We start from the raw sequence: 60,948 nt of genomic DNA, 5'->3' as shown, positions 1-60,948 counted from the left end.
TGTATATACATTTCTATGTTAATAATAGCATCAATAAAGTGTTGTTAGTTACTATTGTTTACTGCATTATTACACAGGCAGGTATAAGAGCAATAGCTGCAAAGACCCAAAAGTAGATATAATCCACAAGTATGGTGTCAGTTACTCCACAAGGGGGTGTATAACCTTGTATTACACATCACAGGATGTACTCACTGTGTAAATCTGAGGATAAAGGAGCTGAGAGGAGAACGTTTCAAGATAAATAAATGTGACAAAACAGAGACAAGGCATTGTTCGTTTAGGTTAATAACAGAAAGGAAGTGTCAATGACAGGGCAGGTCACCATTAACAAGCTATGTTGCAAATACACTGAAATACTTGGAAAATCAGAGCATAGAGATTCCATTACTCAGGAGCCCAGGATGGAGAACATGATTAAGATAAACACAGAGAGATCGGGCAGCAAGGAAGAATATTAAGTCTGGGTTTCTTATTAACTACTGTAGACTGGCCCACCAGTTCTGCTGGATGTCTGAGTTTTAACCCTTTCTGTTACAGTACACATGCTCTGCTACAGTACACATGCTCTGCTACAGTACACATGCTCTGTTACAGTACACATGCTCTGCTACAGTACACATGCTCTGCTACAGTACACATGCTCTGCTACAGTACACATGCTCTGTTACAGTACACATGCTCTGCTACAGTACACATGCTCTGTTACAGTACACATGCTCTGCTACAGTACACATGCTCTGCTACAGTACACATGCTCTGCTACAGTACACATGCTCTGTTACAGTACACATGCTCTGTTACAGTACACATGCTCTGCTACAGTACACATGCTCTGCTACAGTACACATGCATCAAGAAGACAGCTCCCACTGTAATTCGGAGGCTCCAAATATGACTATAGGCCGTGGTCAGATTTCTCAAGTTTTTCATGTAGTCTTTTTGGTATTTTATTAGGATCCCCATTAGCTGTTGTGAAAGCCGCTCCTACTCTTCTTGGGGTCCACATGAAACATGACATAATACAGGACATTAATAGACAAGAACAGTTCAAGTACAGAACAACATCAATGAAACATATTCTAACATCTTCTGTAAATGTCATTTGTAAACCCTAGGAGAGACAGAAGGATTTAACGGAGAGAATCTACATGTAAAACAGGAACACAAGCAGGGTTTACCTTACACAATCATGTATTATTATTTGTTTAATTACACCTTTAAAAGACAACATAACAAATGAGGCCATAGTTATAATAATTACAATAAATTGCTACATTTATATATTATGATTCAGAAGGTACAAAAATAAAGCTTTTATTTGTTCTGGCACATACTCATATTTCCTCATTGTTTTAGAATAATAAAGCATATAGGAAACCCACATTTTATGTTGGCTTATACTGTAGATGTTATCTAAATAAGACACATATACAATGGTTTCTTGACAATACACATATACAATGGATTCTTGACAATACACATATACAATGGATTCTTGACAATTCACATGTACAATGGATTCTTGACAATTCACATGTACAATGGATTCTTGACAATACACATATACAATGGATTCTTGACAATACACATATACAATGGATTCTTGACAATACACATATACAATGGATTCTTGACAATTCACATGTACAATGGATTCTTGACAATACACATATACAATGGATTCTTGACAATACACATATACAATGGATTCTTGACAATTCACATGTACAATGGATTCTTGACAATACACATATACAATGGATTCTTGACAATACACATGCTGATTCCGTTATTATGGTGTCCATTTCTCTCAGGAATGAACCTGTATAAAAGCCTTCTAGAATGCATCATCTTTGAAGACATAGTCTCTACATGCACCCAAACCAACCATCAACACATTTACTGAAAGTAAAAGAGGAAATACAATGTTAATACATAAATACATTACAATGCAATTACCGGTGAGTAAAATGCAAATATACTCTTTCGGGGGGCATAAGGTTTAACATTTTAGTAAAAGACAGGGCAGTAGAAAAATAAGAGCATAAGTGGAAATGTAGCAATTACCTGTAGGCCACTGTGGAAATGTAACAGTAGCAATTATCTGTAGGACACTGTGGAAATGTAACAGTAGCAATTATCTGTAGGACACTGTGGAAATGTAACAGTAGCAATTATCTGTAGGACACTGTGGAAATGTAACAGTAGCAATTATCTATAGGACACTGTGGAAATGTAACAGTAGCAATTATCTGTAGGACACTGTGGAAATGTAACAGTATCAATTATCTGTAGGACACTGTGGAAATATAACAGTAGCAATTATCGATAGGACACTGTGGAAATGTAACAGTACAATAGCAATATCTATAGGACACTGTGGAAATGTAACAGTACAGTAGCAAATATCTAAAGGACACTGTGGAAATGTAACAGTACAATAGCAATTACCTGTAGGCCACTGTGGAAATGTAACAGTAGCAATTATCGATAGGACACTGTGGAAATGTAACAGTACAATAGCAATATCTATAGGACACTGTGGAAATGTAACAGTACAGTAGCAAATATCTATAGGACACTGTGGAAATGTAACAGTACAATAGCAATTATCTGTAGGACACTGTGGAAATGTAACAGTACAGTAGCAAATATCTATAGGACACTGTGGAAATGTAACAGTACAATAGCAATTATCTGTAGGACACTGGAAATGTTACAGTAGCAATTATCTGTAGTATACAGGCACCAGAGTTGAGCCTATAGTGCCTTTAACCTAATGATGAAATGTCTTTGGGTCTAGAAAGAACTGTCCAATTCTGTGTAGCAGCCTAGCATACCAGTGCACACTCGAAACCTCTTTTCGCACAGAGTCACAGTGTCTCCCCTCAATGTCTCTGTTTATGGGTACAGCAGCGCAACTGCTTTGTCTGTCTGAAGTGTTTGTATTCACATACACGCCTGGGCTGCTGAGTGTCTGATTCACACAAATGTGTTGAGTGTTGCAGTGAGTGGGCTTCTTCGTGTGCTCTCTCTCTGCCTCTGTGACCTGCGCTCCCAGTGTGCCCTCCCCCCGAACCAGCTGGGTGAATGACAGCAGCAGTCTCAGAGGCCCAAATGCCCAGTGTGCCAGTCTATGGTCCTCTATAAGTGCATAGCTGGATGCCAGCACCCCATCCACAAACAGAGTGCCGTGTTCTGTAAGTGGTGCGTATACACCCATCCCTTCCTCCTGCGATACAGATGTGATCCTGGATGGTTGTACTCGGCCGTCCGCTCCATGGACGAGTACATAGTCCCCCGGTTTGGCTCTACTGGCAAACTGAGCCTTGTACTCACTGTAGTGGAGTTTGTGATGGGGTGCGAGGAAGACCAGGTGGTGGGGAGTGAGGGCTAGGCGGCGGCCATCTTTTGTGGCCAGGACCAGGAAAGTGGACCTGCTCTCATGGTCTTGGTGTAGGAATAGAAGGACGCGGCTGAGGACGATGTGTCCTGACCCAGACAGGGCCAACACTCTGTCTCCAGGCCCCAGGGAGGCCAGGGTCTTCTGTCCCCCTCCGGCCAAGGTCACCCGGGCCCAGCCTGGGAAACAGCCCCCTTTCTCCACCGCCACAGAGTGATCTGAGGGGGGAATCAATAGAGAAGGACCTACTGTAAGATGCCTAAAACACTATATTTTGTTAATAACATTGATATGGTATAATATGACATAAGATATGTATGAAAATAATGGCAGGAATAAATGTAAAATACATTCAAAGGCAAATCACTGGAAATAATATATTTGTCATGTATTAAATATACCAGTTAATATCCACTTGACTTACCAGCTTTGACAGAGCAGTGCACATGGTACTTGGACTCATAGTACACAAAGTCAAAGCCAGCCTCCACAGCCAGCTGGGCTAGCATGCCGTACTTGTCTGGGATGCGGTCTGACGTGGTGATGTCCACGGCCCGTCCCTCATAATGAAGAGAATCAGGGGGGTGATGGCCGTCCTCATCCCAGGCCTCTGTCACCCTCAGCTTCGTCCCAGGCCAGTGGTTCATCACCGCTATGGCTAGTTTGTTGAGGCAGTCTTTACAGCGCTGAGGGACAGGGAGAGGGGTGGAGAGATTTCATTAATACAATATGATATGATACCATTCAATTGAACTATGCTGTCATAATGTATCTACTGTATGCCAATAGAGTCATTCATTTGCTCTCAATGATTGCTCTCAATTAAATTAGCCCTCATATTCTCGTGAGAATTATTAGGCAATTGGCAAGTATTTTCAGCATTATAGGCGGGTCTGTCGATAGCAACTCCAGGACTATTGACGTGTATGAACCCCCTTAGAGGGGAGGTACCAGAGACAGTTTTAATCATTCATTAACGAGGGAAAGGGAACCGCTTGAGACAGAGAGTAGATATGAGCCTGTCTACCTCACCCACCATGACCATATATTCATTCACTCATAGTCTCATTCAACCCCTTGTAACTCAATACCTAAAACCTCAACACTACTGCAACTACCGGTAACTGTATTCCTCCTGTTATCCCCGCTAGGTTATTTGTCTATAGCCTGGTCCCCCAACATTTTTTGCTGTCTTGCCACCTTGCAAAAAAACTGATCTGGAACCAGGCTAATTTGTCTCTCCATTGACATCATCAGATTTAAATTGTCTGTATTCAGAGCTACTAAAGGCCATTGCCACCCTCTCCAACCTTTCTCAAACAATTAGAACATAAGAACACAAAGCTACTGTAGCCATTGTAGAACATTCCTTGGCCTTTTCTGCTGGGTGAGGGAATAATTAAGGCCATTCAGTGAGTCAGTGGCACCTCTTTGAGACATTTGATCAGAAATGTGAACACCAGATATACACCCACTACTGGGCTGAATGATACATACTGTATTATGTTTGAATGTCACAGGTAGGTAGGTAGCGGCAGGTAGCCTAGCAGATAAGAGCGTTGGGCCAGTAACCGAAAGGTTGCCGAAAGGTCACTGTGCAGACTAGTTTGAAAATCTGTCTGTGCCCTTGAGCAAGGCACTTAACCATCATTTTTCCTGTAAGTCGCCATGGATAAGAGTGTCTGCTAAATGACTAAAATGTAAATGTAAAATGTAACATCACACAATGGCAGTTTACAATATGTCATGTCAGAGGCTAAATCTCTGTACTCTGATTAATACAACGTAACACTCTCACAGGTAATAGGTTAACTGTACAGCCATTCCGATTAATCGGAATGGCCGATTAATTAGAGCCAATTTCAAGTTTTCATAACAATCGGAAATCGGTATTTTTGGACACCAATTTGGCCGATTTAAAAAAACTTTTTTTTTTACACCTTTATTTCATCTTTATTTAACTAGGCAAGTCAGTTAAGAACGCATTCTTATTTTCAATGACGGCCTAGGAATGTTGGGTTAACTGCCTTCTTCAGGGGCAGAACGACAGATTTTTACCTTATCGGCTCAGGGATTCAATCTTGCAACCTTATGGTTAACTAGTCCAACGCTCTAACCACCTGCCTCTCATTGCACTCCACGAGGAGACCGCCTGTTACGCGAATGCAGTAAGCCAAGGTAAGTTGCTAGCTAGCATTAAACTTATCTTATAAAAAACAATCAATCAATCAATCATAATCACTAGTTAACTACACATGGTTGATGATATTACTAGTTTATCTAGTGTGTCCTGCGTTGCATATAATCGATGCAGTGCGTATCGTTGTTCCAATGTGTACCTAACCATAAACATCAATGCCTTTCTTAAAATCAATACACAGAAGTATATATTTTTAAACCTGCATATTTAGCTAAAAGAAATCCAGGTTAGCAGGCAATATTAACCAGGTGAAATTGTGTCATTTCTCTTGCGTTCATTGCACGCAGAGTCAGTGTATATGCAACAGTTTGGGCCGCCTAATTTGCCAAAATTTTACGTAATTATGACATAACATTGAAGGATGTGCAATGTAACAGCAATATTTAGTCTTATGAATGCCACCCGTTAGATAAAATACGGAACGGTTCCGTATTTCACTGAAAGAATAAACGTCTTGTTTTCGAGATGATAGTTTCCGGATTCGACCATATTAATGACCTAAGGCTCGTATTTCTGTGTGTTATCATGTTATAACTAAGTCTATGGTTTGATAGAGCAGTCTGACTGAGTGATGGTAGGCAGCAGCAGGCTTGTAAGCATTCATTCAAACAGCACTTTCGTGCGTTTGCCAGCAGCTGTTTATGACTTCAAGCCTATCAACTCCCGATATGAGGCTGGTGTAACCGATGTGAAATGGCTAGCTAATTAGCTGGGCTTCGCGCTAATAGCGTTTCAAATGTCACTCGCTCTGAGACTTGGGGTAGTTGTTCCGATGGTGGCTGTTGTCGATGTGTTCCTGGTTCGAGCCCAGGTAGGAGCAAGGAGAGGGATGGAAGCTATACTGTTACACTGGCAATACTAAAGTGCCTATAAGAACATCCAATAGTCAAAGGTTAATGAAATACAAATGGTATAGAGAAAAATAGTCCTATAATTCCTATAATAACAACAACCTAAAACGTATTTTTTGTGAATATTGAAGACTCATGTTAAAACGAACCACCAGCTTTCATATGTTCTCATGTTCTGAGCAAGGAACTTAAACGATAGCTTTTTTACATGGCACATATTGCACTTATACTTTCTTCTCCAACACTTAGTTTTTGCATTATTTAAACCAAATTGAACATGTTTAATTAGTTATTTGAGGCTAAATTGGTTTTATTGATGTATTATATTAAGTTAAAATAAGTGTTCATTCAGTATTGTTGTAATTGTCATTATTACAAATAAATAAATAAAAAATTGGCCGATTAATCGGTATGGGCTTTTTTTGGCCCTCCAATAATCGGCATTGTTGAAAAATCATAATCGGTCGACCTCTAGTACAGACCATCAAACTGAGGCAAACTTTTAAGAAGCTCTTAAGCATTGCCTCCTGAAAGTCCCAATTCCCTAGGAATTGGAACCATAGAGATGTATAGAGATCATTGAAAGACTCCAGCACTGCACGGGGCGGTAAGTCACCAATATTAGCTTGACACTTTTTTTAAACATCAAAAGAAGAAGAAAATTGTACTACGTTAAAATGGATGATGTCACAGATGCCACAATGGCACAGACACAACGTTGCAATCTCTATACATCTCTATGGTTGGAACAGAGTTTGTTAACCATATTTCAGAGAGAGAGAGACTTGGCAAGAGAGACGCAGAGCAGCTAAGAGGCCAGGTCCAGGCTAAGTGAGAGGGCAGAGATACAGATGGGAGGAATGCATGGGCATGCACTCAGCCAGAGTGAGAAAAGAACTAGGGATACAAAACAAACTGCCTACATTTTTCTCGCCATGCCATTGAAGAGAGGCGTTTCATTGTCATTGAACTACAATAGTCGGTTTTTCCGACGGTGCCATTACTTCAGCAGGCGAGAATTTTGTATAGGCGACCCCTTGGAGTGTCCAAACCCTACACAAAGAACGTCTTTCACATCTGGCCAGAGAGAGGGGCACATGCACACATACTGTACACACACACACACTGACGCAGACACACACACACACACACTGGTACATGCACGCATATACACACTGGTCCTCAGACTGGGAATCAAAAGGGCATACACACACTCAACCACAGATTTCCATCACATACTGTACACTCCTTCAAAAAAAAGAAAGAACACAGACTGAACTCCAAGCATCACCACATGAGTAGCCTGCATTTACAGAAGAAATGTTATGCTCAATTGTGAAGGATAGTCTTGATGTTACTAATGATGGTGAATTTTAAGAATCTGACAGTTAGTTTGAAGATGACAGTAGGCCTACTGTATGTCTTAAATATCCCATGTCCAAGATTACATTCCTCTTGTACATGGATCGATTCTCCCTTGACATCAGAAGTTGAGAATAGCAGCCATTTGAGAGAAATAACAATACGTTTATTGTTCCACGGCCTCAACTCAAAATGCTAACATCACACTGTGGCTTCCTTGATATTCCAAAGAGGTCAGATATGACACAAGAAAGAGGTCTGTGCCTGTGTGGGAACTCCTCAATTCCTGATCATATTTGAATGGTCATATGTAGGGTTTAAAAATCCTGGGAACTTTCAATCAATTCCCTGATTTTCCCTAAATCCTTTTGGAGGATTCCCGGAATCAGGAGGAAATAAGCTCCTGGAATCCTCCAACCAGGATGTCTGAATGACCAGGGAATTTATTGAACTTTCCTGGAACTTTGCAATCCTAGTCATGTGGCAAACCTGACTCTAATGCAAGTTTACCTGCCTGGCCTCACCTACGAATCCCTCCTAGTATGCACACACAGAGCAATAGAACCAGAGGAATCGTTTTATTACCAAGCAACAAAGACTTTGGTTAAAGATTAAGAGGACATGATCCCCACAAGTTGGAACACATTCTCCCAGAGTCATATTAAATTACATCCTGATCCCCCCCCATCTTATAAAGAAGGAGGGGGGAAAATTAGACACCTGGAACAGAATTATTTGATTAAATAAGAAGTTCACACCAAAATAGTTCAACCAGAGACTGTAAACTGTCCATTACTGAAGTATCTATGGTTTAGCACCTTGTGAGTAACTATCCAGCCTACTATTTATTTTAAAAGTAGTTTATAAGTAACAAACTAGGAAATTCAGGGAAAGTGATTAATGAATTAACATCAGTTTATCAAGTTGAAGTTGTGGATTGGAGAAAATGAATCCTGAAAATGTCACAATAGTGATAAAAAAATCTATGTATACCACTACCTGCTGCAGTTCATCAATCATCCAGCAGTGAGATTCCCCTTATGAGCTAGCACAGAGAACCTGTTTCCTCCTGTGGTATTATACTAGGGACCTACTGGCCTGTCTAATAGTAACTATATTACTGTACCACATGGTCATGAGTGACCAGTGACTTAAACCGGTCAATGGAAAGGACACCAAGTGGGTCGATGGGATCTTGACGTTGTCACACAGTAAATGTCCTACAAAATCAAACTGAAACCTGGAGATAATTGTACTTGATTAGCCATTACAAACAGTGTCTGACCCAGTCTGTCAACCAGTCTTACCTTGGTCATGAAGCGGTCAGCAAGGGTTTTCTCCTCATCTTTGAAGATAATATCGGTGTTGTAGTTACACACCAGTTCATTAAAGCGTTCAGAGTTACGTGTGATCTTGCCCTCCATCCTCCCGCTGGCACCTAGGTTGTTCTCGGAAAGTTTGGGGAAGGAGGTCTTGTAAGGCATGGGGGTGAGTTTCCTGGGCCTAGGGCGGTTGCCGTACCCAGGGCCTGGCCCGCACCCCTGGACCAGGGAGCTCCACGTGAAGATAGCGAGCAGGCCAAGCCGTGCCAGGCTTTCCCACCAGGAGGACAACTTCATTGGGGACACCTTCAATGATCCACCGTGCCCACTAAGCAAGCCCCGTCTCGGGCACTTAAATGCATTTGAATGATGGGGTTCAAATCTTGGTGGTGGTCCATTCCAGACCATGAGTTGTAAAGGAGTTCTAATGTTTCTATAGAGCAAGGTTGGCCATTATGGATCAAAATCCACACTGGAAGTACAGGGACGCCGGTCTTCTGTAAAATCCATGTTGACTCTTTAAAATGAATTTTAATCTCTACTGTATTGTTATATCCTCTTGCTTATGTAGTTTAATGTTTTAGCGATTACTCCCTTAATAATTTATGCCACTTGAAAACTATTTTCCTTTCCAGAATGTTTAAGATTTATCATCCTTTATGCTGTTCACAATAAATGAAAAATAAATCGTTCTCATCCTTATCAGTCTTTGGAGGTACAGGTACCTGTTGCCATGCAGGTGTTTCTCGAGCTTCCAGTCGCCTACCTACTTACCTACCGCCTCTCTCTCCAGTCACCGGGCAGTTCAGCAATAGCAAACCTGACGCGCACCTACATCACTGTTGCGTCTCTGTGAAATATCTCCTCTACGAATTCTCAGAATCTCATCCCATTCCTGCCTCCAGCAAGCGCCTCGAGATGTTGTGTCCGTCCACTTGTGTCTCGTGTCGTGTTGAAGCGCTCCTGCCCGCCGTGCGCCAGCCATTGGGTTCTTATTAGAGTCTGGACAAGATTGCCCTCCCTTCCTATACACGCTCCCACCGCGACAGCGCACGCCTCCACTTACGTTATTGCCGGACTTTATGTTGTTATACAGTAGGACGTGACCGGTCTTTTTCCCTCCCAAGAGGCAGAGGTGAAGATAACCAGATTACGAATTATGGTGATGTTGGTTTTATGACACACACACATTTGGGGAGGTCGACCAGGGCGATTATTAACGTACTTGTTCGACAACTCATTTAACACGGAATCATGGGATACGAACGATTTACAGCGGCAAGAAAAAGTATGTGAACCTTTTGTAATTACCTGGATTTCTGCATAAATTGGTCATAAAATGTGATATGATCTTCATCTAAGTCACAACAATAGACAAACACATTGTGCTTAAACTAATAACACACAAGCTATTGTATTTTTCTTGTCTATATTGAATACATCATTTCAACATTCACAGTCTAGGTTTGAAAAAGTATGTGAACCCCTAGGCTAAGGACTTCTCCAAAAGCTAATTGGAGTCAGGAGTCAGCTAACCTGGAGTCCAATCAATGATACGAAATTGAAGATGGTTAGAGCTGCCCTGCCCTATTAAAAACACTCACAAAATTTGAGTTTGCTATTCACAAGAATCGTTGCCTGATGTGAACCATGCCTCGAACAAAAGAGATCTCAGAAGACCTAAGATTAAGAATTGTTTAATTGCATAAAGCTGGAAAGGGTTACAAAAGTATCTCTAAAAGCCTTGATGTTCATCAGTCCACTCTAAGACAAATGGTCTATGAATGGAGAAAGTTCAGCACTGTTGCTACTCTCCCTATGAGAGGCTGTCCTGCAAAGATGACTGCAAGAGCACAGCGCAGAATGTTCAATGAGGTTAATAAGAATCCTAGAGTGTCAGCTAAAGACTTACAGAAATCTCTGGAACATGCTAACATCTCTGTTGAGTCTACGATACGTAAAACACTGAACAAGAATGGTGTTCATGGGAGGACACCACGGAAGAAGCCACTGCTGTCCAAAAGAAACATTACTGCACGTCTGAAGATCACAAAATATCACCTGGATGTTTCACAGCGCTACTGGCAAAATATTCTGTGGGCAGATGAAACTAAAGTTGAGTTGTTTGGACTGAACACACAACACTATGTGTGGAGAAAAAAAGGCACACCAACATCAAAACCTCATCCCAACTGTAAAGTATGGTGGAAGGAGCATCATGGTTTGGGGCTGCTTTGCTGCCTCACGGCCCAGACAACTTGCTATCATTCCTCCTGACCGTTGTGCAGGTCGGATCCACAACTACAGAAAATGTTTGGTTGAAGTTATTGCTGCCAAAAGGAGGGTCAAGCAGTTATTAAATCCAAGGGTTCACATACTTTTCCCACCCTGCACTGTGAATGTTTACACAGTGTGTTCAAAAAACACATGAAAACGAATCATTGTTTGTGTGTTATTAGTTTAAGCAGACTGTGTTTGTCTATTGTTGTGATATGATGAAGATCAGATGACATCTTATTACCAATGTATGCAGAAATCCAGGTCATACTTTTTCTTGCCACTGTATAAAAAGAGGCAAATGGTTAGAGTTTATTATCTAACCTAATAAAATATACTTTGTTACACATTTAACAGGTTGGTTAGAATTGAATTGAGTTCCTACACCAATAAACATCCTGATATCCCTCTGAACTTTGTATGCCCTTGTCCACAGATCATTCCTACTTGGAGGGATTCCCCACTACTGTTATTCATTTATTAATAGATAAAAGGTGAAGAGGGTCCATGACAGAAAGGCTGTGTAAGAGCTTCCTGCTCAGTAAAGAGCTACTCCGGCCCTATCTCTCTCTCTCTCACACACACACACACACACACACACACACACACACACACACACACACACACACACACATACACACACACGCACACACACACGCACACACTCTCTACTGTCTCTCTCTGACTTCCAGCTTTGCTTTCCTTTGTTTTCTGGAGACCCAGGTTGACACCTTGGCCCTTGACCCCCGCCCTGATCCTCCTCAACCCAGCGCACCCAATACCTCTCAGCTGGAAACACCCCGCCAGCCACTGCTGGCTCTATCAACATATTATGTGTATTCGTCTCAGAACAATAGCTGAGATTTGAGAGAGTCGTAAAAAGGGGAAATATTATGTCACAATGAAAGGGATAATTAAGAATCTGTGTCTCCAGGAGTCTGATGTTACATATCATTTATAGAGGCTTAAATAAACAGAGAGGTCAGAGGTAGACGTTTGTCATCCGATTCTTCTAGCTTCCTGGATATCTCCTGAACACCGTCTGTTTGCCAGTGGATACAATATACTGGCCTTACAATACTACTGTACTACAAAGTCTTGTGCTGCCTCTAAAAACAATTCACACTTTTAGGAGAACTCTTTAGCCCTTCAGCCTATGATACATTGTGACCCATAGATGTTGATACATCTCACATGCCCCTCATTCTTTCCCGATATTCCAATGTTGTTTCAACCATATATATCTATATCAGAAGACACCAGGAATAACACTATTCATAGCCAGAGGTCAAACAGTCATAGCATAATAGTGAATATAGTGTAATTGTTATTTCTCTGAATAATCAAAATGGACATGAGAGAATACTGAGATGATACAGGCCACAGAGGAAAAGCGAGGGGGGTTTGTGGGAAGGTAGGAGAACATTTTGAAGGGAGGGAAGGTGGTCAGGGCTGTGAGGGCCGAGACTCAGATGAGAGATATCATAGTACATAATGACAAACGTAGGGAATGCCATGGTCCAGCTCAATCAAAAGAAGAAACTCATTTCACATGAATCGAAACAATCAGTGATATTGATATAGTTATTTTTGAAAATGGACATGGCGGGCCACAAAGAAGAAAGGAGAGATTTCATCTCATCAGACATTAAAGAGAGAGGAAGGAAGCTAACATATATGTGTTAAAGATGGAAATAAAGTCATTCTTATCATCTTTATTTGGGGGATGGTGGTGCAGTCTATACCCCTCCCTCGCTCCCTCCTCCTGGCTCTTAACAGGATCGATCACTCCCCCAGCACCCAGTCCAGGATGGGAGTATATGGCTGGGTGAATGGCTGAGTTTCCTGCACAGCCACAGCACAGAAAACAAGATCTTTCCTGCCTGGGAAGGCTGGGTCTGCGTCCCAAAACAGAACCTTGTTCCCTATCTAGTGCCCTAATTTTGACCAGAGCCCTATAGGCCCAGGTCAAAAATAGTGCACTATATAGGCAATAGAGTGCCAATTGTATGGGGCGGCAGGTAGCCTAGTGGTTAGAGAGTTGGGACAGTAACCGAAAAGTTGCTTATTTGAATCCCAGAGCTGACAAGGTAAAAATCTGTCGTTCTGCCCCTGAACAAAGCAGTTAACCCACTGTTCCTAGGCCGTCATTGTAAATAATAATTTGTTCTTAACTGACTTGCCTAGTTAAATGAAGGTTGGCTCACGGTCAAAGTAAACTACAATCATGTCACACTGTCACTTTTCTGGTTTGTCTAAAGCTGTTAGTGACACTGGTAGGAATATATTACTCTCACATGTCCACAATTGGCAGATTTTGGCACTTAATGGAGTCGTAACTGTACTGTGAGGATAGTTTAGGAAACAACTTGGGAGTTCTTTCTGTAATATAACTTTAAGGGTTTGTAATGTAGTTAGTGTAAAGCAGAAGTAGTTATGTTTCCAGAACAATGCTTGGTTTTGACATCTTAAAAAAGTGTTTGTCTTTTAGAGCTGAATAGACAATCTGCAGGATTCACTTCCTTAGACAGAGGCCGTTGAGAGTGGTGTGTCTGTCTCTCACCCTGGCCTGTTATCAGTGTCAGGAAGAGGCATGCTGGTGTGTCTAGGAGAGACAGAAGAGAGAGAGATTCAAATCTAAGAGGATATAAGAACTCAACAGTTACCAAAATACATACAAAACAAAATCCTATTTAATCACAAACTTCAATGTTACCAAATTCTAAATAGAGATATCAAATTAACACATCTTGTCAAAATCAAAAAATTGAAACAAAGGAAGACATTAACAATGCACGGACTCAGTGACCAATAGAGACAGGACGCCATAGAAAAACATGGAAGGTCAGAGAGGAGAGACTTTGAAAGTACTGTGGGTCAGGTGAAGTTTAAAGAAAGAATTGCAGGATTTCTTAAACTGCCTGTTGAGGGAAAATCTTTTGTTTGGATAAAACGTAGACAGTAGATCTTGCTACAGATGATGTCCTGGTCTGTCATAATATGAAAGAGACAGTAGATCCCTGTCATACACATGAGCCGTCGTAGATTTAATTTCTCAAATGTTTTTCTTTTTTGTGTAATTATTTTCAATGTGTATGATTGTTTTTGTTGCTCAAACATATTGTTAATTTATGTTAATTTATGTAATAGTTCATATACAGGCTTTGGCAACATCTGCAACCACCCATTCATGTCAATAATGCATGTATTGGAGAGAGCAAGAGAGATGCTACAGTACAGGGAGGTTGAATGGATTCTGGCTCCAGATCTCTGAGTCACCCTGATAAAGAGGCCTGTATATGTAAAGCAACATAGCCATGTGACGTGTCATAACGTCATGTATACATCAACATGTTGAGTCCAGATTTCCGTACAGTCCCTTCACTCACTCTATAATAGTATGTACTCACCAATAGGGGATCGCACACATACACACACACACAGTATCTTTAAAAAATATATATAACCTGTTGGGAGTTGATGCGTCAGTCAAATGGACAATAGTGGACCAGGGTGGAACTTCCTGGTCTGAAACAAACAGGTCAGAGGTCAACCATAGCGCTACTGTACCTCTGATACTGTATCTGCTACTGTACTAGATTTATATATCCTCCACAACATGCATATCCCATTTACACATGTATAACAACACCCCACACAGCTTCATCCTTTAGATATGTCTGGTGTCAGAGGGCCGTCATATTAACGGAGACTGTGTGTGTGTTGCTTCCCACTTCAAGTGTTCTTATACTCGTTTCTAAAACTTTTAACTGTACTGGGCTGGCTTTGATATTTTCTTTTCACATTGTCTTTCCAGGACGGTTCCCACAACTATGGTTCCAGGCCATCACATTACAGCTGGGCTCAGTTGTGTGAAATGGGTATCAAGAGTTCTTCATTTTCTGTGTGAGGCCCTGTCTGACGGGTCCATTTCTATTGGATTCTCATGTGTGTAATGCCTGTTTTATGGGTGTATAGAGAGATCAGAGGACTGCCCTGCCAGTCTGCCTGCTGAGCCTAGTCCACCCAGTGTGTGAAGCAAGTGTGCCGTGAGTGTGTAGGCAGGGTGGGGGTCCGCCTGCCCTGCTGTCCCCGGGGCAAACGGACAGTGTCAACGCCTTTATAAGTTGATTAGCTAGAAAGTCTCGCCTTTTCCTGTGAGCAGCTCTGTGTGTTGCCAGCCAGCTAACAGCGGGAAGAATAGAACCCTAATGCACTTTGGCACACACATCAAATGGCCAGCTGTCAGGAAAGCTAGTCTGTGTCTTTTTCCCCCTTGATTCTTGTGTTTTGACAATAAAGATAACCTATCTCATCCCGTTACAATACACGCTGGCTCTCTCCCAACTCCTGCCTCGTTTCTGATATATGGACACTGAACTACCAGTCAGATGGTGGCCTTGCGTGTGTTAGTTACCCTACTGGACTTCTTGTCTGTGACACCACACAAAAAGAGAATAAAAAATGAACGGCACAGACTCGTCTCTCCTTGCAGTGAACCTTTAGGACCAGTGTTGTAACCACCAATCTTTAACTCGTAGCCTTCATCAAACAAAACAGCAACTCCCAGGGTTCATCTTCCCACAGTGTTTCAGTAAACAGAAGATAGTATTTGAAAAATAATTGATATAGACCTAGACCTCATGACGTAGTGTTTATTTACATATAAAGGTGAGGTTTAAGTTCAGGGAAATAGTGAATGGGGACATGTTTATTGGAGCGCATAAAAGAAAAAATAGGTTTTTAGAAATGATTGCAAATTGATTCAAAATAAAACTGATATCACATTTCCATAAGTATTCAGACCCTTTTCTCAGTACATTGTTGAACTACCTTTGGCAGCATGGAGTCTTCTTGGGTATGACGCTACAAGCTTGGCACCTGTATTTTGGTAGTTTCTTCATAAATTTCGGCACATCAAATCTCTTCACAAATTGCATGGCACCGCTGTCAACATTTTTCCTCAAATGAAACGAAGACTTGTTAATTGTTACCCAGAAATGATTTGATATGGAAATATAAACAGCTGCATCGGACCTTTAATAATGACTATAGACTAAATTGTCCAGTTGTTAAATGGATAATTGAAAGGCATCACTATTGAACGTGATGGCTTATTTGCAGTATCACTTAGAGAGCATTGATCTATTGTTTTCCTTCCCTGTCAGTTATGCCAAGTTATGACATTGTTGTAATACAAATGCCACCTCATTCTCAAGGCGCTTGTTAACTATCAAATCCTCCCATAAGAAGATTATTTCTAAGAAATTAACTTATTGTGATAAACAGAACTAATTTCACAAGGCCAGTTTGCACATTCACTAAAATAATTAGGTTAAGTGGTGGTGTGGGGGGGGGGTCAATGAAATGTCAATTGCTCTGAAAGTTTCAAACAGGTAGATGCACTTGTTTCTGACACACACACACCTGTATTCATTAAATGCCATGTCTAGGCGGTGTGTGCCTACAGCCCACAGGGCAAACCAAACCTCTGATATGTACATTTGTATGTTTGGCATGGGTCCTCAGATCCTCAAAAAGTTCTACAGCTGCACCATCGAGAGCATCCTGACTGGTTGCGTCAATGCCTGGACCGGCAACTGCCCGGCCTCCAACCGCGAGGCACTACAGAGGGTAATGCGTACTGCCCAGGACATCACTAGGGTCAAGCTTCCTGCCATCCAGGATCTCTATACCAGGCCATGTCAGAGGAAGGCCCTAAACATTTTCAAAGACTCCAGCCACCCTAGTAATAGACTTCTCTCTGCTACCGCAAGGCAAGCGGTACCGGAGCTCTAAGTCTAGATCCAAGATGCTTCTAAATAGCTTCTACCCCCAAGCCATGACTCCTGAACCGCTAATTAAATGGATGGCTACCCAGACTATTTGCAGCCCCCCCACTTTTACACTCCTGCTACTGTTTATTATCTATGAATAGTCACTTTAGAAACTCTACATATTACCTCGACTAACCTGTGCCCCTGCACATTGACTCTGTACATTGCCTCGCTATTGTTATTTTACTGCTGGTCTTTAATTAATTTGTTACTTTTATTTTTTAAATAACACAGATCTTTCCATAAAACTGCGTTGTTGGTTAAGGCTTGTAAGCATATCACTGTAAGGTCTACTACATCTGTTGTATTCGGCGCATGTGACAAATCAAATTTGATTCACAGGAAGTAGCATTCCGCAAACATTTAGACACACCCTTTTAGTGGAGGAAAAGGCAACACAAAACAAAAGACAAATCAAACATCCAACAAAAGAAAACAAGAAAGAAACGCAAACAAAAATCAAGGAGAAACAATGATTTATTTTTCTTCCTTCCAAGAGGAAATGAATAATATGCAAGGAAAACTGGTGGAGGAAAAAGAGGATTAGGTGGGTGGTGGTGAAGGAGAGCGCGCTCGAGAGTCTCCTCTTGGGTTGTAGCGGCGTCAGGGACGGCCTCTGATGACAAACAGGACAAAATACAACAGCTTTGTTCTGGACCTGATTAAAGCAAGGCGACTAAGGGTGGAGGGACAGAGGACAGACACGCACACGACACTCAGAAGACAGACACACTGGCACAGGATGGGCCGACACTCGCAATCACACAGCCCGGAACCGGGATGGGCTGGACAATGAGACCCGATGATTTATAGATGTACTCTAGATCTAACTGCACTCTAAACAGTCTTATTATTCATACCAATCCAGATGACAGACTATGTATAGGAAAATGCAATACATTTGTCCTTTTTCCTCCCTAGTACATAAAAAATATATATAATTGCTGAAAGCAACACCTACGGTCACATTCTCATTACGTTAGCGTTTTTAAACAATACAAAATAAAATGTCCATCAGCTCCCAGATTAAAGAGGTTCTGCAGTCTCACAGTAAAAAATGCCCTTGATTAACTAATAAAAAGAGTAGCACTTTAACATTATCACCCCTAAGTAACCAGCCCACTCAAACATTGTGCTCCCCAAAGAATATATTGAATTGATGGGTGCCAGATCTGTTTCTGCTCACTTGCCAAATTCTTATGGAATCTTAATGCTGTTTAGTATGACAATGAGTGGCAAAGGAGTTGGCAAGATGGCACAAACAGATCTGGGACCAGGCTAGTGAAATTAGTCAACTTTAATGACTGACCATTGATCAAGGATAAAATAACTTCAGGTAAACGTTCAGCAGGCTGCCAGGTGAGTTTGGTGAATTTGGAGACCCTGCCCCCTGCTGGTGATGAACGGAACAGAACTCTGACTATCAGCTAATAATAAAGAATACTACCACAACTTAACATGCTGATACAGCAAAGGAGAACCATGACACAAATAAAAACAAAGCCACAGATCATTTAGACTATTCCAATATGAATTGAACAGAAAAAACATCTGGAATTGGCAGTGGACAGTAACCAGTATTGCACTTAGGTTAATATTAACAAACATTAAAAACATTCACAGTAAGATTGGTCCAAGGCAGGATACCCAAAACTAGTGAGCGTCACTTTGCATTTAGGAAGCTCTCCTTTAGGGGGTTAAAAACCCATGAGAAAAAGTAAACAGAAATGCCATTATACGACCAATGACACAACCTCCTTAAAAAATTAAATCATCTATATGTGTTAAGGTATTTTTTCATGTATCATTCACTAATTCCAAGTGATGAGTTTAAAAACAAGTCATGGGTCGTGTTCATTAGGCACCACATGGAAGAAAAGAAAAAGACCGAAACGCAAACTTTTTTCTGTTGCAAAAAGTTTTCAAATGTAACCTAATGAACACAACCCTTTCCTGTCCCGTTCTCTTCCTCCACGATATGAAGATATGTAGAATAGAGTGAGTGATCCCTCAAACCTCATTTTAAAACATCCTCCTCTCATTAACAAACACAACACCATTACAGACAGACGTCTTAAAAAACATGGAAGTGGGATTCACAGGATGAGTGAGGCCCAAAAAGAGTGGTTTAACATGAGGGGGGAGGCGGCAGCGAGCGAGAGACTATTCAAACGCTGAACCCCAGAGCAGGAAAAGGAAATGTCAGTCAGTCACAATGTAATGTTCCAAAATAGCTTTGACACGTGTGTCCAAAGAGTAAAGTAAGTCAGTCCCAGCTCAACCTCTCAAACCCACAGAGTTTCTCACAAGGCATTAGGACATCCAGGATGCTCTGTATGATGTCACAATGTCAACAAGAACCCTGATACAGATTAGAGCCCTTTTTCAGTTCCAGAATCTTTTATTGGTTCCAGAACATCTCGTTTTTGGCTCAGATTACTGTGCACAATGATTCCAATATAACCCCAGTATTGTAGTCTGAGACGATTTAAATTGATTCCCCAGGTCAACTTGTATTAATTGGTGATTAGTCAGTGAGCAGCGCTCTACTGCACCATTGGCCAAACTGCACTTCTACTCCTCCACTTCTGTCTTTTCATTCTGGTGATCCAGACACCGATAGGCTGGAGGACTGAAGACAAGGTGCCTTTTGTTCCAATGGGAATGCTCTTCAGGAGACTTAGGTCCCGGTCGGGTGTTAGAGATGACAATTGATTGGTCAAGGGAATGTCAGTCACTGGATCTTTGACAGGCCATTGTCCAGGAGGAGCTTGAGGGGGATGGTGGTGCGGGACACAGTCAGAGGCAGGTTGTGGAGACCTGCGGAGACATAAAACACATACGGTTAAAAAGGTGTAACGACACGTTTACCGCCAACACACACACACACACAGATCACAAGCAAGAGAGAAAGAGTATGTGGACAAGAACATTTGGGTGCTAAGAAAGTCCATCAATCACAAAACAGAACAAAAGCAGTTGGGGAGGGAGAGATGACATCTGTTGTGATCACGGGAAAGGAGAGATGACATCTGTTGTGAGTAAGGGGTGTGTGTGTAATATATATATATATATATATGGCTCTACACTGTTGTTTTTGTTGGGCGGAGGGGCTAAACGCGTGTGTGAGGGGCTGGGGAGTGTGTGTGCGTGTGTGAGGGGCTGGGGAGTGTGTGTGCGTGTGTGAGGGGCTGGGGAGTGTGCGCGTGTGTGAGGGGCTGGGGAGTGTGCGCGTGTGTGAGGGGCTGGGGAGTGTGCGCGTGTGTGAGGGGCTGGGGAGTGTGCGCGTGTGTGAGGGGCTGGGGAGTGTGCGCGTGTGTGAGGGGCTGGGGAGTGTGCGCGTGTGTGAGGGGCTGGGGAGTGTGCGCGTGTGTGAGGGGCTGGGGAGTGTGCGCGTGTGTGAGGGGCTGGGGAGTGTGCGCGTGTGTGAGGGGCTGGGGAGTGTGCGCGTGTGTGAGGGGCTGGGGAGTGTGCGCGTGTGTGAGGGGCTGGGGAGTGTGCGCGTGTGTGAGGGGCTGGGGAGTGTGCGCGTGTGTGAGGGGCTGGGGAGTGTGCGCGTGTGTGAGGGGCTGGGGAGTGTGCGCGTGTGTGAGGGGCTGGGGAGTGTGCGCGTGTGTGAGGGGCTGGGGAGTGTGCGCGTGTGTGAGGGGCTGGGGAGTGTGCGCGTGTGTGAGGGGCTGGGGAGTGTGCACGTGTGTGAGGGGCTGGGGAGTGTGCACGTGTGTGAGGGGCTGGGGAGTGTGTACGTGTGTGAGGGGCTGGGGAGTGGGCCAGCGGCTAGACCTACAGGCCCCTAGGGGACTCCTACTCCCCTCTCACTTTCCTGAGAGAATTGTATAGGCCTTTATCTGATATTTAATTGCATCTTGAAGAAAGGAGAGCAGCCCATTGGGAAACATGGCCAGGCCCAGAGTTGGGAGGGAACACCTTGCTAGCGTGCTCACAGTTCAGTCACTCTGAAAACACACTGACCATCGGCAACTAGCACAGACCTTCTACTGCATAATGAAAGTAACACAATATGACGAATCAAATACATATTCAATAGCTGATGCGGGGATTCGGCTGCAGCCAAGATAAGTGGACAAATCAGGTACGGTTGTATTTGGAGTGGAACATCCCTTTAAATGGAAAGATGTAAAGCTTTATGAAAGCGTTATTATTATAAAAACTAAACAAAGAGCCAACATAGGGAACAATCAGGAAACAGGACCATAGACATATCTTCCTGTCAAGCACTGTTTCATGTATATAGAGGCTTTAGAAATACATTTGGATTGATTGATGTAAATACCAAAGGCACGTATGAGTTCTCTCTGCACAGTCCAGGTGAGAGTGTTGATGAGGCAAGCAGAGGTGAGGCCAGCGAACAAAATGTTGTACAGGAACACTATGTGGAAGTTCCCCAGCCAGTTATACCTCCCAAAGTCTCCCAGCAGGTCAAACCGTGTGATGCCTGAAGAACAGATAGAATGTGGTTCAACGCTCTGTAACTGCTTTACTGCTCATCATGGATGGATAAAGTTCAGATCCTCTGACTGGTGAGGGTGTATTTGTGAAGCGCAGTACTTGAACATGGCCAAGGTTACACAGCGTTCATAGTGATTGACTGCATAGACACACCCTCCTCTGGTCAGAAATGATAATGCAACCAGAAGCTCTGTCTAATAACAGTGCGTCAATTTTTGTTCAACCATATGAGACAAGAACACAGAAACTCAACCAGGGGAAAGGGGAGAGCCTTTACCCAGAGTACGAGAGAAGACTGGCAGTGCTGAGCTGAGGACCAGAAGAGAGACACAGTTCCCAATGATCTGTGTGAGGTTGGTGTCCTGAGTGTGGGGCAGCAGGAAGGCGAAGAGAGGAGAACTGTAGAAGCCCACCACAGACGACACCATCAGGTACATGATGAGAATCACCTGCACTGCTGCTCCCAGAGAACCAAACATGGAGAAGGAAGTTGTCCCCAGACGAGGGTCCTATCACGCAGAGGAAACACACGGTTAATGCCAATTGGTTGTAAAATGTTCCCTCCCTCCTCCGCATAATCCTTGTATTTGTGTCGTCTTAAATCAATATAACATATAATGGTCCTCAGTAACTTCATATAGAATAGAACAGGCTATTCAGGAGCAACAGTGGCAATATACAATTAGAATTCAACATACACTACATGATCAAAAGTATGTGGACAACTGCTTGTTGAACATCTCTTTCCAAAATCATGGGCATTAATATGGAATTGGTCCTCCCTATACCAGTCTCCACTCTTCTGGGAAGGCTTTCCACTAGATGTTGGAACATTGGAAGCAAGTCCCTGCAGCATTCAGCCACAATAGCATTAGTGAGGTTGGGCGATTAGACCTGGCTCGCAGTCGGCGTTCCAATTCATTCCAAATATGTTCGATGGGGTTGAGGTCAGGGCTCTGTGCAGGCCAGTCAAGTTCTTCCACACCGATCTCAACAAACCATTTCTGTTGCCACAAAGTTGGAAGCACAGAATCGTCTAGAATGTCATTGTATGCTGTAGCGTTAAGATTTCCCTTCACTGGAACTAAGGGGCCTAGCCCGAACCATGAAAAACATCCCCAGAACATTATTCCTCCTCCACCAAACATTACAGTTGGCACTAGCGTTCTTCTGGCATCCGCCAAACCCAGATTCACCCGTCGGACTGCCAGATGTTGAAGCGTGATTCATCAATCCAGGGAATGAGTTTCCACTGCTCCAGAGTCCAATGGCGACGAGCTTTACACAACTCCAGCTGATGCTTGGCATTTTGCATGGTGATCTTAGACTTGTATGCGGCTGCTCACCCTTGGAAACGTATTTCGTGAAGCTCTCGAAGTTCTTGTGCCGACGTTGCTTCCAGAGGCAGTTTGGAACTTGGTAGTGAGTGTTGCAACCGAGGACAGAATTTTTACGCACTTGAGCACTTGGCAGTCCCGTTCTATGAGCTTGTGTGGCCTACCACTTTGTGGCTGAGCCGTTGTTGCTACTAGATGTTTCCACTTCACAATAGCTGCACTTACAGTTGACCGGGGCAGCTCTAGCAGGGGAGAAATTTGACAAACTGACTTACTGGAAAGGTGGCATCCTATGACAGCGCAATGTTGAAAGTTACTGGGCCATTCTACTGCCATTGTTTGTCTATAGAGGTTGCATGGCTGTGTGCTTGATTTTATACAGCAGTCAGCAACTAATTTGAAGGACTCACTCATACATATGAAAAAAATAATAATAATAATAATAATAATTGAGATAGTTTTCGGCCATATCGCCCAGCCCTACAAGAAGACTAACAGCACATGGTCTAGAATTGATGCTATAAAAGCCAATAATCCATACAAAGCCCCTACCAGCTCACACATCCCCTTATTCCCCTTGGTAGAGTCCTCACCCCCATTCCTCTGGGCATGGCCGTCTCGTCAAACAGGAGCTCCAGAACGTGGAAACATACCATCAACACACACACCACCGTTAGAGCTAGGAGCAAGAGCATGGCCAGAGGGTAGAACAGGTTCCGCTGCCATGGTGATGCTCTCCTCCGCATCTCTGGGGGGGGGGGGGAGAATTAGAGACAGAGGGGGGGTGGGAGAAAGAGCGAGAGAGAGACAGGGACAGAGAGAGAGAGACAGAGACAGGGACAGAGAGAGAGAGACAGAGACAGGGACAGGGACAGAGAGAGAGGCAGAGACAGAGAGAGGCAGAGACAGGGACAGAGACAGAGAGAGAGGCAGAGACAGAGACAGAGAGAGAGGCAGAGACAGGGACAGGGACAGAGAGAGAGGCAGAGACAGAGAGAGGCAGAGACAGAGAGAGGCAGAGACAGGGACAGAGACAGAGACAGAGAGAGGCAGAGACAGGGACAGGGACAGAGAGAGAGAGAGAGACAGGCGAGTTGAGAACCATTGTACACAATGCGGTCTGTCGCCCGGTGAGCAGTGTTGCTATTCCTGGACTTTTTATAATGCCTGAATGAAATCAATGTTGTACTTTTATAATAATAATCTTCCAATGAATGCTATCCAACCCTAGTATCCCCACAGTGATCCCTGTATGCTGCAGCCCTAAATCAGTCAATACCCACAGAAGGTAATAAAACACAGTAGTATTATATACACATCTTGGTCTTACGGAGGGCGATGCGTTTGGCCTGGATGCCGAGGAACTGCATCCTCAAAGGCTCCACGTTTACACTGATTCTGCATGACGTGCTACCTCCTACAAGGAACAGAGCAAGGTCAACACCATCTCCTCTAGGATGAGTCATAATAGCATGGTGTAGTGTGAGCATCCTGTCTGTGTACTCTAGCACATGGTAGTCAACTCACTGTTGAGTTTCCTGGAGAGAGAAGCCTCCTCGAATGCAGCACAGTTCATCTCCACCTCCACATTCTCCAACAGCTGAAGAAACACAGGGGATGGATGTCATCAAGTTATAACAGTGGTATAGTGTTGTTATTGTCTGTATATAGGGGTATACTATGTGGATTGTCACTCACCCCTGGTTTGACCAGTAGGCTCCCAGTGACACTGAACATGCGGGACAGCCCGAAGGGAGTGCACACTGCAGGGAGACAGGAAGTGGTAGGGTGGCAGATAGTCTAGCGGTTAAGAGCGTTGGGCCAGTAACTGAACAGTCGCTGGTTCGTATCCCAGAGCCAACTAAGTAAAACAAATCTGTCGATGTGCCCTTGAGCAAGGCACTTAACCCTAATCGCTCCTGTAAGTTGCTATGGATAAGTGTGCCTGCTAAATTACTAAAATGTAATACAAAAATATATCTGACCATGACCAACTGATCACAAGTTAGTCAGCTACTTACACAGGAGCAGGAGCACTCCAAACAGAGAGATGGCAGAGTAGAGGTAGGGCAGGTAACACTCCCACACGTCTGAGATGGGATATAAAAAGGTCACCAGAGAAAGGATTTTCATATATGGTTCTCAAAAATAAAGGACTCCAATTCAATTCTTCAAAATACCCATTGCGAACAGTAGCAAAATGGCTTATATGAATAGCAAAGTCAAAGATCAACTGACCGTAGAGGCTCTCCCTGGCCGTGTTGTTCAGCAGGGCAACACCCACCCACACCATGCCCAGCACCAGCAGAGTGAGCAGCAGCAACACCACCGCCGTCTCATACACCCGCGCCATCACCCCCTTCTTACAGCCCACGAAGCCCTCCGACTCAGTGAAGAAGTAGGCGAAGGGCATGAGGAAGACCAGGGACAGGTTGGAGAACAGGAACACTAGGTTCCATAAGCCTGTTGGAGAGAAAGAGAAGAGATATGGTCAGAACATGACAGATTAGAACGCTATGAAACACCATGAAATAGAACAATCTATTAGCAAATATTAACAACAGGCCCAAAGGTGAAGTACGTTTGACTGTTAACAGTACCACAGTCCGCCACAAGGAGGCGCAGCCAGGCTGGGTAGGGTAAAACTATTGGGGGGCATACAGTCAAGTCCACTAACATCTGTAGGGATCCATGGTAATAAGCTACAGGGTTCAGTGACGTAGAGTTGGAGTTGACAGTGCTCCTTGTTATTCACACCAACAACTAACATATGGGGCCCACTTCTGCTGGTTGTTTAATTACTGTGAAAGGATAACATGACTTACCTTTTCCAAACACCACACTATATTTGCCATAAAACCAAAGGCAACAGTTGTGGCTGCTTGTTGTCTCCACCTTCTTGCTCTTCGTGCTGTTGTCTGTGCCCAATAATGTTTGTTCCATGTTTTGTGCTGCTACCATGATGTGTTGTCATGTGTTGCTGCCTTAGGTCTCCCTTTATGTAGTGTTGTCTCTTGTCGTGATGTGTGTTTTGTCCTATTTAACAATTTCCAACGTCAAGCACGGTTCATATTGATTTCAAGCTCACTGACTATCGATACTTAGGATTTAAATATGGTTTAAAACAGAAGACTATAGAAGACTACAGATTGAGTGCGTTGTGGTGTAGACATGAAATGCTGTGTTGGTTGTAGTATAGACAAGGTACAGTACCGTGGATGAGTGATCCATTGAGCCACTGCATGTAGTAGCTGTGAGGGAAGGTGAGCAGCACCTCATTGGACAGGATGGAGATGGGGAGGAGCAGCACAGCACACACCGCCACAGAGAGGGTGAATGTACACAGCCACAGCCTGGGTGAATGTACACAGCCACAGAGAGGGTGAATGTACACAGCCACAGAGAGGGTGAATGTACACAGCCACAGCCTGGGTGAATGTACACCGCCACAGAGAGGGTGAATGTACACAGCCACAGAGAGGGTGAATGTACACAGCCACAGCCTGGGTGAATGTACACAGCCACAGCCTGGGTGAATGTACACAGCCACATAGAGGGTGAATGTACACAGCCACAGCCTGGGTGAATGTACACAGCCACAGAGAGGGTGAATGTACACAGCCACAGCCTGGGTGAATGTACACAGCCACAGAGAGGGTGAATGTACACAGCCACAGAGAGGGTGAATGTACACAGCCACAGAGAGGGTGAATGTACACAGCCACAGCCTGGGTGAATGTACACAGCCACAGCCTGGGTGAATGTACACAGCCACAGCCTGGGTGAATGTACACAGCCACAGCCTGGGTGAATGTACACAGCCACAGCCTGGGTGAATGTACACAGCCACAGCCTGGGTGAATGTACACAGCCACAGAGAGGGTGAATGTACACAGCCACAGAGAGGGTGAATGTACACAGCCACAGCCTGGAGGGGGAGAGAGTTTGTGACAGTGTAGAAATTCATTTTCATGGAAATGGACAATAAAGCATTTTGGAGTGTGTGTTTCCTGTAGCTTCTCTGTGAGAAGGGAAGAGGACAGTATAGTGCCAACTGGTATGACAAAGGGTAGGAAGGACATTAACAGTTACACCGGGCAGACTGATAAAACTGCAGCCAAGTGGTGGTGTCATTCCATTTGGTCACATTGACTCAGATACTAGCTCAAACTGACACAGTGAGTGACTGTGTCAACGTGCTGCAGACTGCTACCAAGTCAGTTTGTTCAGCCTTACGCTCTTTACTTACGCAATTTTGTTGACGGTCGCATCTTCAATGTCATCTGAAAAATGGCGATAAACATATGAGTGAGTAATACATTTATACCAACATGCTAGTAAGGCAACCTAGTACTGACTAAAGGAACATGAGCATCTTGGCAACTGAAGGAAACCTTGAAAACAAACGTCTCCAAACCAAACAACTAGACAGATAAGAGAAGTAAAATGGTAGGAATATTGATGGAGCTTGGAGGTAGAGGAGAGGAAGGCGGTAAAGAGGCGAGGAAGAGGTAAAGTGAGGTAAAGAGGCGAGGACGAGGTAAAGAGAGGTAGAGGCGAGGACGAGGTAAAGAGAGGTAGAGGCGAGGACGAGGTAAAGAGAGGTAGAGGCGAGGACGAGGTAAAGAGAGGTAGAGGCGAGGACGAGGTAAAGAGAGGTAGAGGCGAGGAAAAGGTAAAGAGAGGTAGAGGCGAGGAAGAGGTAAAGAGGTAGAGGCGAGGAAGAGGTAAAGAGAGGTAGAGGCGAGGAAGAGGTAAAGAGGTAGAGGCGAGGAAGAGGTAAAGAGAGGTAGAGGCGAGGAAGAGGTAAAGAGGTAGAGGCGAGGAAAGAGGTAAAGAGAGGTAGAGGCGAGGAAGAGGTAAAGGAGAGGAAGATTCTAAAAACAGAGCGATAAAACGGTAAGACACAGATCAAAACGGATGGAGGGGAAATAAGGAGTTGGCCTCAACAACAGAGATATGCAGAGTACACCGTGTTCAAGAGGTCCAAAGAACAAACATCTCTGGTATGCCTGTATGAGTCAAGAAGAGGAACAGAAGAGTTTGAAAAAACACGGTCTGAGTGCAAGACAAACCAGTTAGTAGCATCTCAATTGATTCAGACCATCAACACCCCACTATTCAATTAAAGCTGTGAGGCACAAACGTTCTGCTGGTGGTGTTGACTGACTGCTGTGGACATTCATTGCATTCAAAAACACTGTATTGCTAATGCAGAGCAGGTTCAGCTGTCCACCTTTCCAAAACCCAATAAGCACACTGGCTGAGTAGGCTGTGGGCTGGCCCACTACCAAACCTCTGCCAGAAGGATACAGATACAGGCCAGACGTAGGAGGTGCTACAGCTGTTTTCTATAACCACACCTTATTGGAGTGATTACATAAAGCCACATAACCAATTGCATTTGCACATCCACACTTTGTGTTCACTTGAGAGCAACATAACGCACATTCAATTATAAAATGGTCATACTTGGAAAGGACAGGGTACGTGTTTATCTTAAAAGGAACATTCGTCCCACCCTTCACCCAGCTGACCCACAAGCCTGAGGTGTTTCCATAACAACCTCCTGCAGCAGTGTAGGGCCCTGTGTGTTCTGGCCAAGGCCCCTATAGGCCCAGATAGATAGCTGCTACCCCTCCACATGTACAGGTTGATAGGGAAACAAAACACACATTCAATTAGTGATGGGGGGTCTGTACAGTTAAATGTTGAGATATTACTTATTTTACTCCAGTTTCGTGATATCCAATTGGTAGTTACAGTCTGGTCCCATCGCTGCAACTCCCGTGCGAACTCAGGAGAGGCGAAGTCAAGAGCCATGCGTCCTCCGAAAAACGTCCCCGCCAAGTCACACTGCTTCTTGACACACTGCTCACTTAACCCAGAAGTCAGCCTCACCAATGTGTCAGAGGAAACACCGTACACCTGGCGACCCGGTCAGCGTGCAGTGCTAGAGTAACACCTCTTTCACTGCATGCAATGCAGTGCCTTAGACTGCTGCTCCACTCATGCAGTGCCTTAGACTGCTGCACCACTCAGGAGGCCCAGAGATATTAGTTTTGACAATGTATCGTATTATTTTGACAATATCACAATATTATTTTTGTGCTAGTTGGCTGTACCAAAACGGCAGTATTTTGTGTTCATTCCTTGTTCTCCATCTTTTTAATATAGGGAGACAATTTGTTTTGTCAAAAAATATTTACTGGAACATTGATCTGGCCTTACTGCCATTAGCCCATAGAAATGCATTGAATGACATACATTTTGGGGGAACTATGTGGAAGTTTGTTTTGAAGTGTCTGTCCTATATCAGAGATATAAGACAGATCAGGAAAATTATAAAATACATTCTACACATATTTAATGCTCCCTTTGGGGGGGGGGGGGGTAAACAACTTCCATACATACTTCCATTAATTGTTTTAACTGGTACTGCCTTCAGGCGAGTCCTGAGGCTTGTGGACGTCCTAGAACAAGACAATGTACAGTATTCTAGCAGCCCAACACTTACAAAAGACTAACTCAAAGAAACCAATGAACTGATTTCACTAAATCTACATCCAAGGCTGTTTACACAGGCAGCCCAATTCTAATAGTTTTTTCCATATAATTTGTCTTTTGACCAATTACATCAGATATTTGTCAGAGCTAGTCTGAATGGTCAGAAGATCAATTCCAATAATCAGAATCTGACTGCTTGTGTAAAATACAGTCTAAGAGGTCTGAACAATAGGTTTCTGCTGTGCACACAAGGGAAGGTGTGGTCTCCATAAACATAACACGACAAGAACATTCCAAAAAGAAAATGTCATCTAGAGGTTTTTCAACAGCTTCCATTTCCTCTAACGGACTGTTAGTTTAGTTTGATGGATGGATGTGTTTAACATAATCCCTCAAGTCATTTCAGCCAGGCAAGCAGACGTCCATACTCACCAGTGGTGATATAGTCTGCATTCTTCTTGAAATGGGTGAGGATGAGGTAGGACAGTATGTAGAGGCAGGTGAAGAGGAGAACACAGATCTTGACAGAGGAAATAAACAAAATACCAAAAGATTAGGCTAATACAGATCATTGCATATCACCAGGATTTTACTTGAAAGACATCTTTTGTTTTCTTGGAAAATATGCAGCTCAGTTCAATAATCCCAACCTCAGTCTAGGAGCCATTCCCCATTATTTTCATCTCTACTTTGTACATTCTTCCACTGCAAATCAACCATTCCAGTGTTTTACTTGCTATATTGTATTTACTTTGCCACCATGGCCTTTATTTGCCTTATCTCACCTGCTCACATTGTATATAGACTTGTTTCTACTGTATTATTGACTGTATGTTTGTTTTACTCCATGTGTAACACTGTGTTGTTGTATGTGTCGAACTGCTTTGCTTTATCTTGGTCAGGTCGCAATTGTAAATGAGAACTTGTTCTCAACTTGCCTACCTGGTTAAATAAAGGTCAAATAAATCAATTCTAAAAAAAAAGTCTAAATAAATATCAGGTAAATGTTGAGATAGGTCACGTAGGTCGTTTGGTTTAAACTCAGACTCTCTGACAGTTGATTATCATCTTTATTTACATTTGAGTCATTTAGCAGGTCTACGCTCTTATCCAAAGTGTAGACTTTTCCATACTGGCCCCCAGTGGGAATCGAACCCACAACCCTGGCATTACAAGTGCCATGCTCTACCAACTGATCCACACAGGACCCTGTGATGTTGGTCATCATCACTAGGAGCTGTACTCATGGCTGACATGAATTGCTGTGAAAGTGATTATCGAAGAAGCTTGACAAGGTTGGGGGTCCTTGAGTGTGCAGACATACTTTAGGACTGTACCAAGGTTATTATAGTAAACTGAAAATTAAATTACAACTAAATGAAAAATATATTTAGTAAACTGAGATACAAACTATTATCTTTGACTCCAAATATAACTAAAATCCATCACAAATTATGTTAAGTGTCTTTATTCTAAATTTAAGACAAAAATCAAATGGGGTTTTCAAGCTTTTTTTCAAATGGGATTTTCATGCTTCCTACAGGTCACATGGAGATTACCGTTAAATGATCAAGTGAGACTCAGCAAGATGATATTTCCACCAGCAGCACAGCAGATATTGACATGAGCGCCATGCAATACCTCTCTCACCTAGTCACTGCGCTGTGCTACAAGTGGTAGCTGTAGCTACAGGACCAAAACAGCAGAGAAGTTTAGCCTCATGCATCAACACTCCTGGTTGCTGCGGAAATCGACCCACTACTATTGTTTACATCTACATCACCTCGCTGAGTCTACCTTCAAACCTAATCTATAACCTGACCCATCACTTTATGCAATACTGCTCCACAATGGCAAGAAGTGACATCCCAGAATGTATACAAACACATACATGGCTCCTAGCCTCCCAAGCATAGGCTACTTCATCCCCTAAAAATAAATATAAAAACAGAAGTAGTATCTTTTTTTTTAAGCAAACTAAATTTTTATTTTTATTTTAAATAGTCAATCTGATCTAAAAAACTGAAACTGAATTTCAAATAGAAATCTTAACTAATAAGAAAAACTAAAGAAAATCACAACAGTAATAACCCTGGAATTTAGATAACAGGAGGATAGACAGGATAACAGGAGGATAGACAGGATAACAGCTGGCTAGACAGGATAACAGGAGGATAGACAGGATAACAGCTGGCTAGACAGGATAACAGCTGGCTAGACAGGATAACAGGAGGATAGACAGGATAACAGGAGGATAGACAGGATAACAGGAGGATAGACAGGATAACAGGAGGATAGACAGGATAACAGGAGGATAGACAGGATAACAGCTGGCTAGACAGGATAACAGCTGGCTAGACAGGATAACAGGAGGATAGACAGGATAACAGGAGGATAGACAGGATAACAGGAGGATAGACAGGATAACAGCTGGCTAGACAGGATAACAGGAGGATAGACAGGATAACAGCTGGCTAGACAGGATAACAGCTGGCTAGACAGGATAACAGGAGGATAGACAGGATAACAGTAGGATAGACAGGATAACAGGAGGATAGACAGGATAACAGCTGGCTAGACAGGATAACAGGAGGATAGACAGGATAACAGCTGGCTAGACAGGATAACAGGAGGATAGACAGGATAACAGGAGGATAGACAGGATAACAGGAGGATAGACAGGATAACAGCTGGCTAGACAGGATAACAGCTGGCTAGACAGGATAACAGCTGGCTAGACAGGATAACAGCTGGCTAGACAGGATAACAGCTGGCTAGACAGGATAACAGCTGGCTGGACAGGATAACAGGAGGATAGACAGGATAACAGCTGGCTAGACAGGATAACAGGAGGATAGACAGGATAACAGGAGGATAGACAGGATAACAGCTGGCTAGACAGGATAACAGCTGGCTAGACAGGATAACAGGGGGCTAGACAGTATACAGCTGGCTGGACAGGATAACAGGGGGCTAGATAACAGAGGAGGATAGACAGGATATAGCTGGCTGGACAGGATAACAGGGGGCTAGATAACAGAGGAGGATAGACAGGATATAGCTGTCTGAACAGGATAACAGGGGGCTAGATAACAGAGGAGGATAGACAGGATATAGCTGGCTGGACAGGATAACAGGGGGCTAGATAACAGAGGAGGATAGACAGGATATAGCTGGCTGGACAGGATAACAGGGGGCTAGTTAACAGAGGAGGATAGACAGGATATAGCTGGCTGGACAGGATAACAGGGGGATAGATAACAGAGGAGGATAGATAGTCTGGTTGTTCTCCTTTCTGACTGGCACAGTTGTGTAACTAGCTATCTAGTTAAGATGTGTGGGTTGGACTCAGGAAGCCTCACCCAGTAAATGTTTAGAAGCAAACCGTTTCAGGTCACAATAAGCTAGGATTTGTTTCTTCCATCACATTGCATTACTATCCACTGTCAACGGTGCGGTGGGTTTTGAAATGACCCAGCCTGTATAGTGACATGGTGACAGAGACATGCAAGACAAGGCCATTAGGCCAAGAGAAACAGATGGAGTCTGCAGATTAGATATACCAGTTTAGCCAGATGAAGAGAGCGGGAGAAACAGGGTGAGAGTGGAGGACTGGGATCAGGTTAGGACGGGAAGAAAAAGTGTGCAACTAGACAGACCTTAAACCCCTATTTGGGTCAATATACAGCCAGCCTCAATGAATCTAGGGATATTGTCTTCTGTAAGAGAACAGACTCCTTGACCAACTGAACATTGATTAATCCCATTTAATCGGATACAGTCTAATAGCTGTCTGCCGGGCTGGTCGTCTGGGGTAAAAATCTGAGAATGTGCCTCTTGAAACTAAATCAGTGGTCAACTGTTCACAACTATACTCACAGAGCTTCAACTCTAAAATCACAGGATGTGGTGAGAGATTAATACGTTTCACCATTGGTGTTGGAGGAAATGCTGAGTTAACTGGAACTATTCAGAGAGACAACCAAGGACACACATAAAACACAACATGTAAGGCTAGGCCTAGACAAACATCCTCTCCCCAGCCCAGAGGAAGAGAGGCGATGGTGGCAGGATTCAGGAGTTCACCCTGAGGTGACATTAACTGCAGAAAACAATAGTTGAGAAAGAAAGTTACCTCATCCTGAGAGAGTGGCAGAAATGTGACAAAATGGCTACCACTGCCTGGAAAAAGACTGTTTCCTGTAGATTGAATAATGCTTACCCAAGCACATCTTGTCCTTGTGAAATAAATCAAATGGAACCTTTGACAGTCAATCCACTGAAATAGCATTCCTCTTATTCAATTGTAGGCCTATTTGTTCAATACATATGATCACGTTTCTAGGGCATTATTTCAGTGCAGTAGAAGGTCAACAACTTCTTGTTCTATTCTTCACTGTAGAATAACATTTAAGGAGAGGAAAACGCATCTGCACACGCACCCACCTTCATGTCAATGCCTAGACACTACATTACTCTGACATACAAAGTACATTTAACAACGGAAGATGAGGACATATGGTACAGTGACAAAGTGGGGTTCCTCCTCCTCCAATCCATTGGTGGGACAGGCGATCTCCCTGTCCCTCTTTCTAGGATGGCAACAATGAGATTTGGGGAAAACCAGTGGTTGTATCACCCATATTAACAACTGGGCCCTAACCACAGTGAAGTTCCTAAAAATCACTGCCATTGCAGGATTGTTTCTCATTGAGGCAGTGAGAATAGATCCAACACTATAGCCTGGTTGGGCTGATGTCCCCAACAGTGATAATTTAGCACTTGGACAATAGATTCCAGCTAACAGGACAGGTATCTGAAACTGTCTACAATGTTTTGTTTTCCCCAACATGAACTGAATGCAACACAAAACAATGCCTTCTCTACAGACATGACTGGTGACAATCATTCCCATTCACTGTTCCTTACATAACGCATACGCCAAGTAGCCTATGGTTTTGTAGGTTTGTTGAGAAATTCTTACCAATCGTGACGTATAGCTAGCCTGGTACCGCAAAATGTCAAATGCATGTCGCAACAAAACAATGACGCTACAAATGCTCAGCATCAAAATTAGCCAACAAACTGTGGAGGAAATCTTTCAATGTGCTGTGTTCGCAATAAGCCTGCTATATCCCACAAAGAGAAAGTACCGGTAGGTAGGAGGGGGATCACAAGGGGGTGAAAGACCTAGCCAACAAACAGAGAGAGGGACAGACAGAGAGACCAGTCAGCAGTTGTAGGTGAAAAACACATGTTGAGTTCTACCTGGAGGAAGGCAACTTTCTGTCCAGGCAGTTCTAAACAAGGAGCTGGGCTTAGAAGGGGTTTTAACGGCCGGAGGCTGGGCTTTCTGTCCAGGCAGTTCTAAACAAGGAGCTGGGCTTAGAAGGGGTTTTAACGTCGGAGGCTGGGCTTTCTGTCCAGGCAGTTCTAAACAAGGAGCTGGGCTTAGAAGGGGTTTTAACGGCCGGAGGCTGGGCTTTCTGTCCAGGCAGTTCTAAACAAGGAGCTGGGCTTAGAAGGGGTTTTAACGTCGGAGGCTGGGCTTTCTGTCCAGGCAGTTCTAAACAATGAGCTGGGCTTAGAAGGGGTTTTAACGTCGGAGGCTGGGCTTTCTGTCCAGGCAGTTCTAAACAAGGAGCTGGGCTTAGAAGGGGTTTTAACGTCGGAGGCTGGGCTTTCTGTCCAGGCAGTTCTAAACAAGGAGCTGGGCTTAGAAGGGGTTTTAACGTCGGAGGCTGGGCTTTCTGTCCAGGCAGTTCTAAACAATGAGCTGGGCTTAGAAGGGGTTTTAACGTCAGAGGCTGGGCTTTCTGTCCAGGCAGTTCTAAACAAGGAGCTGGGCTTAGAAGGGGTTTTAACGTCGGAGGCTGGGCTTTCTGTCCAGGCAGTTCTAAACAAGGAGCTGGGCTTAGAAGGGGTTTTAACGGCCGGAGGCTGGGCTTTCTGTCCAGGCAGTTCTAAACAAGGAGCTGGGCTTAGAAGGGGTTTTAACGTCGGAGGCTGGGCTTTCTGTCCAGGCAGTTCTAAACAAGGAGCTGGGCTTAGAAGGGGTTTTAACGTCGGAGGCTGGGCTTTCTGTCCAGGCAGTTCTAAACAAGGAGCTGGGCTTAGAAGGGGTTTTAACGTCGGAGGCTGGGCTTTCTGTCCAGGCAGTTCTAAACAAGGAGCTGGGCTTAGAAGGGGTTTTAACGGCCGGAGGCTGGGCTTTCTGTCCAGGCAGTTCTAAACAAGGAGCTGGGCTTAGAAGGGGTTTTAACGGCCGGAGGCTGGGATTTCTGTCCAGGCAGTTCTAAACAAGGAGCTGGGCTTAGAAGGGGTTTTAACGTCGGAAGCTGGGCTTTCTGTCCAGGCAGTTCTAAACAAGGAGCTGGGCTTAGAAGGGGTTTTAACGGCCGGAGGCTGGGCTTTCTGTCCAGGCAGTTCTAAACAAGGAGCTGGGCTTAGAAGGGGTTTTAACGTCGGAGGCTGGGCTTTCTGTCCAGGCAGTTCTAAACAAGGAGCTGGGCTTAGAAGGGGTTTTAACGGACGGAGGCTGGGCTTTCTGTCCAGGCAGTTCTAAACAAGGAGCTGGGCTTAGAAGGGGTTTTAACGGCCGGAGGCTGGGCTTTCTGTCCAGGCAGTTCTAAACAAGGAGCTGGGCTTAGAAGGGGTTTTAACAGCCGGAGGCTGGGCTTCTGTGGTGGAAGGTGGTGGTGGACAGTTGGGCAAACTTAAAATGAATAAACCCTTTCATGCATGGTGTTCTACTGCTCACTTCCTGCCCCAACATGAACCTGGTTGTTGAGAATAGGCCGAGGAGCTAGAGTTTAGAGTGTGTCTAATGGCCAAGGTCTCTGCCTGCCTGAGCTTGTGTTGAAGGCACTGCCCAGTTGGCCAGGCATTTGAGAACAAGGAGCTGGAGTTTCAAGAGGGTTTAATTTGGGTTTAACAGCCAAATGATGGGCTGAAGGCGGTGCAGAAAGTGGGCGCAACATTGTACAGATGGAGTCAGCGGCAGAGTAAAAACCCATTCTGTACAGATGGAGACAGCGGCAGAGTACAAACCCATTCTGTACAGATGGAGACAGCGGCAGAGTAAAAACCCATTCTGTACAGATGGAGACTGCGGCAGAGTAAAAACCCATTCTGTACAGATGGAGAGAGTGGCAGAGTAAAAACCCATTCTGTACAGATGGAGACAGCGGCAGAGTAAAAACCCATTCTGTACAGATGGAGACAGTGGCAGAGTAAAAACCCATTCTGTACAGATGGAGACAGCGGCAGAGTAAAAACCCATTCTGTACAGATGGAGACAGCGGCAGAGTAAAAACCCATTCTGTACAGATGGAGACAGCGGCAGAGTAAAAACCCATTCTGTACAGATGGAGACAGCGGCAGAGTAAAAACCCATTCTGTACAGATGGAGACAGTGGCAGAGTAAAAAGAAAAGCTGCAGCTACCTCGCTTTCAAAGCAGCTTTCATGCCAACACATTGAAGAGTTTGTACAATGCTAAGTTTACAAGTGGAACAAGAGGATAAATCTAATTGATGCGCAACAGCCAAAAACAATCAACAAATGGTATGGAACATGAAAAGTCTGCATGTCCTTATAATAATAGTCCAAATATTTTCCATTACCGAGAGGAAGTTGAATAACAGATCAATACTGATGTGGGACAGAACATCTTCTGGTCTCTGATACACTTTGAAAGGATGACGTCACAAGATTACTGAAACGTTAACTACCAAGTCATTTTCAAGGTAGCAAGATGAGAGGGGCTTGTATCAGGGTCAATGATGATAAGCTAAGGCTAAAGCCCCTTTAATGACCAGAGGTCAAATGATTACGCAGTGTGTGAGAGTGAACAAACAGTGAAGAAATAAGCTTAGGACTGTATGGTAGCTAAAAGGTTAAGCAAGGCCCGGGGTAGTTGAGAAGAATTAGGCCTAGGTGAAAGGGACAATGTCAAGATACGCTTTGGGCATTGAAGCATATTTTTAGTATTAAGCCTACTGGGCCCACACCAGCATAGCCCGAAAGTGTTTTTGGCATCTCAGATTGTTCTGGCCATTCTCACATATTCAAAAAATATATTATTTTTGGGGGGGCTGGGGCATTTCACATTTGTATCAAACATATTTTTGTTATCATGATGAAATGATCAAGTTTGCGGACGACACAACAGTGGTAGGCTTGATTACCAACAACGACGAGACGGCCTACAGGGAGGAGGTGAGGGCCCTCGGAGTGTGGTGTCAGGAAAATAACCTCACACTCAACGTCAACAAAACTAAGGAGATGATTGTGGACTTCAGGAAACAGCAGAGGGAACACCCCCCTATCCACATCGATGGAACAGTAGTGGAGAGGGTAGCAAGTTTTAAGTTCCTTGGCATACACATCACAGACAAACTGAATTGGTCCACTCACACAGACAGCATCGTGAAGAAGGCGCAGCAGCGCCTCTTCAACCTCAGGAGGCTGAAGAAATTCGGCTTGTCACCAAAAGCACTCACAAACTTCTACAGATGCACAATCGAGAGCATCCTGGCGGGCTGTATCACCGCCTGGTATGGCAACTGCACCGCCCTCAACCGTAAGGCTCTCCAGAGGGTAGTGAGGTCTGCACAACGCATCACCGGGGGCAAACTACCTGCCCTCAAGGACACCTACACCACCCGATGCTACAGGAAGGCCATAAAGATCATCAAGGACATCAACCACCCGAGCCACTGCCTGTTCACCCCGCTGTCATCCAGAAGGCGAGGTCAGTACAGGTGCATCAAAGCTGGGACCGAGAGACTGAAAAACAGCTTCTATCTCAAGGCCATCAGACTGTTAAACAGCCACCACTAACATTGAGTGGCTACTGACAACACACTGTCAATGACACTGACTCTACTCCAGCCACTTTAATAATGGGAATTGATGGGAAATGATGTAAATATATCACTAGCCACTTTAAACAATGCTACCTTATATAATGTTACTTACCCTACATTATTCATCTCATATGCATACGTAGATACTGTACTCTATATCATCGACTGCATCCTTATGTAATACATGTATCACTAGCCACTTTAACTATGCCACTTGGTTTACATACTCATCTCATATGTATATACTGTACTCGATATCACCTACTGTATCTTGCCTATGCTGCTCTGTACCATCACTCATTCATATATCCTTATGTACATATTCTTTATCCCCTTACACTGTGTATAAGACAGTAGTTTTTTGGAATTGTTAGTTAGATTACTTGTTCGTTATTACTGCATTGTCAGAACTAGAAGCACAAGCATTTCGCTACACTCGCATTAACATCTGCTAACCATGTGTATGTGACAAATAAAATTTGATTTGATTTGATACACACCTCATCTTTGTATAATTCTACCCATTATAGTCTGCTGTAACATATGGAGTATGTCTAGGTTAGAGGTCGACCGATTAATCAGAATGGCCGATTAATTAGGGCCGATTTCAAGTTCTCATAACAATCGGTAATCGGCATTTTTGACACCGATCATGGTCGATTACATTGTACTCCACGAGGAGACTGCGTGGCAGGCTGACTACCTGTTATGCGAGTGCAGCAAGGAGCCAAGGTAAGGTGCTAGCTAGCATTAAACTTATCTTATAAAAAATCAATCAATCTTCACATAATCACTAGTTAACTACACATGGTTGATGATATTAGTAGTTTATCTAGTTTGTCCTGCGTTGCATATAATTGATGCGGTGCCTGTTAATTTATCATTTAATCACAGCCTACTTTGCCAAACGGGTGATTTAACAAGCGCATTCGCAAAAAAAAGCACTAGCGTTGCACCAATGTGTACCCAACCATAAACATCAATGCCTTTCTTAAAATCAATACACAAGAATATATTTTTAAACCTGCATATTTAGTTAATATTGCCTGCTAACATGAATTTCTTTTAACTAGGGAAATTGTGTCACTTCTCTTGCGTTCTGTGCAAGCAGAGTCAGGGTATAATGCAGCAGTTTGGGCCGCCTGGCTCGTTGCGAACTGTGTGAAGAACATTTCTTCCTAACAAAGACCGTAATTTGCCAGAATTGTACATAATTATAACATTGAAAGTTGTGCAATGTAACAGCAATATTTAGACTTAGGGATGTCACCGGTTAGATAAAATATGGAACGGTTCCGTATTTCACCGAAAGAATAAACATTTTGTTTTCAAAATGATAGTTTCCGGATTTGACCATATTAAATGACCTAAGGCTCATATTTCTGTGTTTATTATATTATAATTAAGTCTATGATTTGATAGAGCAGTCTGACAAAGGTGGTAGGCAGCAGCAGCAGACTCGTAAGCATTCATTCAAACAGCCCTTTCCTGCATTTGCCAGCAGCTCTTCGCTGTGCTTGAAGCACAGCGCTGTTTATGACTTCAAGCCTATCAACTCCTGAGATTAGGCTGGCAATACTAAAGTACCTATTAGAACATCCAATAGTCAAAGGAATATGAAATACAAATGGTATAGAGAGAAATAGATCTATAACAACTACAACCTAAAACTTCTTACCTGGGAATATTGAAGACTCATGTTAAAAGGAACCACCAGCTTTCACATGTTCTGAGCAAGGAACTTAAACGTTAGCTTTTTTACATGGCACATATTTAACTTTTACTTTCCTCTCCAACACTTTGTTTTTGCATTATTTAAACCAAATTGAACAGGTTTCATTATTTATTTGAGACTAAATTGAAGTTAAAAGTTCAAATAAGTGTTAATTCAGTATTGTTGTAATTGTCATTATTACAAATATATGTATATTTTTTTTAAATATTAAAAATGGGCCGATTAATCGGTATTGGCTTTTTTTGGTCCTCCAATAATCAGTATCGGCGTTGGAAAATCATAATCAGTCGACCTCTAGTCTAGATACTGAAATACAATTTCACATCATGAGGGTCTTGGCATTCTGCAACGTTGTCGTCATTTCTGACTCACAGAATAAGCCTACAAAATGCAAGATTAGATGTGGTCTTTAAAGTACAGTGCTGTTATCTTTTTGGCTCATGGAACAAGGCGTGCTCTGCTGTAGCTAGGTCTACATGAGAACTGCTGTGCGTTGCGGGGTTAAGGGTCATCTCGATGTGCCCTGTTGAAGCAATAGTAATCAGGTCTGAAGTTCAGCAGGAGCTGTTCTGTGCCATCCGTACAGTGTTGTATTCAGTAAGGACAAAACGTTTTAAACCTGAGTGAAAGAGTTACCACCAAAACTCCTCCAAATAGAATGCAGATATACATTTAATGTTGTGAAAGGTTTTGCTACAGTGTGCCCTACTGAACACAACCCAGCGTAACATCCCATAAAGAAGTCAATGTGGTGGAACCAGGTGGCAACAGTATAGGTAAAATCATTACATATAGCTATTCATTAAAGTACATGTTTTGTATACTGAATGGAATCTATACAACTATAAGTTATGCATGGCTCTCATTACACACAACCATGATAGTCTACAGCCAAGGCTTTACAAGAAGAAACATACAGAAATGCATATGGATGGAGGCCCAAGGTGGAAGAAAAGGCTCCTTGGGTTACCCTTCTGTGTCTCAGCCACATTAATGACCAGCTACACACACACCACACACCCCTGTAAAGGGATTCCCTTGTAATAAGTTATAGGCTACAGTAACCACAGAACTTCAGTAGAGGAAGAAACGATAACATCACTATCAGTATGCAAACTTTTATGAACATAATAAAGCCACTTCCCGAAATGCACCACGGATTAATATCTCGCTGAAATGATTTATGTTTTGAGGTTTATAAACAAAGAGCATTAGCGTACTTACAAAAATCTCTCGCACTTTGTTGTGGAAAAGTTGCTCTCTAACCGACACGTCGTCTACTTCCATCCTACGAAACCATGACGCAGGGGTTAAAATATGATAAAACGTGGCTAAAAGCTCTGGGGCGGTATGGTAGTACAGTAAAACAACAAAGCATCTCTCGCTGGTTAGAACAGTGTGGCAAGCGAACTACATTTGTCCTAAACTTCTCAAACTAACGACAAAGCTACGGTCGCGCACCGTTTCGTTTAAACTCCACAAACAAGCAACCGTCCTCCGTGCGCGTTACACATAGGGGGTGGCGACTGGGCGGGCGATCCGGGAGAATGGGTGGTGGTTAGATGTACCGCTACCTGGGCTGCGTTCAGTACGTTGTTATTCGTGGATGTATATATTTCTTTTCTCGAACACAATCATAATTGCTTCTATTTTACCAGGGCTCTGTTTCAGAAAGCAGGGTTAGCAGAGTTTAAACCTGAACTCTAGGTTGACTAACTCTAGGCAGTCAAACTCAAGAGTTTTCGGTTTTAGAACAGATGATACATTTAAATCAATCAAATCAAATCAAAGTTTATTTGTCACGTGGCCGAATACAACAGGTGTAGTTGACATTACAGTGAAATGCTTACTTACAGGCTTCAACCAATAGTGCAAAAAAGGTATTAGGTGAACAATAGGTAGGTAAAGAAATAAACCAACAGTAAAAAGACAGGCTACATACAGTAGCGAGGCTACATACAGACACCGCTTAGTCAGGCTGATTGAGGTAGTATGTACCTTTAGATATGGTTAAAGTGACTATAAATATATGATGAACAGAGAGTAGCAGTAGCGTAAAGAGGAGTTGGCAGGTGGTGGGTGGGACACAATGCAAATATAAGTTAGCCAATATGCGGGGCACTGGTTGGTTGGCCCAATTGAGGTAGTATGTACATGAATGTATAGTTAAAGTGACTATGCATATACGATAAACAGAGAGTAGCAGCAGGGTAAAAAGAGGGGTTGGGGGGGCACACAATGCAAATAGTCCGGGTAGCCATTTGATTACCTGTTCAGGAGTCTTATGGCTTGGGGTTAAAAACTGTTGAGAAGCCTTTTTGTCCTAGACTTGGCACTCCGGTACCGCTTACCATGCGGTAGTAGAGAGAACAGTCTATGACTGGGGTGAATGGGGTCTTTGACCATTTTTAGGACCTTCCTCTGACACCGCCTGGTGTAGAAGTCCTGGATGGCAGGCAGCTTAGCCCCAGTGATGTACTGGGCCGTACGCACTACCCTCTGTAGTGCCTTGCGGTCAGAGGCCGAGCAATTGCCGTACCAGGCAGTGATGCAACCAGTCAGGATGCTCTCGATGTGGCAGCTGTAGAACCTTTTGAGGATCTCAGGACCCATGCCAAATCTTTTTAGTTTCCTGAGGGTAAATATACTTTGTTGTGCCCTCTTCACGACTGTCTTGGTGTGTTTGGACCATTCTAGTTTGTTGTTGATGTGAACACCAAGGAACTTGAAGATCTCAACCTGCTCCACTACAGCCCCGTCGATGATAATGGGGGCGTGCTCCTTTTCCTGTAGTCCACAATCATCTCCTTAGTCTTGGTTACGTTGAGGGATAGGTTGTTATTCTGGCACCACATGGCCAGGTCTGACTTCCTCCCTATAGGCTGTCCCATCATTGTCGGTGATCATCCCTACCACTGTTGTGTCATCTGCAAACTGGCCATACAGTCATGGGTGAACAGGGAGTACAGGAGGGGACTGAGCACGCACCCCTGGGGAGCTCCAGTGTTGAGGATCAGCGTGGCAGATGTGTTGCTACCTACACTCACCACCTGGGGGAGGCCGGTCAGGAATTCCAGGATCCAGTTGCAGAGGGAGGTGTTTAGTCCCAGGATCCTTAGCTTTGTGATGAGCTTTGAGGGTACTATAGTGTTGAACGCTGAGCTGTAGTCAAGGAATAGCATTCTCACATAAGTGTTCCTTTTGTCCAGGTGGGAAAGGGCAGTGTGGAGTGCAATAGAGATTGCATCATCTGTGGATCTGTTTGGTCGGTATACAAATTGGAGTGGGTCTAGGGTTTCTGGGATAATGGTGTTGATGTGAAGCCATTACCAACCTTTCAAAGCACTTCATGGCTACGGACGTGAGCGCTACGGGTCTGTAGTCATTTAGGCAGGTTGCCTTTGTGTTCTTGGGCACAGGGACATGGTGGTCTGCTTGATACATCTTGGTATTACAGACTCAATCAGGACATGTTGAAAATGTCAGTGAAGACACCTGCAAGTTGGTCAGCACATGCCCGGAGCACATGTCCTGGTAATTCGTCTGGCCCCACAGCCTTGTGTATGTTGACCTGTTTAAAGGTCTTACTCACGTCGGCTACGGAGAGCGTGATCACACAGCCATCCGGAACAGCGGATGCTCTCATGCATGCCTCAGTGTTGCTTGCCTCGAAGCGAGCATAGAAGTGATTTAGTTTGTCTGGGCTCGTATCACTGGGAAGCTCGCGGCTGTGCTTCGCTTTGTAGTCTGTAATAGTTTGCAAGCCCTGTCACATAAGACGAGCGTCGGAGCCGGTGTAGTATGATTCAATCTTAGCCCTGTATTGACACTTTTCCTGTTTGATGGTTCTTCGCAGGGCATAGCAGGATTTATTGTAAGCTTCCGGGTTCGAGTCCCGCACCTTGAAAGGGGCAGCTCTACCCTTTAGCTCAGTGCGAATGTTGCCTGTAATCCATGGCTTCTGGTTGGGGTATGTACGTAGTCACTGTGGGGACAACGTCCTCGATGCACTTATTGATAAAGCCAGTGACTGATGTGGTGTACTCCTCAATGCCATCGGAAGAATCCCGGAACATGTTCCAGTCTATGATAGCGAAACAGTCCTGTAGTTTAGCATCTGCTTCATCTGACCACTTTTTTATATACCGAGTCACTGGTTCTTCCTGCTTTAATTTTTGCTTGTAAGCAGGAATCAGGAGGATAGAGTTGTGGTCGGATTTACCAAATGGACGGCGAGTGAGAGCTTTGTACGCGTCTCTGTGTGTGGAGTACAGGTGATCTAGAATTGTTTTCCTTCTGGTTGCACATTTAACATGTTGATGGAAATTTTTTAGAACTTAGTTCAATCAACTTTGAGTTAAGTTAACCCTGAGTAAAGCACGTGCATGGGGAGATAAAACAAAAAAGCCCTCATCAATGGAATGCAGATAACATGATTCATCATGGCAACAGGAGAAAAAAGGGCTCGAACCTCCAACTTCGCCCGGTGGATTTAGAAATCTGAATGAATACGTACGCAGAATATGAGTATATATTTAAGAAAAAAAGCAATACAATAGCAGCAGCAAAACAACGTGAGCTGGTGTGGCAGAAAATTGCTGACCGAGTCAATGTGTGAGTATTAATTGAAAAAAAAGATACGTTTTATCTCGAGTGTTCCACTTATTCAACATTTATATAGTGTGTGTGTGTGTGTCTGTATGTGTGTCTGTGTGTGTGTGTGCGTGCGTGCGTGTTAATATTTATGCAGGTGCAACCCAACAGGGACAAAACATACTTGGCAGCAACTGAAGATTAAATATAAAAATACTTCAAACAGGTAAGGTATAATTTCATTACAAGCAATTGTGATGTTGTTTAGCCTACCCTTCCTAATTAAACAGCATTCAGTGGCTACATTCAACATGTGATATATTTAAGTAGTTAGTGAAACAAAAAATCTAAGCAAAAAAAAGTTCCTTTTTCAGCCATCCCAACACTGGCAGTATTTAATATTGTCTATTTGAAAGTAACACCTAAATGCCTTTATACATACATGTCTCTCCATGTTGTGCTTACTGGACATGTTCAAATTTGACCTCCATTATAGCCAATAGAAAAAAGTCTGAGGGCTGAAAAACACTCAGAGGATGAAGAGATGGCCCTCAGTCTAAACAGTGGATGACGTATTGCTGAAGGCATCTCTGGAGGAAGATCTTCTGACCCAACCAAACCCCAGGACACAAGGGCCTACATAAGAGGTTAGTTATTCAAATTCATGATATATGTACATTCATCCTTTTACCTCAGTTACGCCCACACATCCATCTTAGACACAACTTTGTACATTGATTTTATTGTATCGGTACAATTATTTGTAATTAACTGCTGTTACTTTTTCAGATTCTTATTTGTCCTTCAGACATAATCTATTTTAAGGTGACTCAGAGTTATATATTTGAGAAATTGTAGTGTGGCCTGCACACAGTTGTAAAATTAAAATTAGGCGGGGCACTTTTCTGGGTAAAGTTATAATTTAACGGTCTAATCTTCTACCAGTTACTGACAGTGTAAACTGTCTGGTGGAGGCTTCTGCCATAACTGACCTCCATGCAGTTGTAATACTCAGCAGATTTTTCATAACGGGTTAGAGTAGAACACCAAAATTGTTCATTTTCATTTTCAGGAGGATGAAGACAGCTTGTCAGCTGCCACAGAGAGGGATGATACAGAGAGGCCTATTGAGGTTTACACCTTAAATAACATCTAACAGTTGATGATAGTGTTGTATCATAATAAAACTTCCACCTTCTTTTTCTCTAACAGAGCAATGAAATTACAATGAGGGTCCATCCACCTCCACAGCACAACTTGTTCAGCATTGGTTTTTATGCCCTTTATTTAACCAGGCAAGTCAGTTAAGAACAAATTCTTATTTACAATGATGGCCTAGGAACAGTGGGTTAACGGCCTTGTTCAGGGGCAGAACGATAGATTTTTACCTTGTCAGCTCGGGGATTCGATCTAGTAACCTTTTGGTTACTGGCCTAACGCTCTAACCACTATGCTACCTGCTGCCCCAAAATATGAGCATTGGCCCATGACTTGCAATGAAACTAAGTTGACCTTGCACTGTGAAATTCAATGTCATTTTTTGTGTGTCCCTATAGCTCCCTGTGGAACAGCTGTACAGGGTGTACTTAGAGAAACAAATGGAAAAATGTCATTTAGAAATTGACCACATGAGGCTGTGTAACAGGGTTATATTGGTGATTCCCCTTGCCACTTTATTGTTAAGCCAATGGGTTTTTGGTTTGAGTTTGTCTTGCCTTCACCTACTCAACATGGCATCTTATTGGCTGGTTTGCGTAGCTTGCTTACGAGGGGGGATGTTCCAGTTAGAATCGACCCAGTGAACAAGCACCAAACCAGCGGTAAGTTGTTGGTTGCAAAGCACTGTACATCAAAAGTGATTTTTATACTCTCAAGTGATGATTTAAATGTACAATTTATATCAAATTGTTTGTAAATGTTATTCGAACATCACACATAAGATGCAGTGGTTTTTGGAGAATATTTGTTGTGCATTTTGTTGTAGAGAATTCCCGCCAGTACTAGCTAGCAACTTACGGTGTCTGGTGGGGGGGTTTCATATATTTTGTACAGTGCGTGAGTGCAGAGTTGGATGGTGAGACGTGCATTGCATGACGTGCAATTTTGTGTCGTTCTTATCAGGTACATTGTTAACGATATTATATTGTAATTGTATTATTTTGGTAACTGCCCAGTGAACAAGCACCAAACCAGCGTGCGTGAGTGCAGAGTTGGATGGTGAGACGTGCATTGCATGACGTGCAATTTTGTGTCGTTCTTATCAGAATAAAGCTACATGACTGGTGCTACATGTTGGAGTTCCGTGTCGATGACTGATTGTACACAACGCAAGACGAGTACTGTTACAATGGTGCCGTGACCGTTCTTCTGGATCGGATCATCCTTCGCTGGATTTCCATCTCAGAACTTCGCCGTGGTTGCGAAGAATCAGATAAGACGTTGCTGGTGCAGTTTATGGCGATATCGCATTTCGCCACAAGAGGGCGCCACTAGAACGTTTTATTATCGAAATTGATGATTTCTCTGGCTGAGGCTCTTCAAAGATAAATGATAACTTTTGTGTTACTTGTTTATTTGCAATTCTAATGTATATCTGATATAAGTAGGGTGAGTTTTACCAGTGTACTAGATATAGGTTAGATTTTGATGTGAGGTTTAAAAAAAAAATATATATATACATGTTTTGCTATTTACATTTTTATTAGGGTGTTGATTTCCCATTGTTCAAATGGAAGGTGTTGGGAGAGGTAGGGGTTTCCTGTCATTTAATCTGTCACCATCTGTTGGTAGGGGTTCAGCCAAAATTCCAGTTACTTCTACACCTATGTCCAAACTGGAGGGTTTTGATGATAGTTTACCCATGGACTCGCCCAAGGATGTGTGTGAAACAGTTTTGCCAAATACAGGGAGTGGGGAGGTCTCCATGGATTTCATAGCAGACATAGTACAGCAGATTGGTCATTCCATTGGGGAGAACATTGCCTCCTGTTTGGAGTCAAAGGCAATTGTTGGACATGTTGGGGACAATGTTATGGGGAGTGTATGCAGCTCAAGGGGTATGGATGTGTCAGGCCTGAACCTGGTATTGAAGTCTGATATCAGGGAACCGGTGTACTTTCGGGGGGATGGCTCTGAAAAGTGCACAGTGCATGAGTGGGAGGATATGGTAATGGTTTACATGCGTAAGAGGGGCGTGTCTGTGATGGACCAAGCAGTTGAGGTTATGGGCAGGCTTATGGGAAGGGCCCGCGATGTTGTTAAAGTTGGCATACGCAGCAATCCCTCCATTGATTTATCTAAAGGCCCGAGTCCCATCTTTGACATACTGAAACAACATTTTAGTGACACTGTTTTTTCAAGCATGCCCCTTGCTGACTTTTATGCCACATTACCTCTGACTGATGAACAACCATTTGAATATTGGCTCAGACTGAACAGGGCTATGGAGGTTGCTGAAGATTGTCTAAAGAGACAGGAAAAAAGTGTTGAAGACCCATCTCGTGAGCTCACAGTCATGTTCATCAGACATTGCCCTAATGCTGAACTGTCGCTTATCTATAAGTGCAAGCCATTACAGCAGTGGACTGCTGCAGATGTTCATGAGAGGCTGGATGAATACAGGAGGGAGCGGAGGTACTCTCATTTATCTAAGTTGACCCCAGCCATCGCAACAATGAAGCAGGAAGTTGGTGCTGTCATGCCGATCACCATGCCTGCTGTGAGAACCCACATGGAAGTACCCAATACGTTGCCTTACCCAGCCCAGACTATTCAGGGCTCAGCTGAGCCGATGGAACGTATCCTTGCAATGCTGGAGCGTGTGCTGGAGCAGAGGCCACAACAGTCTGACCATAAGTTCACTGCAGGGCCAATCACCTCTGCGTTCTTTGTCATGTAGCTGGCCACGCACGCTCTCAGTGCCCCAAGGCCGCAGCTCTGAGCACAGCTGGTGGAGTCCCTACAGTAATCACTGCTCAGCTCCCGGGAAAACTAGTAGGCCTGCATGTAGAAGGGGAGAGTGTTGGGCCTTTTGTAGAGTCCCCATCAGTGCGAGCTGTTGATTTGGAGTCTGTATATAAAAGTGTTTGTGACGAAATGGAGACTGAGAAGAGTATCATAATGCAGAACACACAGAGACTTTCCCCGTATGATGATTTATTCTATGCCAAGGTGTTAATAGGAGGAGAAGTGGAAGTGAGAGCTATGCTTGACAGTGGGTCCATGGCTTGTACCTTGAGCTCTAGGGTCTTACCTGAACTGTTGCATGCAGGAGTGTTGAAAAGTCCATTGAGTCCTACAGAGGTAGTCTTGGTTGGTTGTGGTGGGTTGAAGACGAGGCCTTTGGGAGTATGTGAGTTGGAGATGGAGGTGTACGGATGTAGAGTTGCTGTGCCTACACTGGTGGTTGAAGGCCAGAGTGATTGCTGCCCAAGATGAGGTCATCTCCTAAAGCACTTGATTCGCCACCTGAAGACGGATGGAGATCTCTGGAAGAGGGTTTATACTCCTGTGGGTGACGGGGGTGAGGAGAGCAAGCTAATCAACATGATGGCTAATGTGGAGAGATGGAGAGACAGTGAAGTACCTGACAAAGTTGGAACTGTGAGACTAAAAGGGGCTGTGACTCTAGAGCCTATGCAGGAGCACTTAGTCTGGGGCAGACTACGAAACACTCAGAATCTATCAGCTGGCAGTGCTGTTGTCATTGAGCCCAGCAGTTCAAGGTCAACACCAAGGTCAATACTGGTAGGGAGGACAGTAGCTCTATTGCGGGGGGATGGGTGGCTCCCTGTTAGAGTGATAAACCCTTCTCAGAAGACAGTGACATTGAGACGAAACGCCACTCTAGCCGATGTCTTTCCTTGCATGGCTCTAGAGGATTTTGACTGTTCGTGTGTGAATGATGATTCATCAGCAGCTTTCCAGCAGCAAGTGCAGAGAACGGCGGATGTACTCACTGACTGCTAAGATGACTTGACACTGACTGACGGTTCCAGCCAACTTCACGATACTGACGGACCTGACAGTTCAAGCGATCCTGAGGTCTTACGTGACTTAGGGTTGACTGATATTGATGTCTCCTCCTGTCAAGCGTCTCCTGCTGGTAAGAAGAAACTCATCCAGCTCATAGCTGAGTACCAGTCTATTTTTTCCAGGCACAAGTTGGATTGTGGAAAAGCTTCCGGATGTCTTCACCACATTCAACTGAGTGATGTGAAACCCTTTCGGATGCCCTACCGACGCCTTTCCCCAAATAATTATGAGAAGCTCAAACAAGCATTGAATGAGATGGAAGAACGTGATATCATAAGGAAGTCTAGTAGTGAGTTCGCCTCTCCCCTTGTCCTTGTATGGAAGAAGTCTGGAGACCTGAGACTCTGTACTGATTTTCGTTTGCTCAATGCTCGCACCATCAAAGACGCCCACCCACTCCCTCACCAGGCTGACGCGCTGGCTGCGTTAGGTGGAAATGCCTTTTTCTCGACAATGGACCTTACCTCTGGCTACTACAATGTGAAAGTGCATGAGGATGACCGGAGATTCACAGCTTTTACGTCGCCATTTGGATTGTACGAATACAATCGAATGCCACAGGGTTTATGTAATAGTCCGGCAACCTTTATGAGGATGATGCTAAACGTCTTTGGGGATCAGAACTTTCTTAGCCTGCTGTGTTACCTTGACGATGTCTTGGTCTATGCGCCCACTGAAGATCTGGCTATACAGCGCCTGGAAATGGTTTTTGAGCGTCTCAAGGCTCACAACCTGAAGTTGGCGCCAAAAAAGTGTAACTTTCTGCAGACGTCTGTGAAGTTTCTGGGGCATATCATTAGTGCGGATGGTGTAGCTACAGACCCTGAGAAGGTGAGGGCCATTACAGGAGTAACAGAAGCTGATCTGATGAAAGATGGCACTGACATTCCATCTCAGAAGAAATTGAGGTCATTCCTTGGGATGGTGGTGTATTATCAACAGTTCATTGAAGGTTGTTCGACCATTGCAAAGCCTCTCTTTGGATTGACTACTGGACACAAGGCTCCACGCTGGAAAAAGAAGCGAAGCTCACCTGTCAGGAAGTTGACGGCTGCCGACTGGACAACAGAATGCAGACAGGCCTTATTCCAGCTAAAGCAAGCCTTACTGGACCAGGTTTTGTTGGCCCACCCCAACTTCGAAAAACCCTTTCTACTCTCGGTGGATGCATCCAGCAATGGCTTAGGTGCTGTGCTATCTCAGGTGCAGGAACCGGGAGCTACAGCGAGACCTATAGCCTTCGCGAGCAAGTCCCTCAGTTATGCACAGTCGAGGTATCCTGCGCACAGGCTCGAGTTCTTTGCCATGAAATGGGCTATCTGTGACAAGTTCCACCACTGGCTACGGGGTCAGCAGTTCACGGTATGGACGGATAATAATCCCTTGACATACATTCTGACCAAAGCAAAGCTTGATGCTTGTGAACAGAGATGGGTCGCCAAGCTGGCACCGTACGAGTTTGACATTAAGTACATCCCTGGGAAAATGAATGTTGTTGCAGATGCTTTGAGCAGAGAGCCCTTCGTACGACCCAGTGCACTCCATCGCCTGACAAGGGTCCCGTACGAGACCTTACTAGCTGAAGCCGACGCTGTGCGCACAGACAGAGTGCAAGATGTGTTTCGCTGGTCCAGCCACCCCTTTGACAAAGCCTCTGACTCCAACGAAGTGGTCATTAGCTGTCAGGCTACTGTTGACCCCCCATCTGGTGCTTTATCAAGACATGAAGTTGCAGCTGTTCTTCATTCACACAGGTGCTGGGTGGGTGAAGTGGGCTCACATGCACTGCTGTTGCCACAGCTCCCACAGGCTGTTATGCCATCAGAGCAGACCGATGTCGATGTTCTGCCACACGACCTACTGATGAGTAAGCAGCGTGATGACAACGTGATCAGCAAAGTCATCTTCTTTGTGGAGAGGGGGAGAAGACCATCCCGGAGAGAGCGTGCCCATGAAAGTGTTGAGGTTTTGTGTCTTCTCAGAAGTTGGGACAAGTTGACTATGAAGATGGGTGTACTGTATCGTGTTTCGAAGAATGTGGTTACAAAGAGGAAAATGTATCTGTATGTGGTTCCAGCCTCCATGAAAGCAATGGTGTTGAAGGGTGTCCATGATGAAGCTGGCCACCAGGGCCAACAGAGGACAGTCTACCTGACAAGACAGAGGTTTTTCTGGCATGGCCTGGAGAGGGAGGTAAAAGCTTATGTGAAGTGCTGCAGGAGATGCGTGGTGAGCAAGACTCCTGATCCGGAAGCAAGAGCTCCTCTTGAGAGCATAATAACGACTGAGCCTCTTGAACTAGTGTGCATAGACTTCTGGTCTGCAGAAGATTCTTCAAACAAATCCTTGGATGTGCTCGTTGTTACTGACCATTTTACCAAATTGGCTCATGCCTTCTTGTGTCCGAACCAGTCTGCTAAGTCAGTAGCTCATCAGTTGTGGAATAACTATTTCTGTGTCTACGGGATGCCTCGCCGTATACACTCAGATCGGGGAGCCAACTTTGAGAGCTCTTTAATAGCCGAACTGTTGAGTGTTGCAGGCGTTCAGAAGTCTCACACCACGCCGTACCATCCGATGGGGAACGGGTCCTGTGAAAGGATGAATAGGACTTTGGGAAACATGATCCGGGCCCTGCCAACGAGAGCAAAGCACAGATTGCCTCAGGCGCTGAAGTCCCTTACGTTTGCATACAATTGTACAATCCACGAGACCACAGGCTTTGCCCCGTTCCTGCTAATGTTTGGGAGGACGCCAAGACTGCCTGTTGACATAGTCTTTGGCTCTGTCATAGAGAACCCAGAAGTTGTCGACTATGACCAGTTTGTTCAGTCTTTGAGGAGAGATCTGAAAGAAGCCATGAATGCAGCACAGGCATCTGCAGCGAAGCAGTTGAAGAGGCATGCTGACCTTTATGACAGAAGAGTCAGAGGAGCACCAGTGGAGATTGGGGATCGAGTATTGCTGGCTAACAAGGGGGAGCGGGGAAAGCGGAAGCTCGCTGACCGTTGGGAGGATACTGTCTACCTTGTCACTGGATTGAATGCTGACAGTCACACTTTTAAGATTCAGAACAGCTCCACTGGACGGGAGAAGACGGTACATCGCAACCTGATAATGCCAGTCAACTTTCTTCCTCTTCCCCATGCTGCGGTTGAGGAGGGAACAGACATGTCTGGATTAACAGAGTCTGAGGACATGAATGACAGCCTTGTGGTCTCAGCTGCCATGGACACTGCAGTAAATGATGGTGCTGAGTACAGAACCAGAGTGTGGGTGTCAGAGTTGTCTTCTGAAGGAACAGGTGACACAAGCCTGGAGGGTGATGTGCGATCCTTGGATGCTCAGGATATTCCACCTTTGGATTCCGTGGATGATATACTGCAGTTGGAAGGTCTGCCTCGATCAGAGAGTCTTCAAGAATCTGACCGAGACTGTAACAGTGTAGTGAGTGAGCTAATTGACCAGTCTGCTTACGATATCCGTACTGACCTACCAAATGCGGACCATTCCTTACCTGATCAGTTACGTACTGACTGTGTTGACGGACACACTATTGCAACAGTACACAACACTGTTACCCCTTATGCAGTTGAAGGTAGTCGGGGTCATATTAGGTCAAGGGCAGGAAGGCTAGTTAAACCAGTGTCAAGACTGATTGAGATTATGAATCAGCAGAAAGTTAGCTCTTGAAGGTTAAATATGTGAATAGAGGGTCAATGGTATTGACATCTTTTATTTGTTTTGCTTTTACATCACTGTGACCGTGATTAGAGGTTGCAGGATGGTAATGTGACGGATATGATAAAGTCTCTTATGGTGGTTTATTTTATTACTTGGATGTTTTAAAGTCACCGAGTGTACATAACATGTGACAGGCATGTTTACCTATGAGGGCTAAGGGGATTGATCAATCGCTTTTCACTCTAATTCTCAAGGAGAATAGTCTAATGACTGGAATATTTAGTGACTGATTTAAAGCAGGGTCTGCATCCTTGATATACACAGCTTTACCTTTTAGTTCTCTCTATTAGGTAGTATATATATATATTTTATTTTTTTCTCTGGATTATTCTGTACATATGTTGAGTGTCTCTGTATCTGGTATGTTTGCACAGTGCCGTTTTGTATTTTGTTATTTTTCTTGGCAAGTGGAATTCAGTAGGGGGGAGTGTAACAGGGTTATATTGGTGATTCCCCTTGCCACTTTATTGTTAAGCCAATGGGTTTTTGGTTTGAGTTTGTCTTGCCTTCACCTACTCAACATGGCATCTTATTGGCTGGTTTGCGTAGCTTGCTTACGAGGGGGGATGTTCCAGTTAGAATCGACCCAGTGAACAAGCACCAAACCAGCGGTAAGTTGTTGGTTGCAAAGCACTGTACATCAAAAGTGATTTTTATACTCTCACGTGATGATTTAAATGTACAATTTATATCAAATTGTTTGTAAATGTTATTCGAACATCACACATAAGATGCAGTGGTTTTTGGAGAATATTTGTTGTGCATTTTGTTGTAGAGAATTCCCGCCAGTACTAGCTAGCAACTTACCGTGTCTGGTGGGGGGGTTTCATATATTTTGTACAGTGCGTGAGTGCAGAGTTGGATGGTGAGACGTGCATTGCATGACGTGCAATTTTGTGTCGTTCTTATCAGGTACATTGTTAACGATATTATATTGTAATTGTATTATTTTGGTAACTGCCCAGTGAACAAGCACCAAACCAGCGTGCGTGAGTGCAGAGTTGGATGGTGAGACGTGCATTGCATGACGTGCAATTTTGTGTCGTTCTTATCAGAATAAAGCTACATGACTGGTGCTACATGTTGGAGTTCCGTGTCGATGACTGATTGTACACAACGCAAGACGAGTACTGTTACAGCTGCAGATGCAAAAGATAAAAATAGAAATACAACTGCTGGAACATCAGTTGAAGGTGGGTGAGGTGCCCACAGGTAAAACACCAGTTAAAGGTGGTGAGGTGCCCACAGGTAGAACACCAGTTAAAGGTGGATGAGGTGCCCACAGGTAGAACACCAGTTAAAGGTGGTGAGGTGCCCACAGGTAGAACACCAGTTAAAGGTGGATGAGGTGCCCACAGGTAGAACACCAGTTAAAGGTGGTGAGGTGCCCACAGGTAGAACACCAGTTATTGCTTAGACTGATACCTGCAATTTTATGGAATTCTTCTTTGAGTCTTGAGGCTCTGTAACTTGGGAACACCACAAGTGTACAGTAAACGTTTCAGTGCAAGAGTCACATTTCTGACAGCCCGTCACCGATGTTATATAGAAAACTCCTATTGGCGAAAAAAAGGAGGTGCAACACAAAGAATTTGTTCCGAACTGAGAGCATGCCGACGATGTGTCATATGAATGATGAGGGCTGGGAATATTGTTCCGGTGAATGATCGATTGTGCAGAAAAACGGAAATACTCAAACAGATAATCATCAGGGAATGATAAAACATCCAAGCGGGATCTGATCACCCTTTCCCGACTGAGATTTCTGCGGAGTATCTGTGCTTCAACTGGCTCTTCAAGAAAAGGACACGCCATGTCTGACACCTCCTTCAGTCTGCATGCTTCAGGTATAGAAGAGGTGAAACTCAGGGTTAGTTGAAGAAAACCTGCCCGCGAGCAGGTTAGCTTCACGTATTATGTTGCCATAGTAACTCACTCAGCGTTAAACTGAACTGGTTTTGTGAAACCGAAAACCCAGAGTTTCCTTCAACTCTGAGTCGACTAACTCTTGAGTTTTCACTAAACCCGCTTTCTGAAACAGGGCCCAGATGTATGTCCTTGAACCGATTACTTTAATATCACACACAGACGAAGGATAAGGATAATTTTGTTGCAAATTGCAGCCTGCAGTACCTCGGTCGGCCTTCAATTTGAGATACTCAATGAGAGGTGGCAGTACTGAGCTAGCCTGCAATGTCCCTTTCTAGAGTAGCTAAAACTGCGCATGGAATGTTTCCAAAAACTCCTCCACAGACCGATGAGAGAACATAGTAGAACATCTTTGACTCCTCCAAGTGATAATAACGGCGACACGCTAATGACACTTCCACTTCCTTTGACAATAAACAAACACAAATAGACAAAAACAACGGACAACTTAACATATACATACAGTTGAAGTCGGAATTTTACATACACTTAGGTTGGAGTCATTAAAACTCGTTTTTCCAACACTCCACACATTTCTTGTTAAAAATCTATAGTTTTGGCAAGTCGGTTAGGACATCTACTTTGTGCATAACACAAGTAATTTTTCCAACAATTGTTTACAGACAGATTATTTCACTTATAATTCATTGTATCACAATTCCAGTGGGTCAGAAGTTTACATATACTAAATTGGCTGTGCCTTTAAACAGTTCGGAAAATTCCAGAAAATTATGTCATGGCTTTAGGAGCTTCTGATAGGCTAATTGACATCATTTGCGACAAATGGAGGTGTACCCGTGGATGTATTTGCAGACTCTGAGGCCTTTCAGAACAGGTGTATATATACTGAGATCATGTGACACTTCGATTGCACACAGGTGGACTTTATTTACAGTTGAAGTCAGAAGTTTACATACCCCTTAGCCAACTACATTTAAACTCAGTTTTTCACAATTCCTGACATTTAATCCTAGTAAAAAGTCCTTGTCTTAAGCCAGTTAGGGTAACCACTTTATTTTAAGAATTTGAAATGTCAGAATAATAGAAGAGAGAAGGATTTATTTCAGCATTTATTTATTTCATCACATTCCCAGTGGTTCAGAAGTTTACATACACTCAATTAGTATTTGGTAACATTGCCTTTACATTGTTTAACTTGGATCAAACATTTTGGGTAGCCTTCCACAAGCTTCCCACAATAAGTTGAGTGAATTTTGGCCCATTCCTCCTGACAGAGCTGGTGTAACTGAGTCAGGTTTGTAGGTCTCCTTGCTCGCACACACTTTTTCAGTTCTGCCCACACATTTTCTATAGGATATGAGTCAGGGCTTTGTGATGGCCACTCCAATACCTTGACTTTGTTGTCCTTAAGCCATTTTGCCTTTGGAAGTATGCTTGGGGTCATTGTCCATTTGGAAGACCCATTTGCGAACAAGCTTTAACTTCCTGACTGATGTCTTGAGATGTTGCTTCAATATATCCACATCATTTTCCCTCCCTCATGATGCCATCTATTATGTGAAGTGCACCCGTCCCTCCTGCAGCAAAGCACCCCCACAACATGATGCTGTAAACTCTGTGCTTCACGGGTTGGGATGGTGTTCTTTTTCCTCCAAACATAACGATGGTCATTATGGCCAAACAGTTCTATTTTTGTTTCATCAGACCAGAGGACATTTCTCCAAAAAGTACGATCTTTGTCCCCATGTGCAGTTGCAAACCATAGTCTAGCTTTTTTATGGCGGTTTTGGAGCAGTGGCTTCTTCCTTGCTGAGTACCCTTTCAGGTTATGTCGATATAGGACTCGTTTTACTCTGGATATAGACACTTTTGGACCTGTTTCCTCCAGCATCTTCACAAGGTCCTTTGATGTTGTTCTGGGATTGAATTGCACTTTTCGCACCAAAGTACATTAATCTCTAGGAGACAGAACGCGTCTCCTTCCTGAGCGGTATGACGGCTGCGTGGTCCCATGGTGTTTATACTTGCGTACTATTGTTTGTACAGATGAATGTGGTACCTTCAGGCATTTGGATATCGCTCCCAAGGATGAACCAGACTTGTGGAGGTCTACCTTTTTTTTCTGAGGTCTTGGCTGATTTTTAAAATATTTTTTCTATGATAGTAAATAAAGAGCAATTGATTTTGAAGGTAAGCAAGGGGCACCACAAAGCAAATGGCACCATGAAGACCAAGGAGCTCTCCAAACAGGTCAGGGACAAAGTTGTGTAGAAGTACAGACTAGGGTTGGGTTATAAAAAAATATAAGAAACTTTGAACATCCCACGGAGCACCATTAAATCCATTATTAAAAAATGGAAAGAATATGGCACAACAACCAACCTGCCAAGAGAGGGCCGCCCACCAAAACTCACGGACAAGGCAAGGAGGGCATTAATCAGAGAGGCAACAAAGAAACCAAAGATAACCCTGAAGGAGCTGCAAAGCTCCACAGCAGAGATTGGAGTATCTGTCCATAGGATCACTTTAAGCTGTACACTACACAGAGCTAGGCTTTATGGAAGAGTGGCCAGAAAAAAGCCATTGCTTAAAGTGTTCACCAAAAGGCATGTGGGAGACTCCACAAACATATGGAAGATGGTACTCAGGTCAGATGAGACTAAAATTGAGATTTTTGACCATCAAGATAAACGCTATGTCTGGCGCAAACCCAACACCTCTCATCACCTCGAGAACACTGATATTTTTCATCAGCAGGGACTGCGAAACTGGTCAGAATTGAAGGAATGATGGATGGCGCTAAATAAAGGGAAATTCTTGAGGGATACATGTTTCAGTCTTCCAGAGATTTGAGACCGGGATGGAGGTTCACCTTCCAGCAGGACAATGATCCTAAGCATATTGCTAAAGCAACACTCAAGATGTTTATGGGGAAACTTTTAAATGTCTTGGAATGGCCTAGTCAAAGCCCAGACCTCAATCCAATTGAAAATCTGTGGTATGACTTAAAGATTGCTGTATACCAGCAGAACCCATCCAACTTGAAGGAGATGGAGCTGTTTTGCCTTGAAGAATGGGCAAAAATACAGGTGGTTAGATGTGCCAAGCTTATAGAGAAATATCCCAAGAGACTTGCAGCTGTAATTGCTGCAAAAGGTGGCTCTACAAAGTATTGACTTTGGGGGAATGCATAGTTAGGCACGCTGAAGTTTTCAGTTTTTTTTGTCTTATTTTTAAGTTGTTTCACAATTTATTTTAAATGCATCTTCAAAGTGGTAGGAATGTTATGTAAATCAAATGATACAAACCCACAAAAAAATCAATTTTAATTCCAGGTTGTAAGGCAACAAAATAGGAAAAATGCCAAGGGGGTGAATACTTTCAAAAGCCACTGTAAGATACTATTGATGTGGCTGCCTTTGGGGCAGTTACAATAACGTTACAATAGCATACATACATTCCCGTCATATAGTGTTGATGTTGCTGGTTGGCTCTATTTGTCATATATCAATGGGCATGCCCTTCTCTGCCCACCTCATACTATGTAAATGTATTGCGTTTAAGCTGTTATCAGTGAATGAGGCAGCTTTATGGAGGAGATAACAATTAACTTCACGTAACCCTGGCAACAAGATGGAAGATTCCCAGAATGTGTTTATACAGATCCAGGAAGCCTATCAGATTCTGCTCAGATGACAGAAGCCTCTATTGAAATAAATGATTTTCCTCCTAGACCCTTGTCAACCTTGCAATGCCAATGACGTGGCACATAGCTGGTTTCACTAAAAGGGATCTACAGTCAGCCCGTTATTGAAGTCATGAAATGTACCAAATATATGAATTAACATACTTTACAGGGGGTTGTAACATGACTAGTATACTTCATTTGAACATCAGAGCAGCTCACAGAACATACATTGTGTATGGGGTAGTCTTGGTGGTGTTTGCTGCCATCTTCTGGTAGAACACCTATGGATTGGGAATGCTTCACTCTTCACAGTATAAATTAAGTACATTCACACAGTTAATTACTTTTCATTCAAATATGTTGTCAATTACCTGCCTCCTTTTTTATCAGCAATTGCATCACCCTAATGATTGACAATGAATGCACTAGTAGTAGCCTAAAGTGCTGCATTAGCAACCACATCACACATGTTTGATGCACAAATATTTAGGCTCGTTTTTGGTGGCTGAATAAATCAGCCGTTTCTCACATTATTACGCATCTATGTTTTCGGCAATCACTGGCTGATGATCAGGTTCTGTTGTATTTTCGTCCGGTATCCCAATCGCCACTAGTTACCACAGCCCCAAAGTCTTAAACCCGGTATATTTCTACTTTACTTTATTGCGTTTATTTTTACAAGGACAGTGCACATTAATTAACGTTTCAGTAAAAGTGCCGGTTTTAGCCTGCCGGCTAATTTTCAACCCCATGTCCCTCGGCAAGCTATTTAAATAATTACAACAACAATACAAACAAACAATGAGCAGTGAGCACATGCAGAGCAACGTATGACAAGCAACCCGTAGCATGCAGACTGACAGCAATAGCACAAAAAGCAACACAACAAAATCCCAAAAACAGTATTTACACACCTCACAAGCTACACACAAAATCTGGTTTGAAACCTAACCCAACCCCTAACCACACTGCTAAGCGTATACCAAACCCTAACCTTAAATCAAGACCAAAAAGCACATATTTGTTTTTATGAATTTTTAGTCCCTTTTGACTTTGTGGCTGTGGGAACTAGTGGAAACACTATATCCCAGTATGGGCCCGGAAGTTGTCTGGGATTCCCGGTTTCCACTAGATAACACAGCCACAAAGGCTATATCGTAAAAATGTATGAAAATAAAAATGTGCTTTTTATTCTTAATTTAAGGTTAGGGTTAGGCATAAGGTTACTATGTGGTTACGGTTATGTTTAAAATCAGATTTAAGAAGATATATTGCAGAAATAGGCGGGATGTATGACTTTGTGGCTGTGTTAACTAGTGACGGCCGGGATTCCCAGGTAAAAGAAGATTCCGGATATGCTGCCGTCGTCAAAGATATCAACAAACAGATATTCTGACATTTAAAAAAGACAAAATTGTCTTTCACCGGGTAAGGAAGATAGTGATGCATTTGCTAACAACGAAGGTATGGCATGAAAAGTGACATTTTGGCAAGGATGTGTTTCGGACTAGTTTAGATGTATGGCATTTTGTTGGGTGGTGGGTGCCATAGCAACGGCTCAGAAGAAACATTATTCTGATTGCTTGACGTGTCATTTTCGGATGGGGAAGTTCCCGTCTAAGGAGACGAATGTCTCCCATGAAGATGATTGGCACACCGCAGCGGCAGTACAAGCGCCTGTTGCTTTCTGTACCGCCCCTGCTCATAGCTGCGAGAAGTAGCGGTGCTGCGTGTTAAATTGAAATAATTTTGCCAAAATTTCCTTATAAAAAATAATTGCCCCCAAAATGGTATTACTCCTGTCTGATCAGACATAAATACATTTA

At 43.6% G+C, this 60,948-nt stretch overlaps 2 protein-coding genes, 1 long non-coding RNA gene and 1 other non-coding gene across 8 annotated transcripts; 1 reads left to right on the top strand and 3 right to left on the bottom strand.

Annotated features, from left to right (window-relative positions):
* Nucleotides 1-1,193: 1,193 nt before the first annotated feature.
* Nucleotides 1,194-10,145, bottom strand: LOC109878416 (indian hedgehog protein-like). Its single transcript, XM_020470647.2, has 3 exons — nucleotides 9,127-10,145; nucleotides 3,831-4,092; nucleotides 1,194-3,624 (listed from the first exon to the last, which is right to left on the bottom strand). Exons 1-3 carry the CDS (start codon nucleotides 9,547-9,549, stop codon nucleotides 2,780-2,782), a joined length of 1,530 nt encoding a protein of 509 aa, XP_020326236.1. The 5' UTR covers nucleotides 9,550-10,145; the 3' UTR covers nucleotides 1,194-2,779.
* Nucleotides 10,146-10,266: 121 nt separating this feature from the next.
* LOC116354437 (uncharacterized) lies at nucleotides 10,267-12,409 on the top strand. Its single transcript, XR_004203718.1, has 2 exons — nucleotides 10,267-10,429; nucleotides 11,855-12,409. It is a non-coding gene; the product is annotated as an uncharacterized LOC116354437 (long non-coding RNA).
* Nucleotides 12,410-17,714: 5,305 nt separating this feature from the next.
* LOC109878418 (limb region 1 homolog-like protein) lies at nucleotides 17,715-41,767 on the bottom strand. Of its 5 annotated transcripts, XM_031794602.1 has the most exons (14): nucleotides 41,635-41,764; nucleotides 41,398-41,461; nucleotides 30,002-30,089; nucleotides 27,312-27,345; nucleotides 26,276-26,415; nucleotides 25,301-25,525; nucleotides 25,084-25,152; nucleotides 24,761-24,825; nucleotides 24,590-24,662; nucleotides 24,393-24,479; nucleotides 23,656-23,810; nucleotides 22,003-22,234; nucleotides 21,550-21,711; nucleotides 17,715-20,075 (listed from the first exon to the last, which is right to left on the bottom strand). In XM_031794602.1, exons 2-14 carry the CDS (start codon nucleotides 41,458-41,460, stop codon nucleotides 19,990-19,992), a joined length of 1,479 nt encoding a protein of 492 aa, XP_031650462.1. In that variant the 5' UTR covers nucleotide 41,461; nucleotides 41,635-41,764; the 3' UTR covers nucleotides 17,715-19,989. The 5 variants fall into 5 exon arrangements, with proteins under 5 accessions (XP_031650462.1, XP_031650461.1, XP_031650463.1 ...); XM_031794601.1 differs by having other exon boundaries at nucleotides 41,398-41,760; XM_031794603.1 differs by lacking the exon at nucleotides 21,550-21,711 and having other exon boundaries at nucleotides 41,398-41,767.
* Nucleotides 30,704-30,776, bottom strand: trnat-ugu (transfer RNA threonine (anticodon UGU)). The gene has a single exon. It is a non-coding gene; the product is annotated as a tRNA-Thr (tRNA).
* Nucleotides 41,768-60,948: the final 19,181 nt, after the last annotated feature.

The sequence above is a fragment of the Oncorhynchus kisutch genome, linkage group LG17 (genome assembly GCF_002021735.2).
Source record: "Oncorhynchus kisutch isolate 150728-3 linkage group LG17, Okis_V2, whole genome shotgun sequence".
Classification (NCBI taxonomy): domain Eukaryota; kingdom Metazoa; phylum Chordata; class Actinopteri; order Salmoniformes; family Salmonidae; genus Oncorhynchus; species Oncorhynchus kisutch.
The sequence above is the reverse complement of the archived record's forward strand: the minus strand, read 5'-3'. Positions and strand labels throughout refer to the sequence as shown.

Coding starts and splice junctions, on each gene's coding strand:
- LOC109878416 (XM_020470647.2), bottom strand. CDS start 9,549: ATGGTCTGGAATGGACCACCACCAAGATTTGAACCCCATCATTCAAAT. Junction 4,093..9,126: donor CTGACCGCTTCATGACCAAG/GTAAGACTGGTT, acceptor CCTGTCCCTCAG/CGCTGTAAAGACTGCCTCAA. Junction 3,625..3,830: donor GCACTGCTCTGTCAAAGCTG/GTAAGTCAAGTG, acceptor TTCCCCCCTCAG/ATCACTCTGTGGCGGTGGAG.
- LOC109878418 (XM_031794602.1), bottom strand. CDS start 41,460: ATGGAAGTAGACGACGTGTCGGTTAGAGAGCAACTTTTCCACAACAAA. Junction 26,416..27,311: donor GCGACCGTCAACAAAATTGC/GTAAGTAAAGAG, acceptor ACATTCACCCAG/GCTGTGGCTGTGTACATTCA. Junction 24,480..24,589: donor TCTCTCCAGGAAACTCAACA/GTGAGTTGACTA, acceptor TGTTCCTTGTAG/GAGGTAGCACGTCATGCAGA.